Raw genomic sequence first — 68455 nt, 5'->3', positions numbered from 1 at the left:
CAGGGAGGGAATGACTGAGCTACTATACTCAGTTTTATTATTATTAATTTATGTATTTTAATTGATAAAGTAATAATTATATACATTATGGTACACAACATGATGTTTTGAAGTATGTATACATTTGTGGAATGGCTAGACTAAGCTAATTAACATATACATTATTTGACATACTTATCATTTATTTGTCGTGAGAACACTTAAAATCTACTCTTAGCAATTTTCAAAGACACAATGCATTTCTATTAACTACAGTCAGCATGTTGTACAGTAGATCTCTTGAACTTATTCTCCTGTGTAACTGAAATTTTGAAACTTTTGACCAGCATCTCCTCAATCCCCCCAGTCCTCCTCCACCAGCCCCTGGTAACCACCATTCTACTCTCTGCTTCTATGAGATCGACTTTTTTAGATTACACATATAAGTGAGAACGTGCAGTATTTGTCTTTCTGTGCCCAGCCTATTTCACTTAACATAATGTCCTTCAGGTTCACCTATGTTTCTGTAAATGACAGGATTTCCTTCTTTTTTAAGGCTGTATAGTATTCCATTGTGTATATATATCACATTTTCTTTATCTATTTGTACACCGATAGTCATACCTAGTTTTTCTCTAGACTCACCAACTGGGCAGGAGTGATAAGGAAGCAGAGGCAGGTCAGCAACATTAAGCTAATGAATAGCCCTGTAATTAAAACATAAGGTCAGGGGAAATAACTACTAAAAATACATGTTTTTCCATGTATTGAGTCAAAGCATCTCAAGAACACCTTTTGGGAAAATCTACTATAGTGAATAGTGCTTTGATAGAGCACCTATAAAATTCACCTTGTCAAATATCACTTGGGTACCTTTTCTGCATCTCAGTTTGATATATTTGAAGGAACAGATATGATGCAGAAGAGTCTGTCTGAATCAAAGTCAGAGTGAATCATGTTGGCAATGCACCACATATACTGTCTTGGCCATTTTTCAGACACTTTTGTTAAAGAAACTATTGCTACAAAATAATAATCAAAAGATTATTATTAACATCAGCATTGTTTCACTCTCATCACTCACAAAATGACTAGGCTATGGCAAGGCTTATAGGTTTTCATTCTGTGTTTCCTTTATTAAGTCAGAAACACTTATCTCATTCAAGTATTTTGATGTAGTAGCTTCCTATGATCGGCCTCCATTGAATGTCAGTGCTTAAAGGGGAAAGTAGAGACACGCTGTCTAGCTCCCCCTTGCTTTCATAGAACTGAAGAGCTGAAGGTCTGAGAAGGCAAAAGACTAGCCAAGATCACGTCCTACTTATTAACTAACTTCTTTTTTATGCTGCTGCCCCTTGGCATGTTAAACATAAAGTCAAAAATGAGAAAGCGTGAGCTTTGGCAGAGAAAAATTATTTCCTATTATTTTCCATTTCTAAAGCAAAATTTGAATCCCTCCATTCTTCTCCATGTTCCCTGTTGTCACCATAGTGCAAATCCACACCACCTCCTGCCTGGACCACTGCAATAACCTCAAAACAGTTCTTTCCCATTTCAACCTTCATTTCCATTGCTCTATCCATCAGTTGCTTCCCTTCACATAACTTGCTCACTGAATGCCTTATCTTTTATTTTTTACCACCTTCCTTGTACTCATTATATTAGTACTCTTTCTGTTGCAAAAGATGGAAAAAAAATTGAAACTGGTGGGTACAATTCAGGATGGGCTAGGTTATGCTGCAGTAAAGAACAGCTCCAAAATGTCTGTGCTTTCATTTTTCTATCTTGGTTGATGGGGTGTTCTGCTCCTTGTCATGCTCAGGCAGGTCTTAGGTTGACAAGAGTCTCCACCATTTGCCATATATGATTCCACCATTTGGAATATACAATGTATTTGATTTCCATGGTAGGGAAGTGTGGAGTGGAGTGTGTACCAGCTCTTAAAGGCCCAGAAGCGTCACACATTACATCTGCTCACATTTCATTAGCCAGATTAAGCCCCATGTCTAGTCTCCACCATTTGCCATATATGATTCCACCATTTGGAATATACAATGTATTTGATTTCCATGGTAGGGAAGTGTGGAGTGGAGTGTGTACCAGCTCTTAAAGGCCCAGAAGCGTCACACATTACATCTGCTCACATTTCATTAGCCAGATTAAGCCCCATGTCTAAGTTCAAGGAGTGAGGAAGTGCTATAGCAGAACCAAAAAAAAAAAAAAAAAAAAAAAATGACTAGCACTAATGATAACCACACCTACTTTAGCCAAAAAAGGAACTATTGATTCTCATAGCTGAACAGTTCATGGGTGGATATGGTCAGGCACGACTTAAATCAGAGCGCTAATGATGTCAAGAGGATGCATTTCTTGACTTGGCTATCTCTCATTTATATGTCATCACTCTCTTTCAGTTTAAGGTCATATCTTTTTTTTTTTTTTTTAGTTCAGAATTTATCTTAATACACTGACATTAAGCAGCTGAAAATGCATCTCTCATCTACTGTGATGAAAATCTGATTTTAAATGCATATATGAAAACCAGCATTGGTAAAAAGGTCCAGAAATATCAATATAAGGCTTATGTAAAAGACAGTGTTACATCATTCCTAGTTCTGAATTTAGTTTAATTCACTTAAATAAAGCTGCTGAAAGTACATCTTTTACCTATTTTGCTGAAACTCAAATTTGAAATGTGTATGTATATAAAAACTAATTGATTAGCAACAATAAAGTAATAATTTTGAATCATCAGTATAAAACTTATGTAAAAGAAGGTCGTATATAACACTTGATGCAGTGAATAAGGTAGTCTGCTTCTCTGATAGCTTAAACCAAAGACCTTAGATGGAACCTTGCTACTGTGATTGGCCTAATAGAGGTCATGTGTTCATCCCTAAATCAATTGAACTGTCATCATGACCAAGGGGATGGAGTACTCTGATTGGCTTAGCCTAGGACTTGGCCTCACTCTAGCAGCCAGGGCTGGCAGAAATGTCTCTAAAACATGTAGGCTGAGAATGTAGGTATTTTCCCCAAAAGAGTTGGGCTATGGAAGAGTGTGAACAGATACTGGGTACTGAGTAAAAAACCCCACAATAACCCAAAAGACATCTATGGCTCTTTTCTTTCAAGTGTATGTTTAAAGACACTTCCTCAGAAGAGCTTGCCTGGGCACACACCAAAACTGAATTAGATACTCTTTTTATTCTCTCTCAGCATTCCCTTTACTTTTCTTTCAAAGCAAAATATGTAATTTTGTATTTACATGGGTGATGACCTGTTTAGTATCTGTTTCCTTCACTAGTAAGCTCCTTGAGGGCAGTAACTCTATCTGTTTTGTTCATTGATGTTTCTTCAGCATCTAAAAAAATACCTAGGATGTGGTAGACTCCCAAAAAATATTTACTGAAAGAAGCAATAGTAAATACTACCTATCTGGATATTTACTGATTTTAAGATAAAGACATAGACCATGTGATGGTTAATTTTATGTTTCAACTTGACTGGGTTAAGAGATGCTCAGATGCTTGGTAAAACATTACTTCTGGGTGTGTCCGTGGGGGTGTTTCTGGAACAGATTAGCATTTGAATCTATGGATTGAGTAAAGAAGATCTTACCTCACCAATTTATTGTCCAATTTGTTGAGGGCCCAGATAGAACCAAAAAACAGAGGAAGGGCAAATTTGCCATATCTTCTGGAGGTAGGACATGCATTTTCTCCTGCCCTTGGAACTCCAGGTTCTCGAGCTTTTCAGCTCTGAGACTTAGACTGGTGGTCCCATCTGGTTCTCAGGCCTTTGAACTCGGGCAGAATTACATCACTGGCTTTCCTGGTTCTCCACATTGCAGATGCCAGGTTGTGAGACTTCTCAGCCTACATAACCACATGAGCCACTTCCCATAACATATCCCCTCTTATTTGAGGGATCTTCACAAAAGTTCATGGAAAGACTCATAGTACCTTTTAAATTCCATTTTCACATGAACTTTCTGAAGTACCCTCATCTATCTGTATATGACCCATTGGTTCTGTGTCTCTGGAGAATCCTGTCTAATACATATTAAAATACTGAAGGTTTTGGCTCAAAGATACATGGCTTGGTATGCCTAAGTTAACAAGTATATACATTTTAGTAAGACAGTACAGGTAACAGGTTGAACTAATAAAAGCATGGCTTATCAAATATTCTACAGTAACTTTAGACAGCAGCAGAATGAAAAAACAGGTTTCCAAGAATCTATAAATCAACCTAACATATTAAAGTGTGAAAAACTAAGCAAATCTAGGCCGGCCTGTGGCTCACTCGGTAGAGTGCGGTGCTGATAACACCAAGGCCACAGGGTCGGATCCTATATAGGGATGGCTGGTTTGCCCACTGGCTGAGCACGGTGCTGACAACACCAAGCCAAGGGTTGAGATCCCCTTACCGGTCATCTTTTTTAAAAAAAAAAAAAAAAAAAAAAACTAAGCAAATCTATATTTTTCACCCTTTTATCCTGTCCAGAAGATAAAACACTATCCTATTAAGAACAGGCTTAGATAAGCCCCATTGGTTGAAGCATGAGACTTTTAAGATTTTTTTTTATTAGTCATTAGTTATTTGACTACTGAAAATTTTCATCTTACACAAACTTTCTAATATGTATCTGACTAAATGTGTTGTGTCTCAGCTTCTTAACCCGTAAACTGTGAATAGTAACAGTACCTGGCTATTGTGGTAATGGTTGCATAAGTTAATACTTGCAAATTATTCAAGGCAATTACACAAAGAACAGCACCTGGTGCATATTAAATGACCAATAAATGTTAGCTATTATTATTAAGAGCTCGAGTAATTATCTTATTTCCTTTATTTGAATAGCAGTTTCCAATACCAGAGAATGTATTTATACATTATCTTATCTGAATCGCATGAGGGATTCAGCATTTAGTGTTCATTGTGTGCTAGAGATAGAAAGAAATATTAGAGCCAGTTCCATCTTTGAGAAATTTGCAACCTCATTCCAACAATGTTTTATCCTATGGCTTGGTTTTAGAAAATATCTCTCCAGGGACAATAAAAGTAGTGTGGCACTTAGGAGTGGTTGGTCCAAGGGCACCACAGTGTTCACTGAAAGCCAGGTTTTCCCCAACTATTAGCTCCTCTCATCACAGGGATGGCATCAAACCAAGGCTGTCTACCCATAGGATGTCTGCTACCTTCAACTGGGGGCCCTTCCTTGTTCATATCCGGGGAGGGGAAGCCAATTTCCAGAGGCCTCTAGTAAACCTCTCTTCATGTCTCATTGGCCCAGATTGGACTATATGCCCATTCTATTGCCAATCCCTGGCAGTGGAGGGCATCCCAGACCAATAAGGCCCACCTCTAAGCTGAGGGTGTCAACTTCCCTTCAGACCCCTGAACTAGTGCTTATTAGAGGTGGGGTAAAAACCTGAAGGAAAACGGGTTTCTATTTTGAAGACAGAAAGGCAGAAGGAATCAACTGACAATTCCCAGTCTACCCTTTGAAGTTTATCTTTTGAAAGAAGAACCATATCTTATTTTTCTTTATGTTCTTATACACGTTCTTTGCCAGGTGCATGGAAAATATTTAATAAACGCAAGTAGAAAGAATGAATAGTAAATAGAACTACCAAATAATTATTTATTTACCTTACCTAAGCCTCTGAATCCTAGAAATATGTGTCCCAGAAGATAGCATTACCAGTTTTGTCTTGATTAGTTTTTTCTTGTTTCTACCTTCTCCTTTAGCAGCATGACCATGGACTCCATCTAGTCCCAGGAGTGCAAGAGAGGAAGGCTAGATTGGCCCTTTCTTCTAGAGTCCCCTTGTTGATTAAGCATAACCTGTGATATTCATCATTCATTCTCAGGTCATGGGGCACCTTTTGGCTGCTTGGTATTATATGTTGTGAGAGATGAATCAATCTTTTAAGATTTGTGCCTAGAAAAATTGGCATTTAAGCTTCCTCTTTATTCCAGCTCTGAGGTTAGAGCAGCAGCTGTTGAAGGACTAATTATCATCAGAGGGGGACTAAGAATAATATCCTCATCCTTTAACAGTTGTTTAATCAGTTGTCCCAGGGAAATTCTGAGAGCATCAATGGAATGTTATTTCATGCAGAAACTACAGGCGGGTCTAAGCTCCTGATCACCACATGTATGTAACACAATGATAATCACTATAGTAAAGAAAATCAAGTTTGTTATGCTTGGACACGTGAGAATAATGTAGTGTGAATGTGACATAGGAAAATTCACTCCATGTTTGGAATGAACCTTTCGACTTGCATGCTCAGCATTTGTTTTGTCTCATCTCTAAGAGGGGGAACATGTCTTAGGGGTAGACTCAGAGTAACCAAGTGCACACCATCAAAGCATAATGTCACAGACAGTAGTCATGGCAGTATTGGGATGCTAAAGCAAAATCAGGAACCACTTTATTTACTCTAAGGCATCACTACCACACCAATTAGAAATGTTTTTTGGCTTTTTTCTTGGCACCTGGCTGGGATCCAAACCCTTAACCTTGGTGTTATCAGCACCATGCTCTAACTAAATGAGCTAACTGGCCAGCCCAGAAATGCCCTCATCGATAAGATCAGCCTGCTTGGTAAGCTGACCAAGATGAGAATCAGGCAGGAAATGAATTTTATTTTATTTTTTTTTTGAACAGAGAAAGAATTATTCAAAGTCCTTAGGTGAATCTTCTATTTTTAGGGGTAATTTCTTCAATATCCACATTGTCACTTAAACTTTATTTTCCCATTATTTCATATGTCAACAGCACTTCTTTTGATTGGCTTATCCTTTCTTTAGAAACATCAGTGCTTTTAATCTTGACACTCTTGTGTGTTCTGGCTGCAAATCACTCCAGTTTTCTTGTACTGACTTTGCACCTATTGGTTTACATCTTTGCAAATAAAAATTTGGAGAAACTGGAATCTACTCCCTTTGGATGAGCTGATTAACCTCTCCATGGCTCAGTTTACTCACAAACTGAATAATGATGATAATGGATGTGGTAGTGCTCCACGCACACCCCCTTTTCAGGGCCTGTGCTCCCTACTCTTCTCAAAGCTATGGTCTACTGTAAGGTACTTGTCTACCCAACTGCCTTGCCTCAGTGGGGGACACCCAGCTCCAGAGCTTCCTATAGGATTGGCTGAGGCCTCATTTGGAACCACATTTGAAAGCACTTATCTCTTTGCCCAACCCTGCATTTTCCAATTCCTCACGGTGTATCTCCCCAGATCACCCCCTGATATCCCTGTGTCGTAACTCCTTGTCTCCTACTCTGTTTCCAGGGAACCCAATCTAAGACAAATGCTACCTCTTCAGATTGTTGCAAAAATTGAGTATATGAAGAGCACCTGGATTTGATAGCTATCATTATTCTTGGGTGGTACTTTATTGGCTGACAACATTCCCATTTCAGTGTATATCATTAATCAGATAGTCTTTTGAAGAAAAAAATGTAGTAACTAGCTCGAGGCAGGCTGGCCCTACTATATTTATGGTTTTACTATAGAGCATAGTGCTGATAACACTGAGGTCAAGGTCCACATACTGGCCAGCTGCCAAAAACAAAAACAAAAGAAAAAACAAATGACTGGCCCAAGGCAAAGTTGTTAGGCTTGTTATTTGTTCCTCACCTTACCCTTCCTTTGCCCTGGGGCCCTTCTTGTTTGCCTCCTTCCCTCTCCCTTCTCTTTCTCCCCTTCCTCCACCCATTCCAACCCTCCAGTACCACTGCTCATACCTTCTTCCCCTAGAAAAACGTGCGGGAAGGGAAAGGACTCATTAAATTTACTGACATTGATGCTTAACGTGTTATCGTACTAGTCTGTTTCTGTTGCTTATAACAAAAGACATGGAACTAGGTGATTTATAAGAAAATAAAATGTATTGCTTACAGTTTCAGAGGCTAGGATGTCCATAGTCCAGGGAACCCATCTTGTGAAGGCTTTTTTTGGTGGTGACTTCAGTGACGACAGGGTATCACAATAACCTCTTTTTTTTTTTTTTTTAATTTTTTTTTTTCAAAGATGACCGGTAAGGGGATCTTAACCCTTGACTTGGTGTTGTCAGCACCACGCTCAGCCAGTGAGCAAACCGGCCATCCCTATATGGGATCCGAACCCGTGGCCTTGGTGTTATCAGCACCGCACTCTCCCGAGTGAGCCACGGGCCGGCCCCGTGACCACCATTTTTAATCCACTCACTAGGCATGGTCCTACAATCCAATCACTTCTTTAAGGCCCCACCTTTCAATTACCATAGTAGGATTTCCCACCCTCTTAACAATGTCACAGTGGGGGTCAAGTTTTGGGGGGACATTCAACCCAAGGCAGTTATCCCTTGGCTTTCTAAGTTACACTTCACTGGAAATTCTCTCTGTACAGGGGTTGTCTGGTTAGCTCAGGTGGTTAGAGCACAGTGTTACAACACCAAGGTCAAGGGTTTAAATCCCTGGAACCAGCCACCAACCAACAAACAAAGAAACAAATAAATAATAAAAATACCATTTTGACAAAGAAATAAAAAAAGAGAACTTCTTTCTGTATGACTTTGGTTTTTGTATTTAGTCCATTTTGTGCTGCTGTAACAGAATACCTGAGACTGGGTGATTTATCAAGAAAAACAACATTTATTGCTTACAGTTTCTGAGGCCGGGAAGTCCGAAGTCCATCTGGTGGTGGCAACAGTTACCCAGGAGTCTCACATTGCAACCTGGTGGAAGCAGAGAGAGCAGAGAGAGAGAAAGACAGACTCTCCTCTTTTGAAGGCCTCAGAACCACACCCTTGACCACCATCTTTAATCCATTTACTCCTGCAGGGTCCTACAATCCAGTCACCTCTTCAAGGCTCCACCTTTCAATTACCATAATAGGATTTCCCACCCTCTTAACAGTCACAGTGGGGGCTAAGTTTCTAATATATAAAACTTGGGGGACACAATTCAAGCTTCAATGAATTTTGCGGGGACATAATTCAATACACTATAGTTTTACTTATTATTATTTGTTGTATGACCACAACTGCCCTTCAGTATTTTTTGGCTTTCAGTCTGGTGTGAGATCAGTCTTTTAAAATTGGTCTTTCCAGACAGGAAGCATCTTAAATAGATGCTTTTAAATGCATGCCATTAATTGCTACTGCTATTACAGAGAAAATTTCCCCTTTTGTACCTATATTGTGAGATGAACTGGCCTTAAAGGATGCAATTTTACCAAACAAACAAAATGAATAAAATTATTATTGGATTTCTAGACAATCAGGGTGAAAAAGGTGAAAACAGAGACTTGAAAATATGAAAGTGAAAGTCAGCTCAACTTTCAAGTGTCTCAGGAGCTGGGCTGAGTTGGAGATGGAAAAAGACTGGGCCATAAAGGGTCCTTTTTCTTTTTCTTTTGGCATATGAACTCACAAAAGCTAAATTTTTCTTCCATATCATATTAGGTAGAAGTCTCAGTTCCAAGTAATAGAAAACTCAAATCAAATTAAGTTAGGGCTGGCCTGTGGCTCACTCGGGAGAGTGCAGTGCTGATAACACCAAGGCCACGGGTTCGGATCCCATATAGGGATGGCCGGTTGCTCACTGGGTGAGCGTGGTGCTGACAACACCAAGTCAAGGGTTAAGATCCCCTTACCGGTCATCTTTAAAAAAAAAAAAAAAAAATCAAATTAAGTTAAGCACAAAAGGAGATTTACTGGAAGGATCCTGATGAAGCTCAGAGAATCCATGAAGAAGCTGCAGGAAACAGAACAATTCATGGGATCCAGGGCCGAGAACTGGAGATCGGTGTCACCAGAATCTCTCTTCATCTTTCATCTCTGCTTATTTGTGTCTGATGTTATGAGTTAAATTGTGTCCTCCAAAACGACATTAAAGTCCTAACCTCCAGTTATAAATGTAATCTCACTTGGGAATTAAATATCAGCAGATGGTCATGTTAAGATAATGTTTTGTTTTGTTGGGCTGCCATAAGCAAGTACAGTACCACAGACTGGGTGGCCTACACAATAGAAATTTATTTCCTCACAATGCCTGGTGCTGGAAGTCTGAGGTGCAGGTGGCAGCAGGGTTGATTTCTCCTTGGCTAGTAGATGGCCGTCTTCTTCCTGTCTTCTCACCATCTTTCCTGTGGGTATGTCTGTGTCCTAATCTCCTTTTCCTTATATATACTAGGGATTTTCAGAAAGTTCATAGAAAAATTTAAATTATCTTTCAATTCCATTTTCCTTGAACTTTTTTTTTTTTTTTTTTTTTAAAAAGAAGCTTCAGAATGAAGACCCAAAGATATAAGAAAAACTATCCATGATTATGCTTATGTTCTATGAAGCAGGGACAGCCACGTAGAAATGTGATTGGAAAAGGAAAGTATGATCTAACAGATTGAGTGGGGAAACCCATCAAGGCCTGTCTGTTCAAGTTCTTCTTGGCCTCTTTGTGCAGCACTCCCTCCTCCAGGGTATGCGGCAGGGTACTTTTCTGGAAAGGGGGTTTTGTGACCTACAATCAGATAATTGGAGAATTTCTTTAGGGTCAGCTATAAGACAAAAAGATGGAGGGGGTAGTGTGCAGCAGAGATTAGAGTACAATTTTAGTCTTTATAGCTGGCTTTGGGGACAGGGGTTCTGGTTTCTATGACCTGCCTTAGAGAAGAGGGATTCTAGATTTATAGCTTGTCTCAAGGAGAATGAGGTCAGAGGAAAACTTTTTTTGTTTGGGTGGCTAGCCAGTACAGGGATTGAAGCTTGGACCTGGATACTATCAGCACCATGCTCTAATCGACTGCATAACTGGCCATCCCTGAAAACTTTGTTTTGAGGCTGCTTCTGAGGCCTTCACTTTGGGGTATCACTTTTCTGAGCCCTAACTAGATATATGAAGGAACTTCAAAAAGTAGAAAAATGGAATTGAAAGATAATGTGAACCTTTCATGAACTTTTTGAAGACCCCTTGTGTGAGTGCATATATTTTTAATTGCTACATAATAATTTTACATATTTATGGGGTAGAATGTGATCTTTCAATATACATGTATATATAGTGTAATGATCAAATCAGGGTGATTAGCAAATCCCTCACTTTGAATATTTATCATTTCTTTGTGGTGAGATCATTCAGAATCCTCTCTTCTAGCTATTTTGAAATGTACATTATTGTTAACTATGGTCACCCTCCTGTGCAATAGAACATCAGAACTTATGCCTCCTCTCTAACTGTAACTTTGTACACATTACCAGCCTCTCTCCCATCTCTCTCTGACCTGTTCCCTCCCCAGCCTCTGGTAACCACTTTTCTGCTCTCTACTTCTATGAGATCAACTTTTTTATTTATTTATTTTTTAAAAGATGACCGGTAAGGGGATCTTAACCCTTGACTTGGTGTTGTCAGCACCACGCTCAGCCAGTGAGCAAACCGGCCATCCCTATATGGGATCCGAACCCGGGGCCTTGGTGTTATCAGCACCGCACTCTCCCGAGTGAGCCACTGGGCCGGCCCCAGAGATCAACTTTTTTAGATTCCACATATGAGTGAGATTATAAGGGCACTAGTCATATTGGATTAGGGCCCACCCATGGGACAACATTTTCCTTTAATTCTTTTTTTTTTTTCTTGTCACTATTTATTTTTTTATTTTGTCAATATACAATGTAGTTAGTTATTGTGTCCCATCACCGAATCCTTTAATTCTTTTCAAAGGCCCTGTCTCTAAATATAGTCACATTCCGACGTACTGGGGGTTAAGGCCTCTACATATGAATTTTGTGGGGGACACAATTCAGCCCATAACAGCTGAGGTCATTAGGGTGGCTCTTATCTAATCGAATAGGGGTCCTTATAAAAACTTGGACACAAAGGCAGACATCCACAGAGGGAAGATGATGTGAAGACACAGAGAGAATACCATCTACAAGATAAGGAATGCCTGAGGCTACTAGAAGCTTGGAGAGAGGCATGGAACGCCCTCAGCCCTCAGCAGGAACCCGTCCTGCCAACATATCTTGATCTCTGACTTCTAGCCTCCAGAGCTGTGAGGTAATTAATTTCTCAATTTGTGAAGCCCAGCACATGTTTCACCTTCAGAGTGCCCTGATGTCCTTGGAACGGGCAGGTGGCATTTGTTCTTACACAAGTTACTCAGCCAATCAGCCCCAAGTAGAACCAACAGGTGCTGGGTCCTTTGACCTTTCAGGACACAGCCTTGGCATTTCATGGTCACTTAATCAGGAGTTGGTGAGCAGCTGCACAGGGATACATTCTGGAAGAAACTGGTGGTGAGAGTGGAGTGGGGGTCCAGGGTCCATCCTGGTAGGGGGCTACTCTCTGGTAACAGAGACAGACACAGGACACCATGAACTCCTGCAAGTAAATGATCTCTCCTTTGTGAGCCTGTGTAGTCTCCCAGGGAGACTTTTTTCTGTAAGGAAGGGTTGGTGATACAGTGGAGTTGCTTCATACATACATTCAATACGTAAGAACTTTAGCACTTAACCCTCCACCCCTCTCCTCACTTAATATTTAAAGGAATGCTGCCCACAAGCTTAATAAGGTGAGGATTAAGAATTAATGATTGGATTTAGCAATCTGATCACTGGTGACCCTGACAGCAGTAATTTCAGTGGAGTGGTAGGGGCCAAAACTGATTGGAATGGATTAAAGAGATTATAGGCAATTCTTCTGAGGACCAAAAATGGAGCAAAGCATTGGAATACAGCTGGAGGTAGATATGGGGTTAAGAGTGGATATTTTTAAGATGGAAGAAATCGTAGTACATTGTGGGCTGGCTGGAATGGTCCAGTAGAAGCAAAAGCTGATGATGCAGGATAGAAGGAGTATAATGCTAGAGAGAGGTCCTTGAATAAGAAAGAAGACAGGAACTTGTAGTGATGTGCTAGAGCCGGTTACTAAATACAGTTATTATTACATTGTATAAATTTACAATTAAATAAATTATATTTAGAGAGGTAATAAATATTCAGAACTCACTCTTTCCTAATTATGTTACTACATTCTCCCATTATCTCTGTTCTTGTGGTTCTTTAGGTCTATCATATGTGGATGATGGAAATATTATGTAACAGTGGTGTGGCTCCTGCATTTCTCTTCCCAGTTCCAACTTGTCACTAAACTTGATGTCATTAAATTTCCAACTTGTGTTTGGTGACATCACTTTGGTAGCTTTAAACATGGTTGTGTCTGATGTTATGAGTTAAATTGTGTCCTCCAAAACGACATTAAAGTCCTAACCTCCAGTTATAAATGTAATCTCACTTGGGAATTAAATATCAGCAGATGGTCATGTTAAGATAATGTTTTGTTTTGTTGGGCTGCCATAAGCAAGTACAGTACCACAGACTGGGTGGCCTACACAATAGAAATTTATTTCCTCACAATGCCTGGTGCTGGAAGTCTGAGGTGCAGGTGGCAGCAGGGTTGATTTCTCCTTGGCTAGTAGATGGCCGTCTTCTTCCTGTCTTCTCACCATCTTTCCTGTGGGTATGTCTGTGTCCTAATCTCCTTTTCCTTATATATACTAGGGATCTTTTTAAAAGAGAACTGTTTGTTAAACATTTGTCAGCCCACCACAGGATTTGGTGGACAAGTGGAGAGACCCACCCCAAGCAAGGAGCTGACAGTTCATTCAATGGAACAGGAGGGAACTCAGGGCACGTGGACAGGTGGGTAGATGGATGTGGTGGAGAGATGTCCCCTATTCCCTACATGAAAAAGGAAGCAAGTAAGCCCTGGACAGTAAGACTGTGAAAAGAAGTGTTGGAGGTTTGAGGTGAGAGGAGTATGGGGAAGGAAGTGGATTAGAAAAATTTAGTATTTTTGTAGTGTGTTTGGCACCATTAAAAGGCCCCTTGAAGGCCGGCCCGTGGCTCACTTGGGAGAGTGCGGTGCTGATAACACCAAGGCCACGGGTTTGGATCCTATATAGGGATGGCCGGTTAGCTCACTGGCTGAGCGTGGTGCTGACAACACCAAGCCAAGGGTTGAGATCCCCTTACCGGTCATCTTTTAAAAAAAAAAAAGGCCCCTTGAGGTTAATGCTTATGAATTAAAAAGAGGCCTAGCACAATGGATGTATACAAGGGTACTTCAAAAAATTTGTGGAAGGCCGGCCCGTGGCTCACTCGGGAGAGTGTGGTGCTGATAACACCAAGGCCACGGGTTCGGATCCTATATAGGGATGGCTGGTTTGCTCACTGGCTGAGTGTGGTGCTGACAACACCAAGCCAAGGGTTGAGATTCCCTTACCGGTCATCTTTAAAAAAAAAAAAAAAAAATTTGTGGAAAAATGAAATTAAAAGATAATACAATTCTTTCCATGAAGTTTTTGAAGTACCTGATATTTTCTTCTATCTCTTTCAGTTGCTTCGGAGAGTCAAGAAGAGAAGAACTAGATGTATTCGGGGCTAGGGTTTTGCCTGACCAGTATGACTATGTACAGCAGGGGCAAGCGAGATTACAAAGTTGTAAATGAAGAAGTCACCACCTCACAGACGTTCCATATTCAACCTAGCTAAAATCATGCCCCATCCCCTCTAACGTTAACCCATTATGCTGTTTATTTTCATATCCTGTTGACTTTGTGTCAAGTCATCTGGCTCACCCATCCTACATGATAGCAGGAACTATTTTATTCACTGTTGAATGCACAGTGCCCACCACAATCCTGGGCACATAGTAGGTGCTTGGAAATATGTTAAATGACTTATTGAATAAATGGAATAACTTGATCATTCTTGTAACATCTATACGTTGGAATAAAGAATACACACATTCTTTCAGTATCCTCATGTTTCTTGCTCCCTGGTGTTAACCTTTAGTGAGCAAAGGAACTTCCCTACAGAGTTGGACACATTGAGCCACGGTTCCTTATTTCCAGGACACTCCTAGGGGATACGGCAATTTATACTGTACCACAGGCCCAAACCCAAACTCTTTGTCTCATGGCACTCAGCCACACTGAGGAGGGTTTTAAACTCTACGGGCAGCCATTCTGCTGCCAACAGCAGCCTAGGGCTAATTCAGTGACTCCAGGCGGTGATGACACAAAAGCCCCAAAGTCCAAGGCTCCCGGGGTGCGCTGGGGTGGCTCCCAGTCAGAGAAACTTCTACCTGCAGACGTGGCGGGGAGAAGGGGCAGTGGCGACCCGGCGCCGCCAGCCGGAGATCGCCCGGGCCGCGCCACCCGCACAGGACGTCGCCTAAGAGGGAGTGGGCGTGGCCGACTGTCTGTTTCTCTGAGTGGACAATAAAGTTTCGAAAGTTTGAAAAAGGAGAGCAAGAAGTCCACGCCCCTGCGGCCGCCGGGCTCGGACGCCTGCGGGCCTGGGCGCGCGGGCATGGGGGTGACGGTGGACGTGCGTCAGGTGTACAAGTACCCCTTCGAGCAGGTGGTCGCCAGCTTCCTCCGAAAGGTACCGCCCGCCTCTGGCCGCCGGGGCGCGCGTCCGCCCGCGCCGCCTGCGCCGCCTGCTGCTGTCTCGTCTCCTCTGTCCACGCGGAGGTCGGGACCCCCGACCTCTCCTTCCCGCCGCGGGTTTTACTTCAGGGACGTGTGGGGCGGGGGTGGCGGTGGATTTCCTGGGAGACTGTCCCTGGAGGGTGAGGGACGAGAAGCTGTGCGTGGCATCACGTCCACACACCTGCGTGGCATCAGCTGGGGCTGAACAGAGGCTTTCAGGGAGAGAGCCTCAGGGGACCCAAATTCTCGAGCCCTGTTGGGTTGCCAATGCCCGACCCTTTAAAAGCGAGTGGGGGCTGTTGAAGACATTATCCTGATTTACTCAGCGTTATCATTCTCCTGCTTCACCACTTGCTCTTTTGTGAAACAGCTGTGGGACTTTGGGCAGGTTACTCACCCTCTCTGGGCCTTGTTTTTGTAACCTGTAAAACGGGGAAATGTTAGTAACAGCTCATAGGTTGTGAGGAGTCAAATGAGATAATTCACGTAAAACGATTATCGCAGCGACTGATGGATGATGAGTAAGGGCTCTAAAATGTTATTGTTGTTTGCACTACTACAACTGCGAACTCTAGCCTCCATATTCAGTGGCCCTCCATCTCAAAGGTGGCTCCTAGGACTATGGCTCATGGTAGTAGGAAAATGGGAAATGCCTTTGAAGAATCGAAAGCACTCAGGCCTGGGAGGTAGGATCCCTGGACTGTGGTCTGGTGCTATGGTTAATTCTCTGGGTGACGTTGGCCAAGGGTCTGCTCTCTGGGCCTTAGTTTCTGCATCTGTACAGTACGGGTGTTGTATCATATATTTTAAGATCCTTTTCAGCTTTCTCATTCTTAAGCAGAATTTGCAAAAATTACAATTTGCCTTGGGCAGCAGCCACTGGACAATGATCCCCATTTGAAGTATGGAAGCCAAACTAAGGGAAATGCTGGGGAGATGAAGGTCAGTTGTTAAATGATAAGGTCTGGCCACCTGTACAGGATATGACCCAGTTGGGGGCCCAGGTCACAGAGGAGTAAGTAGGGTGCTGGTGAACATGGTTTTGCTATGGAGGCCTTTCTTAGAGGGAATGTCAGTTTGTTGATACTGTTCACTGATCTTCAGTATCTGGAATAGTGCCTAGTACCTATAAGATGCAATAAAAATCTGATGAGTGAATAAATGAATGAAAGAATGAGTTATGGATCTTGTGTAGACTTTGCCTTAGATCAGGCTTGTGGGCCCCAAAAAGGAACAGACAACACTCCATTTTTTGTTAGGACTGGCACTTTGGAGTGTAGATTCTCTAATGCCACTGCCCCTTTGCAAAGTCTTTCTGGATTGTCATCAGCAAGAGGTGATCTCTGCCTTCTCAGAACTCAAAGGGCAATTTGTGTAGACCTCACTGACCATCTACAGTGTCAGATAGTTACTTCTGTATGTGTCTTGTTCCCTCATTAGATGCCAAGCTTTTATAGGGCAAGATCATTCCTGCACAAGCATGCAGCACAATTCCAAGCTCTCATTTATATAGTACTTGGCACATGTCAGCTTCTGGTAAATGCTTTTCTTTCATTCAACAGGTGTTTATTGATACTTGTCTTCTGTGTGCCAGGCTCTGTGCTAGGTGCTAGAAAAGCATTGAAGGACACAACAGACAGATTTTCTTCTTGTGGAGCTTATTATCTTTTGTGGGTGAGACTGACATTAATAAGCGACAAACAGATGAACATACAATTCTGATCGACAGTGTGTACTTACACAAGGAAAATACATGGTACTGTGACTGAATATAACAGGAAGGCCTACGACGTCTGAGAGGGTGTCAAAGGCTGCCCCGAAGAAGTGGCATTTGTGAAATGGTGGCTGAAGCATGAATAGGAATTTTCTAGGCAAGTGCATGTGTGCATATGTGTGTTTGTGTGTGTGCTTTCCATACATTATCATGTTTATTCTTTTTGCAGTCTCAGAAGTAGTAGTTATGATTAATTTCCATTTCACAGTTTGGAGAAACTGAAGTTTAGAGAAGTTTAAATGTTTTCAAGTTCCTACAGGTAGCAGGTGGAAGACCCTGGGTTACAACACATTTGAATCCAAATCCCACACCTCTAACCATCAGGCTGTAGTGCCTTGCACATAATAGGCACTCAGATGATTCAGATTATTATTGAGGGAATAAAATGTTTCAGAATCAACTTTGTTGTGTGCTTTATCCAATCTCAGTTTCATTTTGTTCTCAGTCTTCTCGCAGGGTTTGCTATCTGAATGGGTGCATTTTGCCTGATACAAAGGTATAGCTTTGATGTGTGTTAGAGTGAAAACACAGAGTGTTTCAATAATCTATTGCTATGTAATGCATCACCCCAAAACTAAATGGCTTCAACCAGTGACAAACTTTTAATTCTCACGATTCTGTGAGTTGACTGAGCTCATCTGGTTGGTTTTGTGCGCCATGTGGTATAACTGAGGTCACTTATGTAGCTGTAGTTGGTTAGGATCTGGTGTAATTCTTATAAAATACTTAGCAAAATGGCTGGCACATAGTGAATAAGAACTAAGGAGGACATTTTGGAATGCAGGGCTGGGGAAAGGAAAGTCAAATATTAGCAGACTAAAGGTATAGCATTGGGGCAATGTTAACACCATGGATGACACTATACTTCTTTTCTTTCTAGTCATTCATGAAGCAGTCCTTCAGAGATTCCCTGGGAGGAGCTATGTGACTGTAACATGTCAATAAATCCATTTGCTGTGAGAATTTTCACCCTATGTTATTTAAAGTCATGAACTAGAAGTCAGTACACCTGGATTCCAATCATTGTGCTTTCATTGTTAGGTTGGGTGGTCATGGAATTGAATCACTTCACCATCCTGTACTTTGTCCTTGTGCAAATCAGAAAAGGCATCATTTAGAGGGTCCATTCCACAAGCTCACAGTATATGACACTAGTGGAAAGTAAATGGGACTATTTATGAAAACTAGAAAAAGATGCTTCTTCCTCTAAGTGGATGTAGCCTTGTGCCCACTGGCCCACTTGGATGGGAGCCCTTGTGCAGTGAGCAACATGTACAACTGTATAAAACAGTCTTAATTTCTCATCTGTGAGATGGTAATGCAATCTACTTTGCCTATTTCCCAGGGTGGTTGTGAGAATATTAAATGTGTAACAGTTTGAAAAGCATAAGCTTTTTATAAGCATAAGCTTTTTATAAGCCTAAGGTAGCAAGAATTGTCTTTTTGGCAATATATGCTTTTATTTTTTAGTCTTTATGTATTTTTTTCTCAAAGGAAAGCATTTGGCAGAAGGGATAATCATATGAGGATCTCTGGGAAGCATTTAATCTGTTCTTGCAGAATGGTAGAATGGTGTGGTTGAAGCTGTTTTAGCACTGAAGTTCTATTTTAAATAGAATCTACTGATCTATGGCTTTTGGTATGTTAGGACTTGCCTTCCAAGTTATAATATACTACTATTTTTAAAACCTGAGGAATGTTTGCTCTTCTAACACCTGCCTGTTGTATACCACAGGCAAAATATTAGCCACATGCTTTCAAAGCTAAGTGGCACTTTGAGAACAAACAATACAATACTCTTTGTGGAATATAGTGTTTCTCAATGAACTCTTCATGGAGGAATGCTATGAAACACAAAATGGTTTATTCATCAGATGCTAAACTGTACTTTGTACAAACTACAGTGTCAACGCACTTGACGATGTATTTGCTTTCTTTTTTCTTTGTATGACTCTTAGCTTTGTAGCTCTCATCACTTACAGCTGTGTCCTTTCCTTTTCTTAAAATCATCTACAAAGAGAACACAAAGACTAATGTAACAGTGTAGAAGGCTTGTCTTCTCTGGAAGTTCACATAGGCCTTTTTAATAGGCTTGCCTTTCATGAGCTGGATTCTAAGAGAACTTCTTACATTTCATTTACCTGAAATTTAAAGTCATCACAAAGGAACCAGAGAGCCATTGTGCCGACCACATTTTCTTGTTTATATCTAAATGAGGCTAGAGAGGTTAAGGTTTTTCTTACCATTGAGTTGTTCAAGTTGATATTCTTTTTATGCTGTAGGCAAGAGTCGCTGTGAATAGAGTGTAAGCTTCATGGGCAGGGATTTTTGTCACTTGTTTCTGATGTGTCCCAAGTACACAAAGAGATCCTGGTACATAATCAGTACTCAGCAAATCCTTGTTCAGTGAATGAATGAAACACATTCTTCTGGGGGTTAGCCCTGTATTATTTCAGACCGAAGTCAGTGTAGGGTTCAGAAACATATCCTTATTTTGGGTACTGTAATAAAGTGGACTGATTAAAATAATTTCTTTGCTTCAGTACAGTGACCTCAGGTGTTATTTATTCTAGCCAGGAGCCTGATGTGCTGAATAAAATGGTTTGAGTGTTTACCCTTAAGCTCATAAAGGGGATTTATGAATGGCTATTTCCATTTAGAGTAGAAAGTTGATTCCATTTAGAGTAGAAAGTTGATTGGGTAATTAATAATGTTTCCATTTCTGATCCAATCTTTCTCCCTTGCAAATCTGACACTTAAATGTGTGGAACATTTCTCCTTGCAGAGCAGCAGAAATATTTGGGGGTAAACCTGCATTTCCAAAATAGATGATTTGATAAACCACAGGCCTAGTTTAACATAATCCATTTAGAGTAGAAAGTTGATTGGGTAATTAATAATGTTTCCATTTCTGATCCAATCTTTCTCCCTTGCAAATCTGACATTTAAATGTGTGGAACATTTCTCCTTGCAGAGCAGCAGAAATATTTGGGGTAAACCTGCATTTCCAAAATAGATGATTTGATAAACCACAGGCCTAGTTTAACATAATNTCGCTGTGAATAGAGTGTAAGCTTCATGGGCAGGGATTTTTGTCACTTGTTTCTGATGTGTCCCAAGTACACAAAGAGATCCTGGTACATAATCAGTACTCAGCAAATCCTTGTTCAGTGAATGAATGAAACACATTCTTCTGGGGGTTAGCCCTGTATTATTTCAGAACGAAGTCAGTGAAGGGTTCAGAAACATATCCTTATTTTGGGTACTGTAATAAAGTGGACAGATTAAAATAATTTCTTTGCTTCAGTACAGTGACCTCAGGTGTTATTTATTCTAGCCAGGAGCCTGATGTGCTGAATAAAATGGTTTGAGTGTTTACCCTTAAGCTCATAAAGGGGATTTATGAATGGCTATTTCCATTTAGAGTAGAAAGTTGATTCCATTTAGAGTAGAAAGTTGATTGGGTAATTAATAATGTTTCCATTTCTGATCCAATCTTTCTCCCTTGCAAATCTGACACTTAAATGTGTGGAACATTTCTCCTTGCAGAGCAGCAGAAATATTTGGGGGTAAACCTGCATTTCCAAAATAGATGATTTGATAAACCACAGGCCTAGTTTAACATAATGGTTATGTTTTTTCACATGCTGTAATAGTCTGTCTTTACTTTTATCTGCCTGTCCTCAGTTCTACTAGAAGATTAGACATGACATGAAGGAGAGTGGCACAGATGTGAGGAGCATGGGCTCTGACATCAGATGGGGGGAGAGGGACGGAGTGCTACTAGACCAGTGAGCTTGGACAGGTCAATTTATTTTTCTATGCCTCAGTTTCATCTGCAAAATAAGAACAATGACTGACTTTTGTAGTTGTTGGGGAAATTAAATTGGATATAAATATATTATACCCAGCTTATACCAAATAATATACCTAGCTTAATGTTGGCACATAGTAGGTGCTTTTAAAGTACTTGTTGAATAATGATTATGATAATAATAATAATGATGATAATTTATTCAATTTATCCCATGAGCCTGAAAATAAAAAGCTGAAAGAAGTAGTCTGCTGAAATCTTTATTCACTTGGAATAATAAAGGGGAGAGTGAGCATGAATGAAGGTGCACATTTGAATTATGAGTATTTTCTAAATGGCATTTAAATATTTAAAAAATATTTATTATTTATTTTTAATTGACACATATTAATTGTTCATATTTAAGGGGTACAGAGTTATATTTCATTTTTTTTTTAAAAGATGACCGGTATGGGCCGGCCCGGTGGTGCACTCGGTAGAGTGCGGCGCTTGGGAGTGCAGTGGCGCTCCCGCCGAGGGTTCGGATCCCATATACAGACCGGTCCTCTCACTGGTTGAGCGCGGTGCGGGCGCGACACCGAGGGTTGCGATCCCGTTGCAGGTCGCGGTACGGGCGCGACACTGAGGGTTGCGATCCCGTTACCGGTCACGAAAAAAGACAAAAAGGAAAAAAAAAAAAAGATGACCGGTAAGGGGATCTCACCCCTTGACTTGGTGTTGTCAGCACCACGCTCACCCAGTGAGCCAACCGGCCATCCCTATATGGGATCCGAACCCGTGGCCTTGGCATTATCAGAACCACACTCACCCGAGTGAGCCACGGGCCGACCCCAGAGTTATATTTCAATACACGTTTACAATGTGTGATGAGCAAATCAGGGTAATTAGTATGTCCATCGTCATGAAAATTTATCACTTCCTTGTGGTGAGAGCATTTGTGATAAATGCTTTCTCAGGGACATATCACAGACACATAGCGTGGGACAAGGTTCATATTTTAATTATAAATTTATGAGAACTTCTAATATGCTTAGAAAGTTTTTTTTTTTTTTTTTTGAATAAGTGAGTATTCTCTCTCATGCTCTTACTTTCCTGATGTGGTACTTCCCCTAATGCTAGCTTGGAGAGAGTGTCAGAGAGTCCTTGTCGTATCTCATACAAATTCTGAATTGGTAAAGAATGAGTTTGTGAGGTTTTACTAGCCTAGGAACATAAAAAATGTTACCTTCTAATAATATTTAATCATCATTTAAATATTTTGGGTTGCAGATACATACCAGTAGTATATATAATGCCACATTACAATAAATCGCAAGGTAAAAACCAAAGTCTTAAAACTTAAGTTTTCAAAAGTGTTGATTCATTCTTTAGTAGCAAAACCAGCTACCAATGATTGAGTACCTGCATGATGCCAGGTATTATACTTTACATAAAATTATTTCCTTTAATTCCTATAAAAACTCTTTGAGCTGAGTATTTATTCTCATTTTATGGATGAAGACATTAAGGCAGATTAAAGTGGTTTGCCCAAGACTATCACAGATGGGCTTCCAATTCAGATCTTTTGGACTCTAAAACTCATTCTATTTTTTAACAGCCTGTTCAATTTTTAAAAAAAATTTACCTTCACTTATAAATAATTGACCTATAAAAACCTTGTGAAAACTAAGAATTCCCATACATTTTTGTTAACAAAAAACTATGAGATCTGCCATGGAAAGAAAGGAGAAAACTTTATTTTCAAAGAAAGAGGCAATCTGCCGATTGGGGAACACAACCTCTGGGGAAAATCGAAAGTGCGATGTTCAAAGAAGGGAGGGAGGAGCTGGTATGTCTTACAGGATCAGTCTTACGTACTCATTTAGCAGGTGTGGGAAAAAATCTACGAATATGTGTGAGGGAGTCAAACGGGTGCACAGTGAGTAAACATATATGGAACATACATTCCATGTTTACTTTGGGTTGGGATTTTATTATTAAAATGAGGTGGAACGTAGCTCTTTACATCAAAAGGTAAAGGGCTATATATGGCGCAAAGACGGTTTCAGGGGCAGGCATTGACTTCTGAGCTTTTTGGAAAGTTGATATTTTAATAACTGTTTATTCTTAAGAATAGACTTTCTTAAAGCTTATAGAGTTTTTTTTTTTCTCTCTCAGAAAATAAGAGAGGTAAATACCACATCTTATGAAGCTTCTCCTGCAAATATATTGAATTATTCCTTTAATTAGATGGACTCAATTTGTTGGCCTCTAAGTTTGCATAGTTATGCATTTGTTTTTACTTATTTATTTATTTATGTATTTTTGGTGGCTGGCTAGTCCAGGGATCTGAACCCTTGACCTTGGTGTTATCCGTGCAGTGTTCTATTGAGTGTGCTAAATGGCCAGCCCCTATGCATTTGTGTTAATGTATATTTTGTATATATTTTTTCCCCCAGTATCATGTGGTTTTGGCCTCTTACCTTTTAATATGTAAAAGGCATATGACAACCTTAGGAGAGTCTACATTTTACTCTTCTTAGACTGTTGAATACATATAATATAAGAAGGTACTTTAAAAAGTTCATGGAAGGATTCATATTATCTTTTAATTCCATTTTTCCACTTGTGAAGTACCCTTGTATACAATGATATTTACAATAGATTTATATCTTGGAGGAAGAGAAAGGAGTTAGTTTACACGTTCTGTAAAGAAGGTAAAAATCGTAAGGAAGTTCAAATGAAGGCAAATATACCTTGAAAACCCCCTTAAATCACCCATAAAGTATAGTATACTTGGCATATGTGGGATAATTCTTATGTACACTTCAGTTTGTAGTTGCTGAGCCAGGTTCAAGGAAGACAAGCGCTTTTGGCAGATATTTTGGCTGTCATACCACTTTGCTTCCACGAGAGTCTCTAGTGTGGGATGAGGACTGGAGAATTCCCATGTGACCCTGCTTGTCTGCAGCCTTTACACCATTATGATTTTAAAAAAAGGACTCTATATCTTGATACTTGTTAATATGGTTTCTCATTTTGAGGAGGACTAAATGAGATTATTATGTACATGGAAACCTCTTCAAATATTAGGACTCTATGTGGACACAGTAGATGTTCAGTAAGTTTGATGGAATTGATCCTGGTCTAGTCGATCAATTCCACAGTTACACTGTGTTTGAAAAGGTATCCGGGAAAACCTGGCCACCTGCTTCCTGTCTTCCCAGGTTGGCATTACTGGTGGTGACTTTCTCTGAGCAACCTTACCTCTCTCAACCCCTTATTATCGGACTTAAGGTAAATTTTTGTGAATTAAAACATGAATATTCAAGTTACCACAAGATGGCGTCAGATCATTTTAAGTAATGCCAGGTAGAGGGAGCTTCAGTTCAATGAATGCTTAATTTTAAAATAAGTTAAAATATGTGCTTTTCATGTCATGGCATTTATATATTGCAAATAAACCGCTAATTTCTTTCACCATTCTTATGTGGAAACTTGAGGCTCTTGTCTATTCAATTTCAAAAGTAGTTGTTTAGAAAGTGACTTGAATCTTGCAGATGATTATTTCCTAGAGTAAATAGTTCATGGTTTCTGTATTTGGCTAGAAAAATTTTACTTTTATTATTTACAAACATTGTCTAATGGTGACCCCTAAGTATTTTAAAATGTTCCCCTTCATGATTTCCTATCATTATTATGATCTCTTAGTCTGATTTATTTTCTTCTGAGTACATGTGACATATTTATTTTTTGTTTGTTTCTCCAACTAACATGTAAACTTTGTAAGAGGCACTAATTTTGTTTCTTTCATTACTGTATCCTCAGTGCCAGGAACATTTCTTGCATGGTAGGTACTCAAAAAACTGTTAAATGAAGAGTAACTAGAGTTTTCACTATTTAAATCAATACCCTTTGTCTTAATAAGCACATATTAAAATTATGTGAAAGTGTGAAATATTTGAGTTTATAATCTTTTGGAATTTCAGTGATCAACTTAGCAGAGTAATCAGAACTTGAAAATTTATCACTCTGCTTCTCTGGAGATTACATTTCCAACCTCTGTCATAATTTAGTTTAGTAATCTTCCTACAATTTACAGTATATTTATAATATTCAGTCAGGATGTATTTGTAGATACACAATAAAAAATTAGAACAGTAGTCAAGGAGATAATCTCATTTTACTTGCATGTACAAGTTATAATTTATAGACACATACACACACACACACACACACACACACACACACAATTCAGAGGACCTATGCGGATCTCAGATATCCCTCTTGCTTCAAGGGTACTGTGTAAGTGAAAGTCTCCTTTGTCAAGGAACAGAATATCTATTTTTTTTTGTGGCTGGCTGGTACAGGGATCTGAACCTGTGACCTTGATGTTATAAGGCTGCTCTCTAACCAATTTAGCTAACCGGCCAGCCCCTGAGAAACAGAATATCTAAAACTGGCCCTCTGTGATGGACATGTATCTTTACTTCAAGAAAGCAGTAATTGTAATTTTAAGCATTTCTTTTTAGTGCTAAAATGAATGAATGACTGAATGAATACATTTTAAAAACCATGGTTTTCATTATTTATCAAGATTATGTTTCCTATAATGTGTGAATGACAGAGTTTACCAACATGGAACATGATAGGAGGTGTTGAGGCTGCTGAAGACTGAGCCTACTGCTTGTCTTCATATATGGGTTCCCAAATGAAGGAGGGCTTATTTTTTAAATCGATCCCTGAATTCATTGAGGTTTACATCCAAATCATTTGCTCATTCAGCAAATGTTTATTGAATGCCTATTATATGCCAGACAGACACTGTGCTGGTTGGTGGAGATATAGGAGTAACTGAAATAGACAATATACTAAATAGGCTTTCAGGGCCATATAATCAACAAATTAAATATTTATCGAGCACCTACCATGTGCCTGGCGTAGTGCTAACCCAGCCACCAGGAAATGGTGTAGGACAGCGTGAAGGCATTCACTCTGTATTAAACAAGTGTGGTTTAATTTCCTGGCTCCATTAGGAGCCAGCTAGGTGACACTAAGCAATCCAATCTTCATTCTCTTCATTCCAGTTTTCATTTCTGAAAAATAGGGATAATGATGTCACATAACCCAGTTACAACGGAGAGGCTATTGGATTTAGATGAGATCATGCAAGGAAAGCATTTAGCAGAGTGTCTAGCTCAAACAACAGTCTCGATTTATGTTAAGCTGGTTTAATATTAATAATATTATTGTTTATTACTCAGCTTAACCTTATCTCCCTTCTCTACCCAGGCTGGGTTGGATCTAAAGAAATTTTTACCTGGGTTTTATACAATTGTAATTTTAAGGTGATGATGGTATCTCACTTATCTAGGCCCAAGTGGTAAAGTTGAGATCCTTTAATGAAAACTAGCCGTAGAGGTTGCTTGGAGAATATTTACTGGTCCTGCAGTAGCGGCGGTTACTACTAAATAATTCTCTTTGATGAAAGGTGAATGGTAATTCTTCTTTGTATGTTTTCATTTAGTACCCCAATCCCATGGATAAAAATGTCATCTCTGTAAAAATCGTGGAGGAAAAAAGAGGTAAGTTCTCTGACTATATGCTCACTTCAGTGATGATCAAGTGATACTGATTTTTGTGAAGATGTGTGTGCATGCTTGTGTGTGGCTATTAGGTTTTAAACAGGTATATTTCTATACTTGAGGTAACTGATAGAAAGGTCTGGCACTTAGAGCATCAGCATTTACAGCAGAAGGCCTGCCTAATATGCTCTTGTCACTTTCTAAATTAATAACTGATGACAACACCAAGCTACATAAATTGTAATAGCTAACATTTTTGAACAGTTAGTATGTGCCAGGTGCTCTTACTTTCATTAACTCATGTAATCTTTAGAACAGTGTATGGGGTAGGTATTAGATTACTCTTATTTTATGAATGAAGAAACTGAGGCGCGGAGAGATTAAACAACTTGTCCAAGGTCACATGACTAAATCCCTATAAAACCTTCATATATCATTTTGTAGATGGCAAAATAGATAGGATTAATAGCATGTATATAAAATGTGACCATAAAGCAATTAGATTATGGAATCTTAACTGTACTTGGCAATGTGGTTCAATGTCTATTAGAGCAGAGGTTGGCAAACTATGGCTCATGCTGCCTGTTTTCATAAGTAAATTAAGTTTTATTGGAACATAGCCACACCCATTTGTTTACATATTACCTATGACTGCTTTTTTGCTACAAACAGCAGACATGAGTAGTTGCAACAGAGACTTTATGGCCCACAAAACCTAACTCATCTACCATCTGGCCCTTTACAGAAGATATTCACCAGCCCCTGGGCTAGAGGATAGGAATCTCTACTGTTCTTTGTCATCCCTATCTCCAGCAGAAGCATTGTCATTGTCAGTGTTTGAACTTGAGAACTGGGCAGTGCAGGAATCTGTGACAATGCATGTAATCAATGTACAGACCTTTGGAGACACCCAGATCCAGGTCTAACGTGCTCTTCAGCCTTTTTAGGAATCATGAGATACTACTGTTCATTACATTACTCTGAGGCCCTCTCTGTGTTTGGTAAACATAAAACTATTTTTTGCTTGTGAGTGTATTTTCTGCACTTCTATAACTATATAAATATACTTTAACAAACATTTTCTCATGTACCTGCACTCAGTGTGGGAGAAACTTATTTTTTGACATCAAACAAATCTAATTTCAAGTCCTGATTTTGTTACTACCTTCATGACCTAACTTTTTGGAGGCTTGGTGTCTTCATCTGTCAATGGGAAAATAATCCTGTTTTTAGGTTGTTGTGCAGATCAAATGAGAGGACAATGTGCATTTTCTAAATAGGAATATTCATTATAATTTCTATCATTGTCTGGGACATCTTTGCCTCTGGGAGTAGCAAGTCCATCCACGTGTCCTATAAACATTGGATGAGGTGGCCAAAGGGAGTGCCTGTGGGCAGAGGGTTTCATGCCCTATCAACAGCTCTGGGAAGTCACCGTGTTTTCATGAATTGCTGAGACTGCTCTAGCCAGAGCTTTGAGAGGCTCCCTAGCAGAATGGCCGAGTCGCAGTAATTCAGAGCAAATGAGAGCACTTCAAAGTTTATCCTTTTCTCTGCCTCTGTCTCTCTTTTTCTTAACTCCATTTATTGTGTTTTTTACATTCCTTGTTCCATTCTAGAAATTTTGCTCCACAAAAGAATGGTTCCAGTCATTGGGAGTCTACTTACTCCCTTTCAAGAGAAGAATATGGCTGATATAATTAATTAATTCCAGGTTTAAGTTTTGTAGCCAGAAATATGTGCTTGAGAGTTTGATACAGAAGGTAGCAAAATCAGATTCTCTATCTTTTTGTTAAAATATTCTCTTTGTTGGAGTTGAGCAGGAGGCTTATTGGCCATTGTCATTGGGGTACTGACACTGATTGTCCAGAGCAATGAGCAAAGAACAATTTGTGATTTTTTTTCTCCTTGACTTTAGAATGTGCATTATGAGTTGCTGTTTTACCCTTATTCTTTGATCACTGATAGGGAATATCTGTGATCTGGCCCAGAAATGTGGCCAGGGAAACTGAGTTTTGAGTTAAACGTTTTCTTTCATAATTCTACATATAGAAAATTGAGATTGACTTTAAAAGCTTTATTGATGTTAAGACAAGAATACATTTTCTTAAGTTTTTTTATGTTTAAAATTTTTCTTTTTCTAGATGAATCAACAGGGATCATCTATAGAAAGAGGGTTGCAGTCTGTCAGAATGTGATTCCAGAAATTTTAAGGAAGGTAAATTCATTTCAAAATTTAATTAGAGTTGGTGTGACATTGAGTAATTTTTAATAGTCATGGAAAGAGACTGGATTTTCTGATGAAAAGGAGCATTAGAACTTTTCTACTTCTCCCACCTCATAGTCCTTCAAAAGAAGCAACCTCTTTTATATCCATCCTCAGTCTTGGTGGATGCACCTGGTGACACCTTTTCTCTGTCTCTGTCTTTGTGAAGGGCTTAATGGGTGTAGAGATGTTCTACAGTTATTTTAAAGACACTTTCAGCATTTTGCATGAAGTGACTATCTTTTCTAATCTGTCCATGGTTAGAAATGACTTGTACGTAAAAATGATCAGAAGGGGCAGATTGTAAATATTTAGTTTGATCTTTAAGAAGGAAGCTAAAAGCTTCAGTTTCTAGTGCACTCTCAGAGATAGTTTTTCTGAGAGCATAATGTTCTCAGTGCTCCCTGTAAGTCTTTTTGTGTGTGTTTCTGTAAAGTAATATCGTTGATGATGAAATCTTCATTATAGCAAATTGTTTTCTCTCCTTGTAACCCTTAAGCATGCTGGTGATTCCTTGTTGGACAAAGGTGAGTGGAAATTTTTAGTCACATTGCTTAAACTATGGTGGGATTTTCGATGGGAGTCCTTTTAGAATTATTAGGAAGAGGAGAACGTCTTGATACACAATTTTAAAGATGTCTCAGATGATTGTTTCAACCCGGAAGAGATTCTGTGTAGGATGTGAAACCCAGCTTGGTTCCTGCGGATTAGCTTGCAAATTAAATTGCTGTACTATATGTAGAAAAAATGGCAGCTTTCATCACTTTCTTATCGAGGATTAAAAGACTCTGTCATATTCGTTAATGTAATAAAGCTGATATGACAGTGAAAATGAACTTTCTTTTATTTTCCAGATGGCAAAATGTGTTGCACTATAGCAACACATATTATTATTGGCTTTTTCCACAGAGTGTGTACCCTGTCTTTGCCCTATATACAGACTTTGAATCTATTATTTAAAAGGCATTCAACTTTGTCTCTTACCTCAATTCTTAAATAATTTAAGGATACCTCTGACTTGTACAATTCCGCCTTTGTAGTTTTCTATGTCTTTTCCACCTAGGAAAGCATACATTTCTAGTTATTGGACAGAGTTTACAATGAAGAAAATATTTTAGCTGATATTGTCCTGCATGTGAGCCAGTAAGTGGGTCTGATTAGAATTCATCAATTTAAGAAGGCCATAACCAGCCCTAGAGGAGACACGAAGGAGGCTGATAATTCGCTTAGTGTTGAGCAGTTAGGGAAATCAGGCCAGGGACTGTACAGCCTTCATAAATCCTGGGCAATTTGCATGTCCTCACTAGCACTTAGTAAGGTCATAATATGTTTGATTATCAAAGACTGAACAGGCATTGGTGAACCGTCATCCCTGTATCACGATCACCTGTCCTCTTAATTATCGGAGACTGATAGCAACTCTGGACACAATCTTTATGTAGCCTGTTCTTCCTAAATTGAGAAAGCCATCCTCCCTCTGTTGGACAGGTGAGCATTTTAAAGGTACCTGATATCCAGTTAGAAGAGGAATCATGGCTTAATCTTCAGGAAAGAAACATGGCTATACGGAGTCACTGCCTTACGTGGACACAGTATGCATCCATGAAGGAAGAGTCTGTCTTCCGCGAAAGTGTGGAAAATCCAAATTGGTAAGATCACCCCAGTGTGTGTGTGTGTGTGTGTGTGTGTGTGTGTGTGTGTGTGTGTGTGTGTGTTGGGTGCAGAGATGGATATATGAGCACATACATTAAAAAGCTATGATTCTATACTTATGAGCTCTGTTTACGACTCACACAAATTCCACATTATTAATTTTTTAATCACACAAGTAATTAATGAATGTATTTTCCTTTAGGGGAAAATGACAGAGCTTAACTTCTCTCTGACCACCCCTCCCAATCCTGGTGTCTTTTGCCCTCTCTAGAGGCAGTGCATATTACCAGTTTGCTGAATATTCTTTTAGACCTTTAACCAATACCTTTAGATACTTACATATGTATTCATAGAGCCTGTATAGTACGGTTTTGTTTATCTTTTTCACATACATGATTTCATGCTGTGTAAATTATTGTGTTCTTCTCTTTTTTACTTATAGAATGTTTCTGAGCTTTTAACATTTGATATATGTAAATCTAGGTTATTCCTTTGAACTGTTGGATAGAGTTCAGTCCAATGACTAATACTACATTTTATTTACTTCCTTTTTGATAGACATTCAGATGGTATCTAGTTTCTCTTTATTACAAAAAACACTACAATATTTGTGAAGCATATGTTCCTTGTATATGACCCCTTATTCTACATGTGAGTGTTTTTCTAAAGTAGAATTTTTAAATGTCAGGTGTATTGAGATATTATTTAATACAATAAAATTTATTCTTCTTAGTGTACAGTTCTGTGAGTTTTGACAAACACATATAGTTGTGTCACCACCAGCACAATTAAACTATTGAACATTTAATGTATATTTTAAAAAGTTATATCACGGGGCCGGCCTGTGGCTCACTTGGGAGAGTGCGGTGCTGATAACACCAAGGCCACGGGTTCAGATCCCATATAGGGATGGCCGGTTTGCTCACTGGCTGAGTGTGGTGCTGACAACACCAAGTCAAGGGTTAAGATCCCCTTACCAGTCATCTTTAAAAAAAAAAAAAAAGTTATATCACATGACAACTTAATGGGGAAAGAATATTCTTTTCAATAAATGGTGCTGGGACAACTGAGTATCTACATGGAAAAGAATGAAATTGGACCACCATCTCACACCAAATACAAAGTGGATCAAAGAGGGAAATGAAAGAGTGGAAACTATAAGACACTTAGAAGAAAACACAGGTATAAATCTTTGTGATCTTGGATTAGGCAATAGTTTCTTAGATATGACACTGAAAGCCCAAGCAACAAAAGAAAAAAACAGATAAAATTGACTTCATCGAAATTAAAAACTTGTGTGCTTCAAAGGACACTGTCTAGAAGGTGAAAAGACAATCTGGAGAATAGAAGAAAATATTTACAAATCATATCTATTATAAGGGTCTAGTATCCAAAATATATAGAGGACTATAACTGATAAGGCACTTGTATCCAGAATATGTAAAGGACTATTATTACAAAGATAACCCAGTTAAAAGAGGAACAAAATATTTGAGTAGACATTGCTCCAAAGAATATATACAAATAGTCAATGAGTACATGAAAAGCTGTTCAACACCATTAGTCATTAGGGAAATGCAAATCAAAACGACAATAAGATACCGCTTCATACCTTCCTAGAACGGCAATAATAAAGAAGACAGTAACAAGTGCTGGTACAGATGGGGAAGAATTGGAACCCTGCACATTACTGATAGGAATGTAAAATGCTGCAGCTGCTGTGGAAAACAGTTGCCTCAAAAAGTTAAACAGTAGAGTTTAATCATTAGAGTTACCATTTGGCTCAGCAATTCCACTCCTAGGTATATAACTAAGAGAAATGAAAACATATGTCCACAACAAAAACTTGTACAAAAATGTTCATAGCATTATTCAAAATAGCCAGAATGTGGAAACAAGCCAATGTCCATCAACTGATGAATATATAACTAAATGTAGTATATCCATAAAATGGAATATTATTCAACCACTAAAACAAATGGAATGCTGATTCATGCTACACAACACAGATGAATCTTGAAAATATTATGCTAAGTGAAAGAGGCCACATACTATATGGGTCCTTTTACTTCAAATGTCCAGAATAGGCAAATTCATAGAGACAGAAAGTGGATTAATGGTTGCCATGGGCTAGGGGGAGAGGAAAGAGCATGGTGACTGCTAATGGGTACTGAGTTTCTTTTTTGGGGTGCTGAAATGTTCTGGAATTAGTGTTGATGGTTGCACAGCTATGTGAATAGACTAAACCCCACTGAATTGTACACCTTAAGAGGGAGAATTTTATGGTATGTGAATTGTTTCTCAATTTAAAAAAAGTTAGTTTATATAGCATTTATTTTGGGCTGCTGTAACAAGAATACTGGGTGGCTTAAACAATGAACGTTTATTTCTCACAGCTCTGGAAACTGGGAAGTTCAAGATCTAGGCAATGGCAAATCTGGTGTCTGATGAGGGCCCTCTTCCTGCTTTGCAGATGTCTGTCTTCTCATTGTATCTTTGTATGGTGGAGAGAGTGAGCTCTAGTCTCTTTCTCTTTTTATAAGGACACTAATCGCATGATGGGAGCTCTGTCCTCATGACCTCATGTAAACCTATTTACCTCTCAAAGGCTCCATCTCCTAATACCACCACATTGTGGGTTAAAGTTCCAACATATGAATTTTGGGGGACACAGATATGCAGTCCTTAACATAGATTCTGTCACATTGTCTTCCAATGTGTTATATACAACTTTACAATCTCAACAGCACATGTGAATGATCACTTTCCTACAGTATCACCAGTACTTAAAATTAACATGTTTTTTAATTTTTGCCAGTGTAATGGGTGAGAAATGATTAATTCCTCTGAGATATGTTTAAAAACAAAGCAAAATATCACACACACTAAATGTTAATAGTAATCATTGCTGTGAACTATGATTTCAGAGGATAATTTACTGTATTTTTTGTTACTGTTCTGTTTTTATTGTGTACCTATCATTTTAATGGAAATGGTAAAGCCCTCAACCCAAATACAAGTTGGATATTCCTTACCCAAAATGCTTGGACCAAAAAGTTTTGTATTTCAGATTTTTTTAGATTTTGGAATATTTGCAGAATACATACCATTTGAACATCCCTAATCTGAAAATTCAAAATCCAAAATGCTCTAATGAGCATTTCCTTTGAGTGTCATGTTGGCACATTAAAAAAGTTTCAGATTTTGGAGTATTTAGGATTTAGGACTTTTGGGTTAGAGATGCTCAACCTGTAATTAAAAGCCAAAAACCTAAGATCCATTCTTAAGCCCCAACAGTTGTCCAAATCATTAATGCTCCCCGTAACTTTGGTCCTGTAGTGATAATTCAAGGATGCTCCAGCAGCCCACTAAATGAGTGTGAATGCCAAGTCTTATTAGCATCAGAGGTGAGTTTGCTTTGAACGAACTCTAGTTTTTGTTTCTTGTTTTCCTCATGACAAGAGCTTCACACAGGGCATAGGTGTTTGGGACTAAGTATAAAGGCTGTGGCCAGGGAATAGAGCTCTTTTCTTTGTAGAAATAGTAAAAGGATGGAATTGTCTGATTTCATGTGGAAGAAAAATGTTTTTCACTTTATGTACTTCATTTTAGCCTTAGTATTTGCAGATATTTGGGCTATTGTCTAGACTTAAAATCTGAACTTAGCTTTCATCCATAATATGTAAAACGATATGAGCTCTGAGAATCCAGGGAAAACATTCTTTAGGAACCTCTTTCCTTTCTGTAAATTTTTTAAAAATTTAATTTAATTTTTTAATTGGTTATGAATATTCATGGGGTACAAAGCTGATTGTTACCACTTATCCCCAAGATGCGATGGCCAGATCCATACTGGCAGCATGCCCATTACCACAAATTGTGATTGTACCCGGTGTCCCCCACCCAATTATCCCCGACCTCCCTCTAAATCCTCCTTTCCCCTTCTCCACTTTGTATCCCTAGGTATGTCTTTTTTGTGTTTTTTTAAAAATTATTTTAAAACAGTCATCCTGATTCTGGAAAAAAAAAGATAATGTGTCTTATAAAAAATATTAACCAATTCTGGAAAAAAAGGAAAAAATTTTCATCACCTAGAGATAGTGTGTTTATATAATTTCTTGCTCCAGTCCTAATTGGCACTTAAATTGTTTCTGAATTTTTTGCTATTACAAATAGTGTTGTGATAAAAATCTCTATGATTACATGTTTTCCCACTTATTCAATTACCTATGAAGGAAGATTAAGCAAAGTGGGATTTCTGGGTCAAAGGTTACATGCATTTTATATTTTGATACGTATGATCACATTCCTCTATAAAAAGATTTGATCAGTTACACTTTTTCCCCCCTCTGGTTTGTTTGATTTTTCTTTCTTTTTGGTGGCTGGCTGGTACAGGGATTTGAAACCTTGACCTTTGTATTATATGGTTTATGTTTTTAATCCTCTCCAAAACACTATCTTTTATATTATTGACAAAACAGGCTAATATTTATTGACACCTTCTATATCAAGGTCAAAGTTAGATCCTTCATGTGTGATCGTTTTGAGGCTGAGTATAAATAACTTGCCTAAGGTGATAGTCAGGAAATTGCTGAGTCAGCATGTGAATCCAGGTATCATACATTCTACCTTGAGTGAAGTGGTGAGGCAGAACTATGGAAATTTATGAAGGGTGGGTTTATCTCAGACTGTAGAGTGCTTTGAATCCCAGATATGGAGAATGGGTTTTGTCCTTTCAGCAACAAGCAGCCACATGAAGGTTTCAGAGCAGGGGCTAATGTGCTAAAAGCTGTGATCCAGACTCTCCAGAACTTGTGTTTCTTAGCTCTTGACATGGATTCAGAAAGGGATTTAGGCAGACTTTTTATATGAGTGGGTAATCTAGGATGGAGGGGCATCAAAAAGAAGGACATGTTACAGGTTAAGCGTCCCTAACTTGAAAATCTGTAATCTGAAATGCTCCAGTGAGCATTTCCTCTGAGCATCATGTCGGCAATCAAAAACTTTTGGATTTTGGATTTTCAGATTAGTTATGCTCAACCAGTGTGTATTCTGCAACTATCCCCAAATCCAGAAAAATCTGAAATCTGGAACACTTCTGGTCCAAGCATTTTCGTTAAAGGATATTCAACCTATATTTCTTTAATTTCCTTCCTTTGCCAGGGGATGTGAGAGTAATGGCTAGCCACTGCACCCAGAAGATGAAATATGGCCATTTTTTTTAAAAAGGAAAAAAAAGTTGTCCTGGCTGCTGAGCTTAAACTTTGACCTTTGAGCTGTGTGTTGGTTAGCAGGTGTGAGTGTGTGATGAGAAACCAGATGTCAGACTGTCCCTGTGCATGGCCTGTCGGCTCAATTCAGAGATGGGCTTGAAATGGGTTTCCAGTAGAACTGACTAAGTCTTGCTCTGCCTCTCTTTATATAGATCTGATTTTGGCTTCCCACTGACAGAAAACTCTCCAGTTGTGGCACCTGCTTGGGCAAGAGCTACATTGGTCTTCCCCCTGTCTGCAGTCTCAAAGAACTGAATATTTCTAATAAGACTTCTTCCTTTACCAACTTCATCTGATGTTTTCTTCCTATAGTTTTTATGGAATGGAACTTCCATCCTTTTTGGAAGATAGAGTGATGTGCTGTTTTTCACTTATCTAACTATTCTAGAACCCAGCTTGGCATTCCATGCCTCAGAGAAACCCTCCTATACTTACTCTATCCTTTGTTCTGTATCAGTTAGACTACGTTTTGCTGCAAATAACAGAAGCCCTGACTCAGACAATACCAGCCATCCCTTATATATGTTTACTATGTACCGGGCACTGTTCTAAGTATTTGTTATGTGTGGGTTATGTGTATGTGGGTGTGAATAAAAATTCATTTAGTCCTTATAATAACACTATGAGATTGTATATTAGTCAACTTTTGTCTTGCTATAACAGAATGCCTGAGACTGGGTAACAAAGAAAAGAGGTTTACTCGGCTCACCATTCTGGGACAGATGCATGTGGTGCAGGCCTCAGGCTGCTTCTACTCATGGTGGGAAGCGGCAGGGCAGCCAGCTCTCATGGGAACTAATCCCTTCCTTTGAGGGATCACTCATTTCCTGGGGAGGGCATTAATTTATTCAGGAGAGATCTGCCCCCATGACGTAAACACCTCCCATTAGGCCCCACCTCTTTAAGGTTCTACCTCCCAACACTGCCACTTTGGGGATCAGGTTTCAACATGAGCTTTGGTGGGGGCACACATGTTCAAACAGTATCAGATTGGAAGTAATTTTATTCCCATTTTACAAACTGAGGCTCAGAGAAGTTAAGTAACTTGTAAAAGGTAAGATGGCCAATAAGTGTCAGTGCCAGATTCAAACCTGGGCAGTTTGGCATCAGAATCTATGCTTTTGGCAACCACACTGCCCTTGCCCTCAATAAGCAACTCTTTTAGCTCATAACCAAGTAGGCTGTAATTCCATAGCTGTTATTCTTTTGGCTCAGTTTTTCCCTGTGTATCCGTTTTTTTTCAAGTTTGAGTTCCTCATGGCTGCCAGTAGCAACTAGGATCAGTGTACTTTTTGCCCACATTTAGTGAGGGAAAGAGAGCTGTGGGATGGAGAAAATCTGTCTCCCAACCACAGGGAAAAAATGACTTTCCCCTGAGACTGATCGAGTCAGCTTAGATCACCTGCTCCCTCCTGGACATTAAGAGTGATCCGAGGAGGGGCTGGCCTGTGGCTCACTCGGGAGAGTGCGGTGCTGTTAACACCAAGGCCACGGGTTCGGATCCCATATAGGGATGGCCGGTTTGCTCACTGGGTGAGCGTGGTGCTGACAACACCAAGTCAAGGGTTAAGATCCCCTTACCGGTCATCTTTTTTTTTAAAAAAAGAGTGATCCGAGGAATGACATGGCTGATTGACCTTGGCCAGTCAGCATCTTCCTCTAGAGCTGGGGGCGAGGGAGGTCAGCTCCCTCTGAGACACCTGGGCTGCATGGGAGACGGATGGGCATCTGAACAAAAATAATTGGAGTATAATAGAATGGGACACTACACACCTCCTTTCCTTTTCATGTTTTCTTTTCACCATCTCACCCATTGTCTTTGTTTTGCTTTGCAAGTAACAGAAACTCACTACTGCAGATGAATACAGGGATATCTCCATACCAGTGATCGTGCCTCTCAAGGGATAGGAACCAGGAACTGGACAGCCAGCAAGAACTAAGGCAGCCTCATCGTCTCTTGTCTTCCCATGTCCGGCTCATTTGTTCAACAGATCTGCTTTGTCCACACAGCCAACCCAGCTCCCCAGGCCCATCCATGGTCTAGCACATTCTTTGCCATAGTAACTGACTAGACTCTTGGGTTAGAGTCCCACCTCTGAAACTCATTCTATGCCCTGGAGCAATTTACTTCACTTCTCTAAGCCTCAGCTTCCTCATTTGTATGATGGGGGTGATATCCTTACCCCAGAGGGTTGCTGTGAGAATTAAAATAGTATGTAGGGCTTAGGATAGTGCCAGCCCATGTAGTCAGTAAACGTTACTATGTAGTGTTATTACTTTTCCTGCTGTAATCATAAAATTCACATGACTTTCAATTCTAATCTTAAGAGTATATCCCCCCCCCCACCAGGAGCAAATTTGACCATTTGGTGACTTCCGTGTATTTTTAGGACTGTCACTGGCCTTTTTGAATGACTTCTCCTTTTACTGAATTATTAAAATACTGTGGCTCTGCTAACTTTACGTAGGAACTATTTCTAAGCCCAATCCTGGTGCTAAGGGGCTTGAGAATGAGGTTGTTTAGTAGCCCGAATAAATACCACTGTATTCGTCCCAAAACATGACTCACTGTGCTCAAATTGACCTTGATTTCCAATGCACTAGTGGGTGATCAAATGATTACCAATTATGAATACCAAGCAACAAGGCCTTTTCTGTACAAACTTGACATCTGGGCTGGAGCTTTATTTTTGGCTGAATAAGACTGCCTTCCAAAAAATACTCATTTGCCTGTTGATGTTTGTGTTCATATAATCATGGCCTTCTCTGGTTTCCCATCCTGTACTTATTATCAGTAGCTATATCCTGAGTCACAGTTTTCACTGTATCCCTAGTATCAGCCACAGTGCTTGACTCACAGAGGATGCGCTGTGGCGATTTTTCAAATGAATGATGAATGAAAATTTGCTAAAGGGGATGTAGAGAATACTCCATCAAGGCTGAAATGGGAATGAGAGAGGGAAGGAAAAGGTATGAAACTGGCCAGAAGGGCAAGTGTAAATTGGGAAAGTCCAATAGGGTTTTGTAGGAAGTGCCATGTAGAAGGAGTCTTGAGCCAGTGATATGGAGCCCTCTTTTCTGGCTTCTGCTTGGTCACTTATGTGTTCTTTGACTCTGAGAAAAGGGATGAAGCTGGCCTGAACTCTCTCACAGAATCATGTGAAGATTTAATAAGGTAATAAATGGGAATGCTCTACATTTGGAGAATATAAAGCACTAAATAAATGTAAATTGTTGGATCTAATGGTGAATAAATGTTCTCTTCAAAGTAGGATGGCTCTTTAAAGTTAGAAAATTTGACAAGTGGGGTAAGCTGTTTTGTTGAAAAGGGAGGTAATAATTGAGCTGGAAACAATGATGTTTGGGCAAGAGAACATTCTATGGCATTTATAAGTAAGAGCTTTTGAAATATCTTAGTGGATGCCTATTGAATTTTTTTTTTTTTTTTCATCCTCCTTTGTCCTTTGGGTTTGAGTTGTATATTAGTCCAGGGTTTAGGGGAAGGTTAAAAATATAGATTCATTGTGGTGATTCTAGTTTTGAAGGCCTGGACTCGCTCTTGGGAACCAACTTTTTAAAAGTTCTCCAGGTGAGTCTGTTGGGTAGTTAGATTTGGGAACCCTTGGTAACTAGTTAGCATCCGGTGGTCCCAGTGGTAAGCAAATGTACAGCTGACACCCCTTTTGGACATACATTTATTGCAGAGTTCTTGTTAATCTTATAAAGTATGACCAGTTGATAATCTGACTGTCCAGCAGACGGTAAACACTTTTCAGCAGAAACACACTGCTGGAAAGTTTAGCAGAATTCAGATAAGGACCCTCTTGAATTTATTTGAGAGGAACTGTAAGGGGAGTTAGCATGAGGAGGGGAGACTTAAATGAGTCTGATTAGTGTCAAAATTATGTTGCATTCTCTGCTGTTCTGGAACAGAGATCCCAGTTAAATTTTCTTTCTTTCTTTTGGTTAGCTTTTACATTTATCATATATTTAAAAATTTGGATATTAAAAATTATAGTATTTTATTAACCAGGCATTGATAGAATGCAGAACAACCTGAAGATCTTGAGGCAGTAGAGAAGAGACTGATGACAATTCACCTAGGTTCAGGATTTACCTTCTCCAACAGGCTGAGAATTGGCCCCTGGGAGCTTGTCATCAAGGCTAATATTGATAGTAAAGAGATGGAGAGTAAAATTATCAAGCTGAGTTTAGTTTCTAGGTTTGCATTTTTGGTTTTATTTTAAGATGTTTTCTCTGTTGGAGGTGGAGGTTGCTCCATTTCATACATGTTTGACCTCAAGAGGGTTGTGGCAACGAGAGGAATTTAATTGGTAATTCTTAGCTTGTTCTGTTTGATTCTTCCTTTGCTCACAGATGATTCAGCAGCTTCTGAAGATAGAAAAACCTTCAGGTCCTCCCATAGGTCTATTGGATAAGTCTTACTCTAAGAATTACTAATCAAATATTTAAAAATACTCCCCCCAACTTTTTTTTTTTTTTTTTAACAAGTATTGCATGTTCATTGTAGAACAGTTACAAAATGCTTGTAAGAAAAAACAGGGATGTGTTCATGCCCTCTTTGATTTTGTGCCCTTCCTAGTCAGTGACTCCAGAAGAAACCAATATTCTGACCTCCATCCATGTGGATGAGTTTGCCTGCTGTTGCTCTTCATATGGAATGGAATCACAGAGCACATGCACTGTTGTGTCAGTTTTCTTTTGCTCAACATTGGGTTGTGCTGGCCAGTTAGCTGAGTTGGTTAGAGCGCAGCCTTATAACACCAAGGTCATGGGTTAGGATCCCTGTACTCACCAGCCACAAAACAAAAAAACAAATAAAACAAAAAAACCCAACATTGTGTCTGTGAGTGGCATCTCTTGTGTACAGGACTCAGTAGTTTATTCTTCTTCCATTGCTGTGTAGCATTCTGTTGTATGAACATACTATAGTTGCTACAATTTAATTACTCATTCTGCAGAAAATCTATTGAAACATACAAACATTTGGAATCATACCATACATAGTATTCTGACTTTTACATTAACTTAACACTAGATTTGGGACCATCTTTTCTTACTATTAAATACATCATTTAGAAATTATTTTTTATAGCTGTTCAGATGATTGATTGAATAAAATTATTCCAATTTGTTTTATTAAATGTCCTAATTATTGGTCATTTGCATTGTTTCCAGGTATTTGTGCTTGTATACAGTGATGTGAAACATCTCTTTATAGGCTGATGTAAGCTCTCATCTAAGGTTAATTGCTTAGGACACATAGATGTAGATTTTATGGGTCCAAGGGCTTTGTTTGAGTCTTTTATTAGGTATTGATAAACTGAAGCATGCATTCCTTAGCATCCCAGAAAACTTCCCAGCAGCATGGCAGTTGGCAGTGTTGTATAGACCTATACTTGAAGTGGGATCACAGTTATGTAATTTGTGGGGCCCAGTGCAAAACGAAAACGCAGAGTCCCTTGTTCAAAAGTGATTAAGAATTTCAAGACAATGACAACAGAGTATTCAACAAAGTGTGTGGCTCTTCTAAATACTGAGCCCTGTGCAACCACATAGATGACACACCCATGAAGCCAACCGTGAATGAGGTGCTTGCACTGGTGGGTCCAACATCCCAAGAAAAGCCTCCAACTGGGCCAGAGCCCTGTGCAACCACATAGATGACACACCCATGAAGCCAACCGTGAATGAGGTGCTTGCAGTGGTGGGTCCAACATCCCAAGAAAAGCCTCCAACTGGGCCCGTTCACAAACAGTTATATTTCTGAAGCTTTGTTCACCAATTCTGGATGCAAGTAAGCTTGCTCTGAATGAGCACCTTTCTAGTTAGTAAGATTGTGGGAAGGGACATGGGATCTGAAATTTACTGTGTGGATTCAAATAGTGGCCCTCCCAGTTATTTTTGTGTGACTTTAAGCAAGTTTGCCTCTTTGAACCTCAGTTTTTTCCATCTGTAAAATGGGGTTAATATTACCTACCTCCTAAGATTGTTGTGAGAATTAAATGAAATGCATGTATACAAACAACTTAATAGAATGCTTTACCACAGTAGGCTATTAAAAAGTGTTAACTGTTATTATTGATTATCAGTTCTTTAATACAATGTTTTAAGAGATGGAGGCAGACTGCCCTAAAATATGTACTTGTGCTAAGCTGCTGGGCTTCTGAGATTCCACCATTTGCTTTATTCCTTAGTGTTAGGCATTCCTTGCTGATGCTCATTGTTAATAATTTAGGTAACAACACATTGGTTCCTGGGGTGGATTAAAAGAGCAGCTTAGGGCCGGCCCGTGGCTCACTCGGGAGAGTGTGGTGCTGATAACACCAAGGCCCCGGGTTCGGATCCCATATAGGGATGGCCGGTTCGCTCACTGGCTGAGCGTGGTGCTGACAACACCAAATCAAGGGTTGGGATCCCCTTACCGGTCATCTTTTTTTTTTAAAAAAAGAGCAGCTTAGAGGGAAAGGACTCTAGGAGAAGAGGCTAGAGAGGGTGGCAGGGTGTTTGATCTCAGAGGGCTACTTACTGTGCAGTGTGTGAGTGTTGATGTGTGGTAGCAGGGTGGTAGAGAAGGCTGGAAAGATGGTAGGGTTCTGCTCCAGGGACTTTGAATGCCAGGATGGGGAAGGTGAGGATTCATTGCCAAGTGATTTATGATGATCGAGTGCCACCTAGAAGTTAATGAAGTACAAGGGGTTTGAAGTTTGCTGGAGTTGGATTTATACTGTGGGCCTTTAACTTCTCAGCCACTGTGCTTCTCTTATTGTAAATGGGAATGATAATCATGGTAGTAGTAGATTAGTCTCATTATTATTATTATTAGTGTTAGTATTATTAACTAACATTTGTTGAGTGCTTACATGTATTACCTTGAGTGCTTTATGCATATTACCTTATTCAACCTTGGCAAATTCATGAAATAGGTATTATTAACCCATTTTACAGAGGAGACTGAGCTTCACAGAGCTTCAGGAACTTACTATGTGGGTGGATAGGCAAGATGAGATGAGATGTGAATCTGAATGATCTAATTCCAGGAACCACACCTTTAATCCCTGTCCCACAGCCATATATAGTATGTTTTATAGATAAATATTTGTGTTAAGGCTGAAAACTGCATAGCATTTGTTGAAAGCTCTGTAAATTGCATCGGTTCTCTGAGGAAGCACAGTTATATAAATGGATTTAGCCAGACAGCATGAGTGAGACTGCCTACTCTGGCATGGTGGGGTGCAAATATGAGCAAGGCAGTCTCTGCAGCAGAGTTAGACCCAGGGAACTGGGCAGGGAGCGAGCAGGCTGACCTGAAGACCCCAGGTTTCCTTTGGGACACTCCTCTTTCTGTGTGGTTACAGGAGACTGCCCCAAACACCATGATTAAAACTGAGATGTCATCACAACAAGAATATCTGTGGAACTTTCTTTTCCCCCTCAAAGACACTTTAATTAAATTCCTATCATGAAAACAATTAGGGAAGATTTGCCATCCCTAACCAGTCAATAATTCAGGGACAGGATCTCATTAAGAGCTTTTGCTTCCCTGGAAACTGCCGTTTTGAGGATTCTGAGCTGGTGGCTGTGTGCTCTGGGGATTAATTCCTGATCCATATTTCTCCTGAACTTTTTAATTTTCCCAAATCCAGAAGGAAAAAGCTTTTTAAATGACCCAAAGTAAGAGACTGTATAAACTGCTGTTCATTTTCACAAAGGTGTTCCAAGATTTGAACTGTGCTTTCTCTGTCATGATTTCATTGTTTCTATGTTGAATTATATCCACTGAATAAAGCTATAGATGTGACTCAGATACAGGCACTGCTTGAGTGAGCTTCGCTCCCAGATACTGTGGGTGGCTTAACCCTCAGTCAGGTGAAGGCTGCCTGTACTGGCCTTAGCAGACATTTGGTTTAATTTGGTTCAGTTTCCCTGCTTCTGTTGCTTCATCATTTTCTCTTCCCTACCCTTTCTCCTTCTCTCCATCCTTTGCTTCTTAAGTGCATTGATTTCCAACCATGTGTTAGCTATTGCAATTGGAACTGAGGATACAATGAAGAAAAAATAGATAGAAGCCTGTAGAAAAACATTTGGCATTATCTATTAGAGTTGAAACTGTGCATATCCTGTGGCCCAGATAATTGACTGCTAGATACTCTAGAGATACTCATGCAAATAGGTACCTGGATGCATTAAAAGTATTTTCATAACAGCACTGTTGATAATAGCACTAAACTGCGTCCATTCTAAATGTCATCTTTAGTAGAGTGGGTAAGAAAGTTGGAGTGTTTATAGGTACCTGGATGCATTAAAAGTATTTTCATAACAGCACTGTTGATAATAGCACTAAACTGTGTCCATTCTAAATGTCATCTTTAGTAGAGTGGGTAAGAAAGTTGGAGTGTTTACAAACAGTAGGACACTATGCAGCAGTGAAAATGAACAAACAGCAGCTACATACGACAATATGAATGAGTCTCGTAAACATAAGACAGAGCATGTGTGGTTTATTTTCTGAGCCTTAGTAAACAGGCAGTGACGTGATCAGTGTGTGCTTAGGAAGCTGATTTAGGGCAGCATGGAATATAGAGAGCTTATGCTGTAGACAAGGATCCCACTGGGAGGCTGTTGCAGTGGTCCTGGGGAGAGAAAATGCTGTGCTAAACCCAGGCAGTAGCAGGAGCAAGGGAGAGAATGACATGGATTATTGAAGGACATTGGAAGTAAATAAACACAGTCTGGTGGCTGACTGGATGTTTGGGTTGATTGTAAAGAGGGACCCAGATCACATGTTGCTGAGATTTCTAATCTCATGAGCTAGGGGAATGGGTTTCGATTAACTGAGATTGGAAGATGACTAGCGATTTGAGGTGTTAGTGAATCTGTATGACATCAAGTTGTATGACCTTGGGCAAGTTATTTATCTTCTCTTTACCACAGTTTCTTCATGTATGAAAGAGAGAAAATAATTTTCAAAGCATAACAACCTCAGAAGATATATAATATGCACCATTTCTGTACAGTTTTTTGGGGAGTAAGTATAACCCCGAGTGTAAAACACCATAAATGTGATGTGGTCCTCCCTGTAGGCTTATGAGAGATGAAAAACGTCTGGGAGAGCTTGAATCATCCTAATATCTCTTGAGTGAAACAGCATACACTTTGGGATGGGGGAAAAGTCTTAAGACAAAAGGCACAGAGAACTGAGATTACATAGTGTGGGAAAAGGAAAACCAAGAGGTGAAGGGCAAGCCAGAAGTTAGCATGTTCCTTTGCTGAAAATGGTTCTTGGTAGCACAGAACCTTTTAAAAAATAATGTTTTATTTATATAAAAATGATACTCAAGGCCTTATTAATTTTTTGATGATTGTCAAAGTAGTACATGTTTATTACAAAAAATGTATAAACAACTGCAGAGAACAAAGTAAATAAATAGCACCTGTAATTCTAATGCCTAGAGATTCTGTTGTTAACATTTCAGAGCTAAAGTTACACTGTATGTTGTTGTATAACCTGCTGTGCTTTGCACAGGAACTTAATGGAGGCTAATCCTAATATGAGGGATTTAAGTTAGCTCTGTGTAGTAGCAAGAAACTGTCTGATGAGCTTTGTCAATGAGTTTTTGAGGGAGAGTGCAGCATTTCTTCTCTGGCAGTCTTAAAATATAATAGGATAAACTCCCATCTTGTTGATAGCAAGCGCATGACCCAGAGAGAGAGAGAGGAGGAGGAGGAAAGGCAGGGAGGGAGGGGGAGGAGAGGTGTTCTGAAGGCTTTCTTTTATTGTACACATGATCTAAATGTAGTGGCTACTGCTGTTAGAGAGAAGGTCTAATTAGAGGTTATAATAACCATTTTGACCCAAATCATAGCTTGTTGGATCCAGTATTTTCTCAGAATATCTTTGTGTGTGTGTGTGTCAGTGCATGTGCTCACATATACATGCATACACACACATGCAAATATACAAATAGGAGATTTGGCTACTGTCTCCTTTCCATAGAGATTTAAAAAGGTTAGGAAAATATTTTCTTTGTTGAATATTTTTGATTACAAAGAAGTTTAATTAATTTATTCACTTAGAAATGCTTGGTGAACTTACTGAGTGTTGGCGCTGTGCTGAAAATGGGGGATAGAATATTGTCTAAAAGCATGAAGGAGTGGCTACAGGCCTTTTAATCAATGGCGCACATGTAACTGTTAATCTGTACCTGTCAGTTGGTGTCCTCAGAAGTCCCTGTTACCTTCAAGATAAAGTCTAAATTCCTCGGCCTAAGACCATTTGCAGTCTGGTTTCCACTTATCTTTTCAGCCTCACTTCCTAAATCTCCCACACCTACCTTCTGCTCCAGTCTTTCCTGATAATAATTTATCAAGCCCTTTACCAGGTACTGAGCACTTTAAGATAATTTTCAGCCCAGATATCCTATTTTTTCATGCCTCCTTGCCCAGGTTCTTATAATTTTCCTCTGATGCAATGCTTTGCCTCCATTTGCTGACACTTTGTTATTTGTTGATTTGTCTTTATCACTAATCAGTGATATCCTGGAGGACAGAGACTATCTCCTTCACTGTGATCCTCTAGCACTCAGTATGGTGCTTAGCATATAGTAACTATGCAGTCAGAGTGCTGAACAAATGACTAAATGAGGCAAAGTTAAGTGTAATCCAAACCTTTAGTGGTGATGAATTCCCTAAGCTTTTATTTATTTGGGAAAGTATTAATTTCTCTTTTATTCTTTTTTTTTTTTTTAAAGATGACCGGTAAGGGGATCTTAACCCTTGACTTGGTGTTGTCAGCACCAGGCTCAGCCAGTGAGCCAACTGGTCATCCCTATATGGGATCTGAACCCGCGGCCTTGGTGTTATCAGCACCGCACTCTCCCGAGTGAGCCACGGGCCGGCCCCAAATTTCTCTTTTATTCTTGAAGGACAGTTTTGCTGGATAAAGTATTCTTGGTTTGTATTTTTTTTCTTTCAGCATTTTGAATATATCATACCATTCTCTTCTGGCCTGCAGTTTGTGTTGAGAAATCCACTGAAAATCTTATGAGAGCTCCCTTGTATGTGATGACTTGCTTTTTCCTTGCTGCTTTCAAGATTCCTCTGTGACTTTTGACAATTTGAATATAATGTGTCTTGGTTTGGATCTCTTTGGATTTATCCCAGTTGGAGTTCACTTGAACTTCTTAAACTTGTATGCTTATTTCCCTTCTCAAATTTGGGAAGCTTTCAACCATTATTTCTTCAGCTAGGCTCTCTGTCTCTTTCTCATACTCTTCTCCTTCTGAGACTCACATGATGTGTATAGTAGCCAACTTGATGATGTCCTTTAAATTCCTTAGGGTCTCTTCACTTTTCTTCATTCTTTTTTCCCTTTGCTACACTGATTCAATAATTTCTGTTATCTATTTTCAAGTTGCTCATTTTTTTTCTGCTCGAACAAGGATGATGTTGAACCCCTCTAGTGATTTTTTTCAATTCAGTTATTGTATTTTTCAACTCCAGAATTGTTCTTTGGTTTTTTTAAAAAATGGTTTCTCTTTGTTGATCTTCTAATTTCATTCATGCATCATTTTTCTTTTTCTTTTTTTTTTTTTTTTAAAAAGATGACCGGTAAGGGGATCTCAACCCTTGGCTTGGTGTTGTCAGCACCACGCTCAGCCAGTGAGCAAACTGGCCATCCCTATATGGGATCCGAGCCCGTGGCCTTGGTGTTATCGGCACCGCACTCTACCGAGTGAGCCACGGGCTGGCCCATGCATCATTTTTCTCATTTCATTTAGTTGTGTGTCTGCTTCCACTTAGTTGTCTATTCTCTTTTAGCTCGCTGAGCATTTTTAATATGGTTATTTCAAATTCTTTGTCAGGTAATTCATAGATCTTTGTTCCTTTAGGGTCAGTTTCTAGAGATTTGTTTCTTTGGACCACATTTTCTTGTTTCTTTATATACCTTGAGATCTTTTGTTTAGTTTTGGACATATGCAAAAACAGCTACCCTTCCCAGTCTTCATGGACTGGCTTTGAACAAGAGAAGATCTTCACCATACAGCTCAGCTAGAGATTCTAGGGGGTCTTTCAGATCTTTTCTGGGGATTCATCTTTGGGCTTCTGTGTGTAATTTCCCAGGTAAAGAAGTCTGCCCCTGTTCTCAAGAGCCCATAATCTCTTGTTCATCTTGGTGTCTGTCTGTGGTATTGCAGACTCTAGTGATGTAGCAAGTCTCTATGTTTGTTTTTGTTTTCAGTGGCTACCAGGCATTCAATGTATACTGCTGTTCCCTTCAGCACTCTGAGTCATGGCCTTGGGCAGCCCCTCATAAAGTCGAGTGTTGGATGCATGTTTAGCTCTTCTCTTTCCTTCCTAAGGGAGAAGCCAGCAGTTGGGCATTTTCTCCCAGTTAATGTTACACTCTGCTGGGTGGGAGGGGGCTATCATTGGTAAATGTAACAAACTTTATAATCTGCTTTGATGTGGTACTTCTTGGCTGCCGCCTCTTAATTCATTTCTGGAGTTCTCACAAATACAATTTGGTTCGTATATTTTCATTAAGTCAGTGTCTCCATGAGGGAATGAGGGCTTGGGGATTCCTATTCAGCCATCTTATTTATATCAATCTCAAGTATAATCCAAATCTCTGTTTTATGAAATGGAGATGATTAATGTTGGTAGAACTTTGATAATTAAAGTTGAGATGGAGGCAGATGTATTCTCTTTAACTTCCCTCTCCAATCAAGGATTAAAGAAGTTATTCTATGCTCTGGCTTTCTAGTCTCTGTTTCCATCTTTCTCTCTTTAGTAAATGCTTTATTATGTGTCAGGAATTCTTCATATTCATGTTATATGTATTAACTCATTACTTGTCACAATAGGTGTAAGGGAAACTATGATTATTCCAACTTTACATGTTAGGAAACTGAGTTACAGAGAGTTTAAATAATTTACCCAAGGTAGTATAGCTGATAATTACCTCAGATTTAATTTTAAAAAGGAATTCTGTAGCAAGAAAAAAAAATCTTCTTTAATTTGAATGACTGTTGTTTATATTATATAAACTAGAAGTCTACTTTTAACAAAATCTTTTGTTGTAATAGGCAGTTATTGAATTATTATGAATATTATTTTGTGTTGATTATAAGTGGTAATTATGCTACTAGAAATGTCTACAGTTTAGTAGTCTTTTTTCTGTTGCTTATAATGGAATACCTGAAACTGGATTAGGTATAAAGAAATGAAACTTATTTCTTATAGTTTTGGAGGCTGGGAAGTCCAAGGTCCAGGGAGCACATCTGGCAGGAACTCTACAGAGTTTTTTGGTGACCCAGGGTATCATCACATGGCAAAGAGAGGGAAGAGTGTTTTTATGTGCTCTCCTTATAAAGTCATCACTTTACATCCATGATAACCCATTAACCCATTACTCCATTAATGCATTAATCCATTCATGAGGGTACAGTCCTCCTCGTCTAATCACCTCTTAAAGGCCCAACCTTTTAATTACCATAACAGGACTTCTCACCTTCTTAACACTGTTACAATGAAGATTAAGTTTCTAATAAGTGAACTTTTGGGGGACACATTTAACCCATAGCAGTGGCATAGAGTTAATGGCTGGTCTAAATAACTATTTATGACTCTCAGAGACTTCTGGGTAATGGGTCCTTGTTTTCATTTTTCCAAGTCTAGGTTCAAGAATGAACCTGGACCAGGAGGCATTAGTCTGGGAAGCCGAAGGTGATGAATGAGTATTTGGTCCTGTTCTGTATGTTGCAGACACCCTGTTGAGATTGATTATGAGTTCTTCGCCCAGTTGAGGTGGTTTTTGGCACATATCCAGATTGCTCCAGCCTTTTAAAATCTAGGCTCAAAGTGGGTAGTTGAACTTCTAGAAGGTCTGATGTTACCTTTATTCACTCAGACATCACTGCAGATTTTTTTGCAATTTGTAAAACCCCCGTGAAATTTGTAACCCCCCACACATTCTGTAAAATTACACTCTAAAAAAATGGGGCTGATGAGAAAACTAATTTTCTTGCCATGTCAGTGACTGAATTGACTTCTTGTGCATCCTTTAAATCCTATATTGTAAAAAATATAATACTAATAATTGAATACAATTTTTTGTAATACAGGTCTATTGATCAGAAGAATGGAATTCTTTTTCTGGGAAGGATAACATTTAGCTGTATTGGGGTTCAAAATTAGTGTTTTCTATCATCAAATTGATAGCAAATGTTCATTTGTAAAAACCATTCTTATTTTGGGGTCATATAAAAACAGGTAGAGGGCTGGATTTGGCCTGTGGGCTATTATTTGCCAACTGCTTCTTTAGATAAGTAACCATTGTTTGATAAACCCAAGTGGGTCTGTATTTGACCTGTTGATTGATCTGAACCTGTTAGTGACTTTTTTTTACTCATACAGTGTTGTGTACTATCTGTTCACTTGACTAAAATAGTTCAAGGAATTTTTGTGGTTACTCTGTCTTCTTTCCCCCCACCCTGATCTGTTTGTATTTATTTATTTATATATATATTTATTTATTTTTAGCTCCCACAAATAAGTGAGAACATGTGGCATTTCTCTTTCTGTGACTAACTTGTTTCACTTAATATAATTTTCTCTAAGTCCATCCATGTTGTTGCAAATGGTAGTATTTCATTCTTTTTTATAGCAGAGTAGTATTCCATTGTGTAGATGTACCACAGTTTCCTTATCCAGTCATGAGATGATGGACATTTGGGCTGGTTCCAAGTCTTGGCTGTCATAAATAGAGCTTCAATAAACATTGGAGTACAGGTATCCCTTCGGCATGATGATTTCCATTTCTCTGGGTATATTCACAGCAGTGGAATAGCTGGGTCATATGGTAGATCTATCTGTAATTGTTTGAGGAACCTCCATACCATTTTCCATAAAGGCTGCACCATTTGGCAGTCCCACCAGCATTGTATGAGAGTTCCTTTTTCTCCACAACCTCTCCAACATTTATCATTCTCAGTCTTTTGGATGTTAGCCATCCTAACTGGAGTGAGAGGGTATCTTACTGTGGTTTTGATATCTCAGTGTAGTTTTGATTTGCATTTCCCGGATACTGAGTGATGTTGAGCATTTTTTCATATAACTGTTGGCCATTTGTATATCTTCCTTTGAGAAATGCCTATTCAGCTCCTTTGCCCACTTTTTAATTGGGTTATTTGGTTTTTTTGCTGTAAAGTTGTTTTCTGGATATTAATCCTTTGTCAGATGTATATTTTCCAAATATTTTCTCTCACTCTGCTGATTGTCTTTTCACTCTGTTGATTGTTTCTTTTGCTGTGCAGAAGCTTTTTAGTTTGATATAATCCCATTTGTTTATTTTTCCTTTAGTTGCTTGTGCTTTGGGGGTCCTATTCATGAAGTCTATACTCACTCCCACTTCCTGGAGTGTTTCCCCTATGTTTTCTTTAAGGAGTTTTATTGTTTTAGGATGTATATTTAATTCTTTAATCCATTTTGAGTTGATTTTGGTATATGGTGAAAGGTACGGCTTTAATTTCATTCTCCTACTTATGAGTATCCAATTCTCCCAGCACCACTTGTTGAAAAGGCAGTCTCTTCCCCAGTATGTAGATTTGCTGCCTTTGTCAAAGATCAGATGGCTGTAAGCATATGGATTGATTTCTTGGTTCTCTATTCTATTCCATTGATCTGTGTGTCTATTTTTATGCAAGTACCATTCTGCTTTGGTTATTGTAGCTTTGTAATATAGTTTCAAGTCAGGTAGTGTTATGCCCCCAGCTTTATTTTTTTTTGCTCAGGATTGCTTTGGCTATGGGTGGTCTTTTGTTGTTCCATATAAGTGTCCGGATAGCTTTTTCCATCTCAGAGAAAAATGTCATTAGAATTTGATGGGTATTGCATTGAATCTGTCAATCACTTTGGGAAATATGGATATTTTCACAATGTTAATTCTCCAATCCAAGAGCAAGGGATATCTTTCCATCTTCTTGTGTCCTCTTTAATTTCTTTCAACAGTGGTTTGTAGTTCTCTTCACAGAGATTTTTCACATCCTTGGTCAGCTTTATTCCTAAGTATTTTATTTTTTTGTTGGCTATTGTCAAATGGGCCAGCTTTCTTGATTTCTTTTTCTGCACATTCACTGTTGTAGGTGAGAAATGCTACTGATTTTTGTGTGTTGATTTTGTATCCTGCAAGTTTGCTGAAATCATTTATTAAATCTAGGAGTTTTTTTTATAGAGGTTAGGCCGTTCGATATATAGGATCATATCATCCACAAACAGGGACAGCTTGACTTCATCCTTTCCAATCTGTATGCCCTTTATTTCCTTCTCTTCTCTGATTGCTCTGGCTAGTACTTCCAATACTATGTTGAATACAAGTGGTGAGAGTGGGCATCTTTGTCTAGTTCCTGTTTTTAAGGGAAAAGATTTCAGCTTTTCCCCATTCAGGATGATATCAGCAGTGGGCTTATCGTATATCACTTTAATTATGTTGAGATATTTTCTATCTATGGTTAACTTGTAGAAAGTCTTTATCAGGAAAGAATGTTGAATTTTGTCAAATGCTTTTTCAGCATCTATAGAGATGATAGTATGGTGTAGAGGATTCTTAAAGCAAATATACTTCACAGGGCCTGGTTTTCCAAAGCCTTGAGTTTCAAATATTGACCTTGTGGAGGACTGGAAATTTTCCTCAGGCTATAAAGTCTCTGGTGTAAGATAAGATTTGTGAAACAGCAAGGTTACTGGCTCAAGGACAGACTAGTTACTGATTGTTATGTAAAGATACTGAGAAATTGCTGTGAGAAGGAATGTTTGCTAAGATCAAGCTTTTGTTGATAGGACCACTTAATTGCCTTACTGGAATGTCATCTGGCTTGTTTCACTGAAAGTTACCAGCCTATATTGTTAAGCTATAACCCCACCTGTGTTCTCTTCCTATAACTTCCTTGTCTGAAAAATAAATGCAGGAAGAGAACCCTAATTTGGGGTTAATTTCCCAAGGAAGGGATGCCTCTCACTTGAGGGTTCTGGGGGAGATTAACCACTTCGGGGTCTCTCACTGCTCAGAAGAGATGGGCTTTGAATAATCCTTTGTGGCTCTGTCACCCAGGGAAAGTGGGGTGACAAATCTGTGGGGGGCAAACCAACAATATGGTTTTTGTCTTTGCTTTTATTGATGTGGTGTATCACATTTATTGATTCGTGTATGTTGAACCAACCTTACATCCCTGGGATGAATCCCACTTGATCATGGTGTATAATTTTGTGTATGTGTTGTTGTATTCTGTTTGCTAGTATTTTATTGAGGATTTTTGCATCTATATTCATCAAGGATATTGGCCTGTAGTTTTCTTTTTTAGTTGTATCTTTACCTGGTTTTGGAATCAGGGTGATGTTTGCTTCATAGAATGAGTTTGGGAGATTTGCCTTTGCTTCAATCTTTTGGAGCAGTTTATAGAGAATTGGTATCAGTTCCTCTTTGAAGGTTTGGTAGAACTCTGCAGTGAACCCATCTGGTCCTGGGCTTTTCTTTGTCGGGAGCCTTCTGATAATAGCTTCAATCTCTTTTATTGTTATTGGTCTGTTTAGATTTTCTATATCTTCTTGGCTCAGTTTTGGTAGTTTGTATGCATCCAGAAATTTATCTATTTCCTCCAGATTTTCAAATTTGTTGGCATATAGTTGTTTATAGTAGTCTTTAATGATTCCTTGTATTTCAGAAGTGTCAGTTATAATATTACCTTTTTCATTTCTAATTTTTGTTATTTGAGTCTTCCTCCTTCTTTTCTTCATTAATCTTGCTAAAGGCTTGTTGATTTTATTTATCTTTTCAGAAAACCAACTTTTTGTTTTGTTGATCTTTTGTATTATTTTCGGGTTTCCATTTCATTTAATTCTGCTCTGATCTTAATTATTTCTTTCTGTCTACTAACTTTAGGTTTGGATTGTTCTTGTTTTTCTAGATCTTTAAGGTGAAGTGTTAGGTTGTTTATTTGCCATCTTTCCATTCTTCTGAAGTGAGTATTTAATGTGATAAATTTTCCCCTTAATACTCCTTTTGCAGTGTTCCACAGGTTTTGGTATGATGTGTCATTATTTTCATTAGTTTCCATAAATTTTTTGATTTCCTGTTTAATTTCTTCTTGCACCCATATGTCATTAAGTAGATTGTTGTTTATTTCCATGTGTTTGTATAGTTTCCAGAGTTTCATTTATTATTGATTTGTAATTTTAATTCATTGTGATCAGAAAAAATATGTGGAATAATTCCAATTTTTTGAATTTGTTGAGACTTGCTTTGTGACCTAACATGTGGTGTATCCTGGAGAATGTTCCATGTGCTGATGAGAAAAATGAATATTCTGAGTTGTTGGATGGAAAGTTCTGTAGATATATGACAAGTCCAATTGGTCTAAAGTATTGTTTAGATCTTCTGTTTCTCTATTGATTTTTTGCCTAGATGATCTGTCCAATGATGAGAGTGGGGTGTTCAGGTCCCCCACTATTATGGTTTTAGTGTCTATCTCTTTATTTAGATTTAATAGTGTTTTCTGTGTAAATCTGGCTGCTCTGACAATGGGTGCATATTTATTTATGATTTTTATGTCTACTTGATGGATAGGTCCTTTTATCCTTAAATAGTGGCCTTCTTTATCTCTTCTTATGCTTTTTGCTTTAAAGTCTATTTTATCTGATTTAAGAATAGCTACTCCAGCTTGTTTTTCATTTCTGTTTGCATGGTATATCTTTTTCCATCCTTTCACTCTTACTCTATGTGTGTCTTTACAGGCCAAGTGAGTCTCTTGGAGACAGCATATTGTTTGGTGCATCTTTTTAATCCAGTCAGTCAGTCTGTGTCCTTTGAGTGGAAAATTTAACCCTTTTACATTTAGAGTTGTTATTGAAAGGTGTTGACTTACTCATTGCGTTTTATTGATTTTTGTTTAGATGTCTTAAGTACCTTTTGTTCCTTTCTAATTTTCTGTTTTTCTTCTGTATTTGTTGGTTTCTTGGGGTGACAGATAAACTATTTTTTTTCTCTTTTGTTGCCATTTTTCTTTTGCTGGTAGGTATTGTTCTTTTTTCAGTATTCATGGTAGTGATGGTTGTTTTTGTGGTATCAAACCCAGTACTTCCTTGAGACTTTCTTGTAGGGCTGGTCATTCAGTAGTGAACTCCTGCAGTTTTTGTTTGTCTGAGAAATATACTATTTTTCCTTCATTTTGGAAGGATAGCCTTGCTGGGTAAAGTATTCTTGGCTGGGGCAATTTTGGTCCTTTAGCATTTTGCATATATCATCCCATTCTTTTCTGGCTTTTAGGGTTTCTGATGAAAAGTATGATGGTATTTGGATTGAGGCTCCCTTTTAGGTGACTTGCCACTTCTCTCTTGCAGCTTTTAAGATTCTCTCTTTGTCTTTGAGTTTTGCCAGTTTGATTATCACATGTCTTGGGGAGGATCTTTTTGGGTTGAATGTGTGTGGGGATCTTTGGGCTTTGTGAATCTGGAGATCTGTGACTTTCCCTATACCTGGGAAGTTTTCTGCTATTATTTCATTGAATATGTTTTCAATGCCATTTCCTTTTTCCTCCCCTTCTGGAATACCCATGATTCGGATATTTGAGCACTTAATGTTGTCTTCAGTTTTTTTTATTCTTTTTTCTGTTCTGCCTGTGTTAATTCAAATAGCCTGTCTTCAAGGTCAGAAATTCTCTTTTCTGCTTGTTCAAGTCTGCTGGTTAAACTCTCTGTTGTGTTTTTTTTATTTCATTGAATGAATCCTTCAGCTCCACAAGCTTGGCTGCATTCTTTTTCAAGGCATTGATTTCTTTGCACATTTCTTCTTTCAGATCCATTATATTTTTTCTCATTTTATTGTGTTGCCTAACTGAGTTTTCTTGTATCTCATTTAGTTTCTTTAGAATTGTTACTCTAAATTCCTTGTCTGTCATTTCAAAGACATGCTGTTCTATAGGATCTAGTGCTTGAGTTATTATTTACCTTTGGTGGTGATGTTCTTTCTTGATTTTTCATATTTCTGGTATCTTTCCTTTGGTGTTTTGTCATTGCGGCCGGGGGTATCACAGTCCACTTGTTTCACCCTGATGTCTGACTTGGATCTTGATGGGACTGCCTCTTCTGGTCAGCAGGCACTAGCCTGGGCTGGGGTTCACACTGTGCCTGCCTGTTCTGGGACAGCTGGCTCGGGGTGTGAGGGCCCCAAGGCTCTTAAATTTCTCCCAGGTGTAGGAATCAGTCTGGGCCAGTGGTCCCTCCCCTGACTGCCTTCTCTGGCATGGCTGGCTCGAGGTGAGAGGGGCCTGAGGCTCTTAAGTCTCTACTAGTGGTGGCGGCCAGCCTGGGCTGGAAGTCCCACCCTACCTACCTTCTCTGGCATGGCTGGCTTGGGGTGTGAGGGCCTCAAGCCTCTTAAGTCCCTCCCAGTGGTGGGGACCAACCTGGGCTGGAAGTCCCACCCTGCCTGCCTTCTCTGGCCTGGGAGGCTCGGGTGTGTGGGCCCAGAAGTTCTAACGTCTCTCAAAGCAGTGGGGAGCAACCTGAACTGGGGTCCCGCGGCACGCAGTTCTTGCCTGTTCCAGCACAGATCTCGGGTCTTCTGTCATTGCGCCCTAATAGTTGCAAATTGGTTGTGCTGTGAGAGAGAGTGACTCCGGGAACCGACTTCTGTGCCATCTTGACCAGAACTCGGCTGTGTACATTCTGAGCTGTGAGATAAAGTGAACATTTTTATTCTCATTTTATTAAGGAGAAAGGATTTAAAGATATAGGTATACCCAATAGGTGGGTGGCTGCTTGCCTGCCCTCCTTCCTCTTACATTGCTCTGTGTACTGTGCTAAATGTGTGCTAAACGGATTTACTCAAGGTCACAGAACTAGCAAAGGTGGAGTCTGGACTCAAATCCCCATTTTTGACAGCAAGACTTATCTTTTGCCACTTTACTGTGCTATGCTTAGCTGAATGAAGTGGAATCCTTGCCTACTCAGTAGTCAACAAATGAAGCAGATCTCTCATTGCCTTTGTGACCTAGCACTTTGTCCCTCTGATTTCAAGTTTTTTTCGTCCACAAAATGAGGATTTTAATGCATTCTCATAGATGTGTGTGAAAACTATGTTTGAAAACTTTCAGTAGATTGAAGAATACAGGTCAAATATGAAAAATGTGTTGTCTTTGTTTTTAAGAATTAAAAAAATCACAATCACATGCTTCTTTATTATGCTTTCTTTTTATGGTTATATGTTTTTTTTTTCCCCTTCAAACTCACATGAACACATATAGTCCACTCAACTGGATTTTAAACTCAGAAGTTTATCTCCACAAGCACTTTCTGGGTGTCAGCTATGTGCCAGACATTGGGTAGGATGCTGGAGATTCAATTGGGTAGGAATAAGGCATTAATTCACAAGTTAGAGGCTGTGCCTCACACAGCTTGACTTCTCAGGGCAGAAAGGATGACAGACAATGAATAAATAACTGCTGATGCTGACAATTGATTGAACCCTGCTTGGTGTGCAGTGCTCAGCAATATTATCAGTGCTGAGAAAGATATTAAAATAACAACTAGCACTTGCAAGAGCTTAGAAGATGCTAAGTACTGTGCTTGACATGTATTGCCTTATCTGCTTTTCTGAACAATTCACTGAAACAGGAATTATTGTTCCCATTTTATACACAGGGAAACCGAGGTTCCAAGTGACGAAGCACTCTTCTCAAGGTCACAGAATTAATAAATGGTGAACCTAGAGTTTGAACCTAAGCCCATCTGACTCCAGTGTGCTCTTAATCACTATATTACCATGCCACATCTGTGATCTCTGTACTTAAACAACTTGTGTAGGTCAAGAAATGTGTGCTTGATGTAGCCAGAATGAGGTAATGTGGTGTGCACAGTAAGGATGGAGGAATGCTCAAACAGGGAACTCAGTTACAGTGTAAGGACTTGGAGTGGGCCAGATGAATGGGGGCCATGCTACTTGAAAGGGCCTTTGAATGGCTAGTGAATGTCCTCTCTCTGTTCAGAGCCCCAAGACTCTGTTAATATCCAGACTATAGCTGGCCTAAATTCTGAGTGCCATGCAGGTTGAGGGTGTGTTTAGCTGGCATTTATACCATTTTTACTATACAAGTTGAGTATCTCTTACACAGATTGCTTAGGACAAGAAGTGTTTTGGATTTTGGATTTTTTTCTGATTTTGGAATATTTGCATATATATAATGAGATATCTTTTGATAGGACCCAAGTCTGAACACAACCTCATTTATGTTTCATATACACTTTTTATACTAATAGACTGAAGGTAACTTTATACAATATTTTATTTATTTTTTATTTTTTATTTTTTTTCCTTTTTGTCTTTTTTCGTGACCGGTAACAGGATCGCAACCCTTGGTGTTGCGCCTGTACCGCGACCGTCAACGGGATCGCAACCCTCGGTGTCGTGCCCGCATCACGCTCAGCCAGTGAGTGGACCGGTCTCTATACGGGATCTGAACCCTTGGCGGGAGCGCCGCCACGCTCCTAAGCACCGCACTCAACCGAGCGCACCACTGGGCTGGCCCTTATACAATATTTTAAATAATTCTGTGCATGAAACTCATGACCTTTCATATGAGGTCAGATATGGAATTTTCTATTTGTGGTGTCATGTTGGCATTCAAAAAGTTTCAGATTTTGGAGCATTTCAGATTTTGGATTTTCAGATTAGGGATGCTCTAATCTGTAATGACTCAAAAGAATTAAAAGCAGGGACTCAAACAGATATTTATATACCCATGTTCATAGCAGCATTATTTACAATAACCAGAAGACAGAAACAGCCCAAATATCCATCAGTGGATGACTAGATAAAGAAAATGTGATATATACATACAATGGAATATTACTCAGCCTTAAAAAGGAAGGAAATTCTGCCCATGCTACAATATGGATGAACCTTGAAGACATTATGCTAAGTGAAATAAGCCAGGCCTAAAAGGACAAATACTATATGATTCCACTTATATGAGGTGCTTAAACTAGTCTAATTCATAGAGACAGAAAACAGAATGGTGGGTACCAGGAGCTGAGAGGTGAGAGGAATGGGGAGTGTTATTAATGGATACAGAGTTTCTGTTTGGGAAGATGAACCAAGTTCTGGAGATGGACAGTAGTGATGGTTGCACAATAATGTGAATGCACTTAATGCCTCTGAACTGTACACTTAGAAATGGTTAAAATGGTAAGTTTAATGCTATGTATATTTTGCCACAATAAAAAACAAACTTCTAATATTCTTTTTAAATATAATGGCATTTTCAAAGCAAATAATACAATAAATCTATAGTATATGGGAAATGCTAAAAAAACCTTACATTTCCACCAGCAGTGTACAAGGGTCCCCTTTTCATCCTTGCGAACACTTGTTATCTTTCATCTTTTTGATAATAGCTATTCTAACAGGTATGAGATGATATCTCACTTGGTTTTAGTTTGCATTTCCCTGATGATTAGTGATGTTGGCCATTTGTATGTCTTTTTTTGAGAAATATCCATTCAGGCCCTTTGCCCATCTTTTAATTTGGTTGTTAATTTTCTTGCTATTGAATTGAGTTCTTTATATATTTTGGATATTAACCCTTTATCTGCTGTGTGGTTTGTAAATATTTTCTCCCAATCTACAGATTGTCTGTTCACTCTGTTAATTGTTTCCTTGGCTGTGCAGAATCTTTTTAGTTTGATGCAATCCCATTTGTTTATTTTTGCTTTTGTCGCCTGTGATTTTGGGGTCAAATTTAAAAAACCATTGCCCAGGTCAGTGTCATGGAACTATACCCCTATGTTTTCATCTAATAGTTTTATAGTTCAGGTCTTACATTTAAGTCTTTAATCCATTTTTTTTTTTTTTGTCTTTTTCCGTGTCCGGCAACAGATCGCAACCCTCAGTGTCGCCCCCGTACCGGACCAGGACCGGCAACGGGATCGCAACCCTCGGTGTTGCTCCCGCGCCTCGCTCAGCCAGTGAGCGGGAACCGGTCTGTATGTGGGATCCGAACCCTCGGCGGGAGCGCCACCACACTCCCAAGTGGTGCACTATAGCAGTGCGCCACCGGGCCGGCCCCAGTCTTTAATCCATTTTGAGTTTATTTTTATAGATGGTGTGACATAAGAGTACAGTTTCATTCTTCTGTATGTGGATATCCAGATGTCTTAACACCATTTTTTGAAGAGACTTTCATTTTCCCATTGTGTGTTCCTGGCACCTTTGTTGAAAAATCTATTGACTATAAATGTGTAGATATATTTCTAGGCTCTCTATTCTGATCCATTTGTTGATGTGTCTGTTTTTATGCCAATATCATGCTGTTTTGATTACCACAGCTGTGTAATATATATTTTAAAATTACATAGTGTGATGCCCCCAACTTTGGTTTTTTTGCTCAAAGTTGCTTTGGCTATTTGGTTTTTATGAATTTTAGGATTGTTTTTTCTATTTCTGTGAAAAATGGCATTGGAATTTTGATAGGGATTGCATTGACTCTATAGGTCGCTTTGGGTGGTATGGACATTTTAATGATATTAATTCTTTCAAAACATGAACATGGATTCCTCCCACTTATTTGTGTCTTCAATTTTTTTTTTTTCATCTATGTTTTATACTTTTCAGTGTAAAGATCTTTCACCTCTTTGGTTAAATTTATTCCTTGTTAAAAAAAATAACCTCCTTGGTTAAAAAAATTAAAGTATATTTTTGTAGCTGTTGTAAATGTTTATTTCTTGATTTCTTTTTCTATAGTTTGATGTTGTGGTATAGAAATGCTACTGATTTTTGTATATTGATTTTGTATCCTGCAACTTTCCTCAATTTATTAGTTCTATTAGTTTTTTGGTGGAGTCTTTTGGATTTTCTGTGTATAAGACTGTCATTAGCAAACAGAGGTGATTTCACTTCTTCCTTTCCTACTTGAATGCCTTTTATTTCTTTCTCTTGCCTAATTGCTCTGGCTAGGACTTCCAGTACTATACATAGAAGTGGTGAAAGTGGACCACTTTTTTTGAGATAGCTGTTTATCTATGTGTGTGACAGCAATGGACCGTACCATTACTTTCTATTTTTCTCAAGTCTATACAGAAGAGTGAGAGCTATATACACTGTGCTGTCAGCTAGTGAGCAGTAGTGAGTGCACCATACACTGTGTTCCTCAATCTGAGAGACATGCACTTGTCTCCTGGCTCTTCTACAGTCTCTTTCTCTCAGCCTTATTTCATAAAACTGTCCTCCTTTTTCTGGTGGACAGTTTTGACCTATGATGGCCTACAGAAGATGGGTTGGAAGTGCTGAAAATGTGCCAAGCACAAGAATCACACTGGATGCCAAATGCATATTTTAACATGCTTGACATAAGCAAGTACATTCAAAAGACACATCAAGGAAGAAGAGAGAAATATCTGAAGGATAATAGGGAGTGGTGGGAGTCTGAGACACATGAAGGGCTTCATACACATTTCTGCAGCCTAGGTGAATGGCCAACAAGTATGTGAAGCAGAGCTGGAAGGAACCCAGGCCAGAGTCAAGTCAGGACCTTGTACCTCAGGGGTTCAAAGGGAATGAAACAGAGAGGTCACTGACACTCCCTGGGGTGGGCACAGCCCTGCAGGTGCTCCCCAGTTCTGGGTGGGCTTCCCTTAGGCCTATGCTTCTCAAACTTTTTTCCATTATCACTCCTCTAAGGAGCCTCTTTAGACATTTTTACCCCCTAATTGCTCCCCTCACCATGAAATTTTAACACCGTAGCTGTACTGATTATCTGTGTATGTACTGTAGCATATCTTTGATTTATTCATAAAAAGTGTAAGATATTTGCTCCCAGGAACACATTTTCCATCTTAAATATTACCTTTATTGAGAAAGCATGCCTTGTGCTGCATTGGGCATAATTGTCTTTTGGGACTTTTACCTCCATCCCTCCAAATTAAAGCAAAGTAATCACCAGCTCACTTCTACAAAAAACAAAACAAAACAAAACATAAAAACCCCCAAAACCCAAAAAATAAAATGTTCTGAACCAAAATCAAAAGAACTTTTTGGTGAAACTCCACATGGTTGCTTACAAATTTCACATTTTACTTTTCTGGAGAGTCTCAGGGGATAGTATGAGTGATAACAATCCTGTTTATGCAAGTGCTCTTTTTTAGCCTAGTTTTTCTTGAGTGCTTGGAGACTACTATAAATGCTGTGGAAATGTAGATTTTTCATTATGCAATTGCATAGAGTTTTTTTTTTTTTTTTGAGTTTGTGAAATACGTTTTCTATGTGTAATAAAATAATTTGTTATTTCAGTCACTTTCCTGGCAAAGCCCCATTATTAGTTCCATCATTATTCTTATCATGTTGATTGGGAGGCTGAAGCAGAGAGAGATTGAATTCAGTAGAGTGTGAAATATTTGTCACTGAAACAATGTGGGCAAGTCAAACAGTTTGAACATCGCTTTGAAGAAGGTCTGGCCTAGACTTGCTACAGCTAAACAGATCTATATATGCTGCTTCCTTAGGATGTGTGCTTGTTATTTTAGCCTGACAAAAATTCATTTTATAGTGGAAGATACTTGCCTGGAACTGAAGAAAAAAGTGCAGATACTATATGTCTAGTCCAAATGGGCATTTGAAAAACCTGGCTACTGTTTGGTTGCATCATTTTTGCAAACTAATTGTATTAGTTATTTATTACTTTGTAATACGTTATCCCAACACTTTGCAGCTTAAAACAACACATATTTATTATCTCTGTTTCTGTGGGTCAGGAGTGTTTGGACATAGCTTAGTTAGGTCTGCTTTAAGGTCTCACAAGGATGTAATCAAGGAGTTGGCTGGGGCTGCAAACTTATCTGAAGGCTCAATGGGGACAGGGACAATTCAATTCCAAATTCACGTGGTTGCTGGTAGAATTCAGCTGGCCTCCTGTGGTTCCTTGCCTCTTGGGCCTCTCCATAGAGCATCTCCTAATATGGCATTGAGTGAGTGAGAGGGCAAGAGAGTGCTAGCACAGTGAAATATCCCAGTTTTTTGTAACTTAATCACCAGTGGCATCCCTTTATTTTTCTGTAGTTTTTCATTAGCAGGTCACAGAGGCAGCCCACATCCAAGGAAAGGAGATTACACAAGGGCATAAATACTAGGAGGCAGAGGTCACTGGGAGCCATGTCAGTAGTTGCCTGCCACACTGACGGAAGCCAATTTGTATGCCATGTTGGATGCACAACTGTTAGTTCCTTTTGGTACATATTGGGATTTATGATAACTAGAGGTTGGTGAGGGTCAGCTACACCCCCAAAACCTCATCACCAGTTTATGAAAAATTTCTGTGACACATATAGGAATTTATTAATCATTTATTTACAAGTAGGCACAAAATAGTTTATCTGTTCTGTAAGTTCAATGAAGTCTCTGTTCTTTTGGGTGCTCTGACCATGCATTGCACAAACAGTTCACTTAAGACAGAGCAGATAATATTCTAAAGGCAGGATTCAGCTATTTTACTGATAGCATCAGGCAGCGAGGGTCTTGTGATCCAGTGGCCGACCTTAGGTGCCATTGCTAAAGTTAGAGAGTGAAGGGCTTGCTAAACAGAGACTTATACCCCGATGGTGCAAGGATGGGGGCATCTCTATAATATTGAGTATGTTGGAGACTTACATTTTCTGCTTGGTCAGTTCTTTCAAGATTCTTTCCATTACTTGAACCAAGAGAAGGAACTGAAGAAATATGTTCTCTTGGGTTTCAGAGGGTTTATTTCTCAGCTTTAAATTTTCTTCTCTTGATAATACTTTTTAATCCCACTCTTGAGTGCTCAAATAGATTGATTTAGTTGATATTTATTCATTAGATGCCATGAGAATATTACCAAGAATTCTGATTTTTAACAATTTATTTTTAGGTTGGTTAAATCATAGTAGCTGCTGCCTTCTTACATATCCCCCTCCCCATCAGCCCTGCTCATAGTTACCTCTAGAGTTTGTCTCATGAAAGATAGTTTCTATAGGGAAAACATCTTGGCAAAAATGATTATTCTGTGAGTGATACAGTTTTTTGTTCTTTCCACTGAGTTTAAATCAATTCTTTTACCTTGGCTGTGAGACCTAGGAATCCAAAATCCCTTGATGGTTCATTTGAATTTATCTGGGTTGCAATGGACTTTGCTCAGTGGTAAAGCTTTTGGGAATCCCTTAAACCAATAAGTTGAAATTCTGAGACGTTGCCTTCTATGAAACTTGATGAAACCTGGGAAGTTAAGGTCTTACCTGAAATGACAGAAAGTGGTTTCCTGAGCTGCAGATATATTCCTGTCATTCTTCGCTTAGTAATGGGAGAAAGTACTCATATATCTTCCTGTGGCTTGGTGAACATGCTGACCAAGCCAGGAGTCAGGAGACCTGGTCTGTGGCCCTGTCTTGGCTGCTCTCTAATGGCCATGTTGCTTGGACCAGTTGCTCTAAGTTTCACTATCACTTTCTGTAAAATCAGATTGGACTAGGTAGGTCATTTTCAATTCTGAAATTGTATGATTTTTTAAAATCCTCTCCCCTTCTCCCCTAATCTCTACCAAGGTTTTTTGTCTGACAAATAGTCTTTAAGCCTGCATAAAAATTCAGTAGTTTAAGTTAAGTGGGGATCCAAGAGCGTGAGAGATAATTTATTTAACAAGTAGATGGTCAGGGGTGAGGTAATAAAATATTCAAAAATAAGAAATATACTTTTATAAATACTAGTTAGCAGAAGGGTGGTAAGCTTGTGGTAAGGTTGTTACAGTTTCATTTTATCATCCCATTCACATGAGTTAAACTATATGGTTCAAAGACTTGTAGGTATTGGTGCCCAGTAATAGATATATTGGCTTATTTTTAATCCATGCCTTCTGTTAACACGGATTGTTCTGGGAACTTTGGGGAAGACCAGATATAATAGTAACAGTAGCTGTAATTTACTGAGCCAAGTAGTATACTCTTAATACCATTTTGTTCTCCTGGTAACACTCCGAGAGAAAGACAGTTATTTCTACTTTTCCATTTTACAGATAAGGAAATGGAGACATGCAAAGGTTAAATTTCTTGCACAAGGTCATCAGCCAGTAGTGGTAGGGCTGGAATTTGAATCCATGTGGTCTGACCACAGAGCCCACCCTTTTAACTGTCATTCTCATTGACTCCCTGATGGAGGACAGAATCTTTTTCTTCAGAGAGCTTAGGGGAGGAGACACGACAAGTGAAAGACTCATCCCCATCAGCATTGGGTGCATACATCACCTTGAAGTCGACACTTGTTAGACTGTAGAGAAAATGTCCTTGTTTTCAACACTTGCTGTGAAACTTGCTTTCCTAATCGAGAATCTTTTTCTTCAGAGAGCTTAGGGGAGGAGACACGACAAGTGAAAGACTCATCCCCATGAGCATTGGGTGCATACATCACCTTGAAGTCAACACTTGTTAGACTGTAGAGGAAATGTCCTTGTTTTCAACACTTGCTGTGATACTTGCTTTCCTAATCACTTCTATTCTCACACCCGACCAGGTATCTTTGGGAGATTTGAGAGCTGTGTTCTCCCCACTATTCTGGATGGAATTTCCAACCAACCTATTAGTTTTCTGATCCTGTTCTCACCCTCTTTTGTGCTAATTCAAAGACAAACACAAAGACAATGAGAAAATAGGAATTCGTGGCCATCATAAATCTTCACGTACATCATATAAACGTAAGGCACGCACAGAATTGGAAGCTGAAACAGCTCTGGCCAGGCTGCATTGAAATACTGAAAAAAAATAGGGGCTGCATCTGCACATCGTGTGGACTAAGAACATTTGAGGTACAAATCTGTTGTGGATCAAAGATATCATTACTTGTAGGATTGGGCTGTGACTGAGTTAAGCAATTTGTTCTAAAATAAGGCTCTTAGTTTGACCAAAAAGACCAGGAAAATGTCATTCAGTCATCTTAGCTCAGGGGTTAATTTAGTACAGAATTCTAGATAGAGCTACTTGAATTGGATGTACCATTTTTTAATGGTACATCCAAGAGTTAAACTGCAGTTGTGAGCTTAAGCCCTGCAGCATACTAATTAGATACTCTGAGCTGCTTGAGGTGTCCAGCCGTTCCCCTTGAGCATTCTTGCTCCCTTTGTCTATGATGATTTCTTATGCTGACTCCCCACTCTATGGAAGAAATTCATCTCTTCCTGGAGGACCTCTCTTGTGGTCCTTCATGGGACTTGGGCAGCAGACAGAGTCCCAGGAAGGTGGTGAGAGTGTCTTCCTGTTGTTAGGGAATACAGCCACATTGTGTCTAGTGATCCCAGGTTTCTTTGCCACTTTCAGTTTTCTTTTATCAATGTATTAGTTCATTTTGTGTGGCTATAACAGAAATACCTGAGACTGGGTGATTTATAAAGAACAGAGGTTTATGTGGCTTACGATTCTGGGACAGCTGCATCTGGCATGGGCCTCAGGCTGTTTCTGCTCATGGCAGAAAGTTGCAGGCAGCCAGTGGGTACAAGCAGATCACATGGTGAGAGGAAGCAAGAGAGAGAGGAGGTGCCAGGGTCTTTTTAAACAACCAGCTCTCACAGGAACAAACAGAGTGATAACTCACTCATTACTCCCCCCACCTAGGAAGAGCACTAATCCATTCATGAGGGATCCACCCCCATGACTCAATCAGTTTCCAACACTGCCACATTAGGGATCAAATTTCCACATGAGTTTTGGAGGTGACAACACATCCAAACTCCATCATTCTGCCTCTGGCCCCCCACAACTCACGTCACTCTCACAAACAAAATACAATCATTCCATCCCAATAGTCCCCCAAATCTTAGCTTGTTCCAGCACAAACTTAAAAGTCCAAAGTCCAAAGTCTCATCCAACACCAAAGGCTAAACTCCTTCCAGCTGTGAACCTGTAAAACTCAAAATCAAATTTATCTACTTCCAAGATACAGTGTTGAAACAGACATTGGGTATACATTCCCATTCCAAAAGGGAGGAATAGATGAGAAGAAAGAAGAAACAGGTCCCAAACAAGTCCGAAACCCAGCAGGGCAGACATTACATCTTAAAGCCCCAAAATAATCTTTGACTCCAAGTCCTGCATCCTGGGCACAACTGGGCATCTGGGCCCCCCAAACCTTGGGCAACCTCGCTTCCACAGCTCTGCCAGGCATAGCCCAGTGGGCAGCACTGGAGCCTGCAGCTTTTCTAGGCCTGCATTGCACTTTACCAGTGGCCCTGCAGTTCTGGGGTCCTGGCAGCAGCCCTGCTGCCTTGGCTCTACTAGAAATTTCCCTGGTGGGGGCTCTCTGTGGGGCTCCGGCCCCACTTTCCTGCTCAGCATTTCTCTGTGGTGGCTCCGCCTCTGTGGAAGGTCTCTACCTGGGCTCCCAGGCTTTTCCTTACACCCTCTGGAATCAGAGTGGAGGCTGCCATGCCTCCATTGCTCTAGCATTCTGTGAGCCTGCAGACCTAACACCACATGGACACCATCAAGGCTTCTGGCTTATACTCTGCAGAAGTGCTGCATGAACCACACTTGGGGCCATTTGAGGCAGGGCTGCTCTAGCCAGAGCTGCTCCAGCCAGAGCAGCTGGGATGCAGGGAGCAGGTTTCCATGTGCAGCTGTGCCCCAGGTCTGTCCTCCAGGACAACTCAGTCCTTCTAGGCCTCAGGGCCTGTGATAGGTGGGGCACACTCCCAAACTTCTCAAATGCTTTTAGGGCTTTTTCCCCATTGTCCTGGTTATTTGCATCTGGCTGCCTCATTACCAAACTAATGTCTTTAGCAAACAGTTTATCCATTTCACCCTTGCCTTTTTCTCTTGCTCTCCACTTCTCTACCACATTGCCAGGTTGCAAATTTTCCAAATCTCTATGCTCTCCTTCCCTTTTAAATTCTGGCTTTACATCATGCCTTTGCTGCCATAAGTCAGAGTAGGCTGTTAAAAGTAACCATGCAGCTTCCTTAATGCTTTGCTGCTTGGAAATTTCTTCTGCCAGACATTCTGATTCACAGCTCTTAAGTCCCACCTTCCACAAAGTCCAAGGGCATGGACACAATGCAGCCAAATTCCTTGCTGTGGTGTAGTAAGGGTGATCATTTGTCCAATTCCTGATAAGTTCCTCATTTCTATCTGAGACCTCATCACGCACATGGCCTTTACTGTCCACATTTCTATCAGCATTCTGGTCACAACCATTTAACCAGTCTCTAAAATGTTCCAAACATTCTGTCATCTTTTTTTCTTCTTTTAAGGTCTCCAAACTCTTCCAACCTTTGCCTATTACCCAGTTCCAAAGCTGCATCCACATTTTCAGGTATTTGTATATAGAACACCATACTCCTCAGTACCAACTTTCTGTATAAGTCTGTTTTGTGTTTCTATAACAGAAATACCTGAGACTGAGTAATTTATAAAGACCAGAGGTTTATTTAGCTTATGATTCTGGGAAAGCTGCATCTGGCACAAGCCTCAGGCTGCTTCTGTTCATGGTGGAAAGCAGCAGGTAGCCAGTGGGTACAAGCAGACCACATGGTGAGAGGAAGCGAGAGAGAGAGAGAGAGAGAGAGAGAGAGGGGGG

General features: G+C 39.4%; 1 protein-coding gene across 1 annotated transcript; it reads left to right on the top strand.

The window, feature by feature from the left end:
• Window positions 1-15324: 15324 nt before the first annotated feature.
• On the top strand, window positions 15325-32992 carry PRELID2 (PRELI domain containing 2). Its single transcript, XM_008591513.1, has 5 exons — window positions 15325-15426; window positions 26568-26625; window positions 28770-28843; window positions 30380-30540; window positions 32941-32992. The coding sequence occupies exons 1-5, from the start codon at window positions 15352-15354 to the stop codon at window positions 32990-32992; spliced, it is 420 nt and encodes a 139-aa protein (XP_008589735.1). The 5' UTR covers window positions 15325-15351.
• The last annotated feature ends 35463 nt before the right edge of the window (window positions 32993-68455 follow it).

The sequence above is a fragment of the Galeopterus variegatus genome, unplaced genomic scaffold, assembly GCF_000696425.1.
Source record: "Galeopterus variegatus unplaced genomic scaffold, G_variegatus-3.0.2 Scaffold6978, whole genome shotgun sequence".
Classification (NCBI taxonomy): Eukaryota; Metazoa; Chordata; class Mammalia; order Dermoptera; family Cynocephalidae; genus Galeopterus; species Galeopterus variegatus.
Note: the sequence above shows the minus strand (reverse complement) of the source record. Positions and strands in the feature narration are given on the sequence as shown.

Excerpts from the sequence above, each read along its gene's own strand:
- PRELID2 (XM_008591513.1), top strand. The coding sequence starts at position 15,352 with ATGGGGGTGACGGTGGACGTGCGTCAGGTGTACAAGTACCCCTTCGAG. Across the intron at positions 26,626-28,769 it reads AATCGTGGAGGAAAAAAGAG|ATGAATCAACAGGGATCATC; the intron begins GTAAGTTCTCTG and ends TTCTTTTTCTAG. Across the intron at positions 30,541-32,940 it reads AGTGTGGAAAATCCAAATTG|CTCTGGAAACTGGGAAGTTC; the intron begins GTAAGATCACCC and ends TATTTCTCACAG.